The sequence below is a fragment of the Elaeis guineensis genome, chromosome 7 (assembly GCF_000442705.2).
Source record: "Elaeis guineensis isolate ETL-2024a chromosome 7, EG11, whole genome shotgun sequence".
NCBI lineage: Eukaryota > Viridiplantae > Streptophyta > Magnoliopsida > Arecales > Arecaceae > Elaeis > Elaeis guineensis.
In genome coordinates this window covers 17,737,557-17,809,645 of record NC_025999.2, presented here as the reverse complement: position 1 = coordinate 17,809,645, position 72,089 = coordinate 17,737,557, and the positions used below count along the sequence as shown (strand labels likewise).

The window sequence follows — 72,089 nt, the reverse complement described above, 5'->3', positions numbered from 1 at the left end:
AAAAATAGAAGGAAAAAAAAAGAGAAGAGAGAGATTCTCTCTCTTTCCTCTCTATTTTATCTGAGTTTAAATCCCCACTTTCTCTCTCTAAAAATTTTATTTTCTCTCTTTACATTCTCTCTCTAAATTTTTTTCTCTATAGATTGTGTGTTTCTTTTGAAGAATTTTTCTCTCTAAAATTATGTCACTCTCAAGAAGTTATCTCCATACAATTGATCCAAAAAAAGATTCTTTTTCAATGATTCTGATTTAATCTTAGCAAAAAGAGTCTTGATCCGTGATCACCGAGTAGCATGTCGGCATCCATCTTGATCAGATTGGGTATCTCTATATTTGATCATCTTTGATCTCGATGGAATTACCTATACTTTAATATGATCCTTGATTAGATAAAGTTAGATGATCGACTGACCCAAACTATAGGATATGACTACTGTTCATCATGCCTTACTTGATTATTTGTATTGTTTCTGATTATTGGACTTAATTATGTATAGAGCCATAGTTGTCGCAACAAGATGTCCAGCAATAGAATTCTACAATATGAACTATGAATTAAAGATTCTGAAAAAAAAATTATGAAATTATGTGGATTTGTCAGAGTGTGGTGAGGTAAGTAAAGATGCACCTTTTTTAGATTTGTTAGCAAATTAAAAAATATTTTCTATATTATACATGATTTATGAATTCAATCATTATATTTTGGATTACTGAATGTACCTTTTTTCAATATACCAAATGATTTATGATCAATCATATTGATTTTAATATGGAATATATCAATTGAATTCGATGCCACCTGATTTATGACTTCTTGAATTGGGATATTAAAATATGTTGTGACTTCAAATGGATTTTGGCTCACAATCTGACTATGTTTCAAACTCTGTCAGTGGGGATTAAATACTGGTACTTTGATACCTTGCTAGTAGAGATTGTGCATTGATACTATAATACCCTATCGGTGAGGATTGTGCGCTGGTATTTCATTACCGTATAAGTAGGAATTATGTGTTGGTATTTTGATATCCTACCAGTGGGGGTCATGTGCTAGTATTTCGATATTCTGCTCGTGAAAGTTATGTTCTGGTACTTTAATACCCTACCAATAGGGATTGTGCACTAATGCTTTAATTTAGTTTATCGCTATCGAGATGAACTGAATGTTTTGAAGAAATTTGACTTATGAATAGAAATAAATTTGAAAAATGAATTTTTGGAAAGACTGAATTTGTATGGATTTTATTTGATTAGTATTGTATATTTTAAATTGATATACCTTGCATGACTAATTTCAGTATATTATTATTACTAAATTTATCTAACTAAAACATATATTACTTATCGAGCTATCTAGCTCATTATTCTATATTATACTTTTTTTACAAATTCAAAGGACTGACTTGACTCAAAGATTCGATATGGGAGAGCAAATTAGAAGATAAATTTGAATCTTTATTTTAGATAAAAATTTATTGAAGTTGATGAAAAATTATAAAATATTATTTTATAAGATATTTGATTTAGTTATTTAAATTAAAATTAAACATTAAATTTTATTCTGTTGTTGCTTTGTGATATCGTGATGAGATGCCTTGCATGCTTATGGAGAGAGCTCTTCATAAGTATGCGGTGCTTGCCATGATCTCTAGCTTATGATCTTTGATTGGGAACATGATAATTAATATGGTATCAGAGTAATTAATATAGAATAAGAGTATAAGTGGATGAATTATGACACAGAATCAGACTTAAGTGTAAGTGGGTGGACATTAGGGGCCTTAGGACAACAACTTGTATTGATTATGATATAACTTAGAAATTTAGATTTGACACAAGTGCATTGATGGATTTAAATCAAAGTGTGCAGTAGAAGTATAGTGGTCTGAATTATTTCTAAACCAATCAAAATAAAAATTTGGTTTGAAAGATATTATGCTAAAAGATTCGATTTTAAAATTAAAGAATAACTATAACTTAAGGTAAAAGTAACCCTGAATTTTTAAGGACTTAAGTAAAAAAAAAAATTTCGAGGCCAAAATTATTTTTAGGAGGGGAGAATATAATATCCCACACCAATCTCAAAGTGACAGCAAATAAAAGAAAAAAAAGAGATTTGGGCCAGCACATGCGTTGCGCTTGCTAGAATTTTCATGGAAAGGGGATCGCATAGAAGAACTCTCGAAGGAGTTCCTCTCCGATCCAAAATCCTAGAATCATTAGAAAATAGAGTTTAATTTAAACCCTATTTCTTCCCCTTAGAGATCTATTTAAAGGGCCTCAAATCCTTTGATTTCTTCTCATCGAAAAATCCCTCTTCCTCTCCTTATTTCTTCAGCTTTCCTTTGACCTTGTTCTCGATGTGCTGGTGATTTCATGGTCCAAAAATCCCTAAGAGCCCAATAATTCTTTAAGAAAACCCTCTCTTCAATTTCCTTTGAACTATAGATAGAGATTTTCTGCCTTTTATTTGCTGATTTCTTAGGGTTAAACTTGATTTCAAACTGCTCAATTTTGGCCATCCACGTTCATTGGTTTTCCAGCACTGTCCGGCACTGTCTGTCACCATCGAATACCCAATCGGGGAGCCACGGGTGCACCACCATGGGCTAGACTCTTGGTCATCTATTTTAGACAAGTTTCCCATAGAGTTGGAAAGGAGAAGAAGGGGATCATGGATCCCCTATTCTGCCAAATCGAAGGAAGAAAAATGTGGAAAGAAAGAGGAAGAAAAAAAGAAGAAAAAGAGAAGAAAAAAAAAGAAAATAGAAGAGAGAGAGATTCTCTCTCCTTTCTCTAAGTTTAAATCCTCTCTTTCTCTCTCTAGAAGTTTTACTTTGTCTCTCTAAATTTTTTTCTCTCTCGATTGTATCTCTTTTGATTGATTTCTCTCTTTAAAATTTTCTCTCTCTAGAGGTTATCTCTCTACGATTGATCTAGTGAAAGATTCTTTTTAGTGATTTTGATTTAATCTTAGCAAAGAGAATCATGATCCACGATCGTCGGACAGCGTGCCGGTATCTATCTTGATCAAATTGGGTATCTCTAGATTTGATCATTTTTTATCTTGGTGAAACTATATATACCTTAATATGATCCTTGATCAAATAAAGTTAAATGACCGACTAACCTGGACTATAGGATATGACTACCATTCATTATGCCTCACTTGATTATTTATATTCTTTCTAATTATTCGACTTAATTATGTATAGGGGTATAATTGTCGCAATAAAATGCCCAGTAGTAGGATTCTACGATATGATCTATGAATTAAAAATTTTGAAAAAAAATTATCAAATTATGTGAATTTGTTGGAATGCGCATGAGATAAGTAATGCTGCATCTTTTTTAAATTTATTAACAAATTATAAAATATTTTTTATATTATACATAATTTATGAATTCGATGCATTATATTTTGGATTACTGAATGTACCCTTTTTTGATATGTCAAATGATTTATGATCGATCATATTAATTTTAATATGGATTATATCGATTGAATTCGATGTCGCCTAATTTATGACTTTTTGAATTAGAATACAAAAAATATTTTGATTTCAGATGGATTTTGACTCATAGCCTGATTATGTTTCGAACCATGACAGTAAGGATTAAATGCTAGTACTTTGATATCCTGTCAGTGAGGATTGTGCACTGATATTTTGATCGTGCTAGTAGTGGTTGTGCGCTGGTATTTCAATATCTTATCAATAGGGGTTAGACGTTAGTATTTCAATACCCTGCTAGCGGAGGTTATGCGTTCGTATTTCGATATCCTACTAGTAGGGTTGTGTGCTTATACTTTGATACTCTGTCAGTGAAGGTTATACACCAATACTTGATTTAGTTAATGGTTGTCGAGGTAAACCCAATGTTTTGAAAGAATTCGATTTATGAATGAAAATAAATTTAAAATTAAATTTTTGAAAAAATTGAATTTGCATAGATTTTATTTGATTGGTGTTGTATATTTTGAATTAATGTACTTTACATGACTAATTTTAATATATTATTATTACTGAATTTATCTAGCTAAAATATACGTTACTTACTGAGCTATCTAGCTTATTATTCTATATTATGCTGTTTTTACATATTCAAAGAACTAACTTGACTCGAAGATTCGATATAGAAGAGCAAATTAGAAGCAAAATTTGAATCTTTATTTTAGATTAGAATTTATTGAAGTTGATAAAAAATTATAAAATATTATTTTATAAGATATTTGATTTTAATTATTTAAATTAAAAATTAAATATTAAATTTTATTCTACTGTTGCTTTGTGATATCGTGATGAGATGTTCTTGCATACTTATAGGAGAGTTCTTCATAAGTATGCGACGGTTGTCATGACCTCTGGCTTGCGATCTTGAATTAAGGGTATGACATATGATATAGTAGATATCGGTGTATGTCTGACTTGTCTAATAGGCTCTGTGATGGGTGAATCCATTGGTATTACTAACTAGACTATGTCTCCACTCTACTCCTATATATATCCATCTTTAAAAAAATCTTAAAGCATCAAGATCTTCAATTCGTAGAGCGGAATTATCCTATTGAAGAGACAGAAATAAAGTGGAGATGAAGAGAAAGATCTACGCACCATTGTTGATTTCTACTTCCACAAGATGCTGATACAGCGATCGTTAATTACTGCTCAGAAATTTGAAGATATGATTGATTATTATTATTATTATTATTATTATTATTATTATTATTATTATTATTATTATTATTATTATTATTATTATTATTTTGAAATTTATTATTAAATAATTTTTTTTTATTCTAATCTTCTGTATGAGTTTCATAAAAAAATTTTCCCCAATAAATTTTGAATAATTGGTATCAAAGCTTGAATTTTGTAAAAAATTACGATCAAAATAAAAAATCAATCCAGTAGTTCCAATCAAACAAACAAAAAATATATATATAAAAAGAGGAAAGGAAAAGGGACGGTTTTCCCTGTGGCCGTGCCCTCTTCTCCTTTTCTTCTCGCCAGACGGACCAATCTCCAGCAAGATCGAGCTCAGGCCACCATCGGGGCCAGCCCCCAAGGCCGGTGATTCCTATCCAAATCCAAAGAGCTAAACAAAAAAATTAGAGAAATAAATCTAGATGAAGAGGGACGAATCTTCAGTGGCATCCCCTCTTCTATCCTTCTTTTCGCTAGCGTGATGGGATCACGATTCGACGGTGATTGAGATGAGCTGGCAGTGAGGAGCCGGTGATCTCCGTCCGGATCCTAAGATCCAAACAAGCAAAAAAAGGGATTGAGGGATGGTGGTTCCTGCCGCCGTGCCCTCTTCCCTCCTCTCAAATAGTGCCAGACTGGTCATCGACGGCCATCTGGATGAAGTCGATAATGATACCGAAGAGCGAACACAGGCCCTTCTCTCTGCTTCCCATTGGATTTCAAATAAATTAAAAAAAAAAAAAAAAAAAAAGAGAGAGATAGGGAAAGGGAACACCGGATCTCCGTTGGCCGATGGTTTCCCTTACTCATCGACGGCTAGCAGCGGTGGATGAATGGGAGATGGCAATGGTCTGCTGATTAACCTTTTTCTGATAGCTGCCAGTCAGAAAATGAGGCAGAAGAGGCATCGGTTTGACCCTTTTTTTTTTTTTTTCGCCACCCAATCGTGAGAAGGACTTCACGGGTTTAGAGTTTCAACCCAAAATCCGAACCCAATTTACTAACGTAGTTATATAAAAATTTTATATGTTGGCCCTTAAGAAAGTAAATATTTTGTTATCAATGCTTAAAAGTATTACATTATAGTCGCTAAGGTGAAATTTATTATAAAAAGATTCCTGCATTGTTGTATAGCCCCCCGATGAAGTTTATTTTTGATAATAGTCATTCAAAAATTTTATTTTAATCATTAAAAAAATTTATTTCTAATAATAGTCTTCAGAAAATTGACATCTAATCCTTGAGAATTTTTTATATATTAAAATATTTCTATTACATTTTAGTCCATATTCTTAAATTTATTACATAACCCTGATTTATTTTGTGCAACCAAAGATGCTTCTCAATTTTCCTTTTATTTTTTAGGGAAAAGAGCTTCTCTATTTCTTTAACGTTACATAGTTGGAATGCTTAATCTGTGTATATTTTCTTTCTTTTATATTAGACTGTCTATTATTTTTTATTTTCTTTAGCCTCATTTTTTATTCTCTATTTGAATAAATTTAGGTGGCTTTGCCACCTTTCTCCTCCTAAGAATAAAAATCCATGCTACTGGATACATATAATACATAAGGCTAAAAATGGGCTCGGACTGGCCCGATAAGCTTCGAGCCGGACCGCTTATGGGTCGGGCTTTGGGCTAGCTTCGAATAAAACCAAGCCGGATTTGGGCTTAGAAAAAGAGCCCATTTTATTTTCGGGCCGGGCTCGGGCCTACCATTGGCCCGGCCCAGACCCAGCCCGGGCCTGAGCCCTACTGCAAGCCCGACATTCAGGCCCAAGCCCAAGCTTTAATTAATCCCCGTTCGTTCTTCGTCGCCCCTCTCAGATCCCCGTCTGCTATGAGGTCATCAGCATCGATTAGGGGCTCGGCGTCGCCCATGGTATCAATGAATCCATGGCCATCACCATCCTCGATGACCTCTCCCACTCAACCCAAATTTAGGCCCAAGCTCCCACACTACCTCGAGCAACTGGGGATGGGTCCTAGGGAGAATCGACGGCAGCAACGACGGGGGAGGGGGAGGGGATGATGCAAGAAGGGGCGATGAGGTGGCCGCAGTCGAAAGAAAAGGAAAGGACGAAGCTTAAGAAGTGGCATCGGCAGGTGATCACTGCGAGGATCCTATCCGGGCTCCGACGGCATGGGAACTACAATCTCCGGGCACGGACGGACATCAACGAGATCATCGCCGCTCTCATGAGGGAGGCGAGTTGGATGGTGCTCTCTAACGGCACCACCTTCCCCTCCCGCTCCTCCGCCTCCTCTTCTCCTCAGGTTTCCATCTCTCTTCCTCCTCTTTAGTCTATCCATCTCATCTCCCTCACCTCCACCACCTACAGCTCCCTCAAAACCCTAGACGACCCTGATCCCAGCTCACCGCCATCTCTATCTCACCCACCGCTGTCATCAATGCCTGGGACCTCATGGATGACCTCGACGCCTCCCCTCCCCAACCTCCGCCTCCAAGAAGCCCCACCTTAGGGTTTCTATATGCCATTCATGATTTGGAAGTCCTACAAGTCCCATTCATCAGCATGGGCTCTGGATTCTCTGGAACCCATACGTTGTAGCCTTATGGTTTCTTTACCGTTTGCTACCTGGAGCCCCATTTTTGCGATTGGATGCGGGCCAGCCCGATTGGGCCATTCTTGGACCTGGGCTTGGGCCGGATTTGGGCCTGTGTTTTTTCAAAAAAATCGAATCTAAACCCAACCCAAAGCTCGAAAAAATATTTCGGGCCAAGCTCGGACTGAGATAGGGCCCGGCCCAGTTCCAACCCTTATAATACACTCAAGGATCACACCTATAATCTGGAGCTGCAGGCAGTCAGCAATCCACTAGCAAGTTATCCATCTGATGAGGAATACAACTATGTCAGGCTAAGATGCATGAGGGGAAACAAAACAGCTAATCAGCTGCCAACCACAGTAAAGAATTCCTAGGCGCTCAGTTTGGAGTGGGAAATTCCTGAAGAAGTCAGCTTGGTCAGCCTTTTTCTCCATTTAAAAAAAAAAAAGGGCGTGCAGCGACCTCAACAATAGATGTTACGATAAGGTGAATCTTATCAACAAAATAAATTACATCTTATTACCATGCAAAATATTAAATCCAGCAACAAACACAAATCTAAAAAAATAACATGCGTAACCATATTGATGCCCATTTTTCGCACAGACAGTTCATCATGAAAAATGTGACCCGTTGATTCAGTTCTTCAAGTACTTAACACAGAAGCACTACCTAGCTTAACCTATCAGAAGATATTGGTACACAAAGAAATTGTGCATAGTTTTTTTTCCCCCCTCTCTCTTGTTTAATATTTCAAACTTCAAATTATACACTTACATTTCCAATTATATCTCCTATGACCATTTAAGTACAGCTTAGTTCTAACTTTGAGACTTGAGATCCATCACTGTTGTAACACTCGGCCCATTGGGCCTTAAACCCAGAAGCCCAAAAAAAAAAAGAAAATTGAAGAAAACACCCTGCGAGAGTCTTCTTCCACCATCGACGGCTCCTAATCGGAGTCGGAAAGGCCATTGGGGAGGAGTCGAACTCCTCCCCTCCGACTCTATTTAAGGGGGGACCTTTCCCCCTTCCTCCCATCGTGAAAACTCAGAGCGAAACGGTGAAGATCGTCAGAAATTGTCCGTGAAAACTATCACCATGCTCACCACAATTCCTCATCGGAGAGGTCGTCGGAGCTCGAGGTAAGCATATGGTTCTCTTCCTCTCCTCTCTCCCTTCCTTCCCATGCCAACGTGCACACTCGCCGGCGATCGAGGTCGCCAGATTTTGTCAAAATAAAGGTTCGATTTTTTTCTAAATTTTGGGACGTCGGTGGTCGCTGCCAGCCACGGTTTCGGGTTCCTTTTGATGGCGGTGCGCTCTCCTCCGGCCACTGACCATTCCCGTGCCAGTCGGCCGCTGGTCGGCCAACCTTATGAGGGGACCTCACGGTCCCCTGGTTCACCTATTTCACCCATGGGAGGCCATGAGAAGAAGAATGAAGAAAAAAAAAAAGAAAAAGAAAAAAGACAAGAAAAAAAAAGAAAAAAATAAATAAATAAATAATAAAATAAAAATGAGAGAGAGTTTCTCTCTTCTTTCAGTCTGAATCCTTACTTTCTCTCTCTAAAATTGAACTTTCTCTCTCTACTTTCTCTCTCTAAAATTTTATCTCTCTAAATTGTTTCTCTCTCTTGATGGATTTCTCTCTCTCAAAGTTTTCTAAGATTAGCATAGTGAAAGGCTTCCTTATGATGATCTTGATTGAGTTTAGTGAAGAGTCGATCCCAAGTGGAGTTTTGATTTAGTAATTTGTTTAAATTTAATTTTAAATTAAAATTAATACAAAAATATAATTTTTAAATAATAGGCACCGAAGAATCTCCTAGAATTTAGTCGATCAGTTCGCTCGATGGTCTGTGAAGGTAACTAATGAATCATCTTCTCGAGATATTTCATATTTATTTTGAAAGTAAATATAATTATTCTTAGAATTATGCATGATTTATGAAAATATGTTTTGAACGAAAAGTGATTCCAAAATACTATGGTTCATTGATTATACATATGTCCAGTAGAAATTATGATATGTTATAATATAAAAGTATTTTGATACAGATCGAATTTATGCTCTCAGCCTAACTATGTTTCAGTGGACTCCACCAATGGGGATTATACGTTGGTACTTAGTGGACCCTGCCAGTGGGGGTTATGCGCTGGTATTTAGTGGATTCTACCAGTGGAAATTGTGCGATGGTGTTCAGTAGACCCTGTCAGTGGGGGTTATGCACTGGTATTCGGTGGACTCCGTCAATGGGGGTTAAATATTGGTCATAGTCAAGGCTGTTGAGTTACAAGTATTTTGATTCGAATCAGATTTATGATTATATTATATATAAATATTTGAAAAGATTGAATTTGCATTGAATTAATATGAAATATATTTTTATATTTATTCACAGTATTTGTTCTTAAATATCATATAATATCTGAAATGTCTAGTTGAGATATTTATTACTTACTGAGCTGTCTGGCTCATTATCTTTCTTTTATTTTTTAGATTCAGATAATTAATTATGAGCGTGGAAAATAATATTGGGACAGAGCTTTTAAAGGCGAGATTTAGCATTCTTAACTTTATTGAAGTTAGATCTATTATTAGTGAAACTTTATTGGATGTAAGACATTTGATTTAATTATTTGAATTAAAATTAAATAATAATTATTTGATTTTATTCCGCTGTGATGTATTGATATCGTGATGAGATGTCTTGCATGCTTGTAGAGAGAGCTTTTCGTAAGTATGCAGTGGTTGCCACGACCTTGGACTCATGATCTTGGGTCGGGGTGTGATAAATTAATGTGGTATCAGAGCATACGTGGATAAATTATGACACATAGAATTAGACATAATATAAGTGTAGGTGGGCAGACATCAGGAATATTGGGACGTTAAAGTATGAATATCATAGTAAACCCATCCTAACAAGTAGATAAATGAATCTAATAAGGTTTTACTACTACAAAGGTTATTATGCCTCCCCATAGAATGACAAGAACTACTCAAGGGATCGCAAGATAGACATCACAACCACGGGATGGTAGCACTCCCCATCTGACCAGTGGCACCCCTCAAGAGGAGGGAGTCGTAAATCCTAATAGGATACCTCGAGAGCACATCAGGAACCGGATATGGCTCAGTTAATGTAGACCCTAATCGGGATGGTACAAACGCAACAACAAATACAGCAGCAAATGCTTGAACAACAGCAGATACAACGAGATGCACAACAATATCAGCATCCACCACCACAACATGGAGAGCAATCAGTACAACGGAACAACATTTCAGAATTTAAAAAGCTTGCTCCTCCAGCTTTCAAGAGAACTACTGAATCTTTGGAGGCTAATAACTGGATAATGGAGATGGAGAAGGCCTTCGCTGTCCAAGAGTGTCGTGATGAAAAAAAGATTCGATATGCAGCTTATTTACTACAAGGAAAAGTATACAACTGGTGTCAACGACTACAGCGTAAGTATGAACTACAGCGTAAGTATGAACAAGACAGTGAAATACTTATCTAGGAAAGATTTCGGATTACATCTACGATCAGTATTTTTCTCAAAGTATAAGGATCCAGAAAGAGCAAGAGTTTATTTATGTGAAGCAAAAGGGTATGAGTGTGACTGAATATGAAGCAAAATTTACAGAGTTAGCAAAATTTGCTCCGAGATTAGTGGATGGTGAGCAAGAACGTATTCACAAGTTTGAGATGGGACTGAGAACTGAAATTCGAAAACAAGTGGTTCCATATGAATTGACAACTTACGCAGATGTGGTAAACAAAGCACTGATAATTGAAAGAGAAGTCAATGAAGAATGCATAGAAAGAGAAAGAAAGCAAAGAAAGAGAGCAAAATCAAATGATACACAGACAGAATAATAAAAACATCAAAAGTTCAGCTAAAGGAGCAATAGATAATAAGACTCAGTAGATTGATGGTGAGCGGTGCTCCAGATGTAGCAAAAATCATGCAGACAAAGATTGCCATTGGAATACAGGTGCTTGATTCAAATGTGGTCAGATGGATCATAAAATTGTTAGCTGCCCGCTAAATACTGAAAATCAAGTTGGCCAAAGAACTTATGAAGGACAAAACAAGGGTGGTGGACAGATTTCTAAAACCCAGAAAAGAGTTTATGCCCTTACTCAACAGAACACACACGCTTCCAATGTAATGGTGACAGGTAAGAAAAATTTCGAGGATGAAATTTATTTTTAGGAGAGAAGAATGTAACACCCAGCTCATTGGGCCTTAAACCCAAAAGCCCAAAAAAAAAAATTTGAAGAAGACTCCCTAAGGGAGTCTTCTTCCACCATCGACGGCTCCTAATCGGAGTCGAAAAGGCCACTAGGGAGGAGTCAAACTCCTCCCCTCCGACTCTATTTAAGGGGGGAGCTTTCCCCCTTCCTCCCATCGTGAAAACTCGGAGCGAAACGACGTAGATCGTCAGAAATCGCCCGTGAAAACCATCACCGTGCTCGCCGCGATTCCTCACCGGAGAAGTCGCCAGAGCTCGAGGTAAGCATATGGTTCTCTTCCTCTCCTCTCTCCCTTCCTTCTTGTGCCAACGTGCACGCTCGTCGGTGATTGAGGTCATCAAATTTTATCAAAATAAAGGTTTGATTTTTTTCTAGTTTTTGGGACGCCGGTGGTCGCCGCCAGCCATGGTTTCGGGTTCCTTTTGATGGCGGTGTGCTCTCCTCCGACCGCTGGCCATTCCCGTGCCGGCCAGCCGCCGATCGGCCAACCTTATGAGGGGACCTCACGGTCCTCTGGTTCACCTGTTTCACCTATGGGAGACCATGGGAAGAAGGAAGAAAAAGAAAAAAAAAAGAAAAAAGAAAAGAAAAAAAGAAAAAGAAAGAAAAGAAAAAAATAAATAAATAATAAAATAAAAATGAGAGAGTTTCTCTCTCTTTTTTCAGTTTGAATCCTTACTTTTTCTCTCTAAAATTGAATTTTCTCTCTCTACTTTTTCTATCTAGAATTTTCTGTCTTTAGATTATTTCTCTCTCTCGATGGATTTCTCTCTCAAAGTTTTCTAAGATTAGCATAGTGAAAGGCTTCTTTTTGATGATCTTGATCGAATTTAGTAAAAAGTCCGATCCCAAGTAGAGTTTTGATTTAGGATTTGTTTAGATTTAATTTTGAATTAAAATTAATATAAAAATATAATTTTTGAATAATAGGCACTGAAGAATCTCCTAGAATTTAGTCGATCGGTTCACTCAATGGTCTGTGAAGATAAGTAATGAATCATCTTCTCGAGATATTTCATATTTATTTTGAAAGTAAATATAATTATTCTTAGAATTATGCATGATTTATGAAATTATGTTTTGAACAAAAAATGATTCCGAAATACTATGGTTCATTGATTATACATATGTCCAGTAGAAATTATGATATGTTATAATATAAAAGTACTTTGATACAAATCGAATTTATGCTCTCAGACTAACTATGTTTCAGTGGGTCCCACCAATGACGATTATACGTTGGTACTCAGTGAACTCTGCCAGTGGGGGTTGTGCGCTGGTATTTAGTAGATCCTACCAGTGAAGGTTGTGCGCTGGTATTTAGTAGACCCTTTCAGTGGAGGTTGCGCGCTGGTATTCAATAGACTCTGCCAATGATGATTAAACATTGATCATAATCAAGACTGTTGAGTTACGAATATTTTGATTCGAATCGAATTTATGATTATATTATATGTGAATATTTGAAAAGATTGAATTTGCATTGAATTAATATAAAATATATTTTTATATTTATTCACAATATTTGTTCTTGAATATCATATAATATCTGAAATATCTAGTTGAGATATTTATTACTTACTGGACTGTCTAGCTCATTATCTTTCTTTTTATTTTTCAAATTCAGATAATTAATTACAAACGTGAAAATAATATTAAGACAAAGCTTTTAGAGACGAGATTTAGCATTGTCAATTTTATTGAAGTTAGATCTATTATTAATAAAATCTTATTGAATGTAAGATATTTGATTTAATTATTTTAATTAAAATTGAATAATAATTATTTGATTTTATTCCACTGTGATGCATTGATATTATGATAAGATACCTTGCATGCTCGAAGAGAAAATTTTTCATAAATATACGATGATTGCCATGATTTTGAATTCACGATCTCGGATGGAGGCGTGACAACTATAATATTGGAACACAACTACAAAAATTTTCCGGGCAGAGATTTGCTTCTAAACACATTCCTAAATGGTTGACCAGTATAACATCAAAAGAAAGCATCACCTCAAACCTTATGCTCAGAAATTGGCAATATTATAACATCACCTCAAAACTTGTGATCACAAATTGGCAATATTGTATGGATTTGTTTTGAACATTGCAAGTAATTTTCATGAGCTCCTGGCTATATCCATGTCTGTGCTCCCGCCAACAACCCCTTTAAAGACAACACGAAGTTTCCTCAGGCAAGATGTCTTCTTCCCATCCTTCTCGGTTGTACCACTGACATGAATGGTGTCCTTTGGGACCTTGCCCATGAGGTCAAACAGCAGGAGAAGGAGATTTGAACGTGTCATTTCTTCTAGTATTGGGGGAGACTGCATATATAGATTGTTGCCTCGGTATGTGACACTAGGTTTCGACAGATGCAGATTCGGATGCTCCCCAAGTAGCTCTATGAACTGTTATATATCAAGAAAATTAAAGCTTTAAAAAGTAAATAAGAATGATGATGGTACATGGCTCTGTGGAAAAATGCAGATATCATCTCTGTTAGTATGGAGCAGACAGCACATACAACCAGAGATATGCATATATAGATTTTTGTTTGTTTCTACTTCAGGACAAGCCTGAATATAGGATATCTCCGAGCACTACAAATATAAAAATTAAATTTTAAAAAACTTAGTTTAATCTATGTCACAACTAAAAGGCATATAAGCTTGCAGGAGAGAGATCTTTAATTCCATTGGTGTCATATGAGAAGGTTCAATTCTATATCAAACTTAGTTATCTATTGAGTAAATCAAAACCTGTTACATTAGGGTTGCATATATACTATGTTAATCACTTCTAAACAGTAGAATGATCAACAGGGGGCATGAAAATAAGTTTAATTGATTGCTTCACCTTTGTTTTATGCTTATGTTTTGTAGCTTCTGCAGATTTAATATGTTCAAACCCCTTAAAATTTTGCTTTTATCATTGTAATATCACTAAACATAGTAGAGTATATTCCAAATGTAACAACTAAGACTGATAATCAATCATCTTCTACTAGAGCACCATGGTTGTATACAAGAATCAGTCAAAACATTTATTTCAAATAGAAGCGAAGAACTACCACCAACACTTGCTCAGATGGTATCGCCTATTGCCACTTGGGCAATGGGCTCAATTCCAGTTGGAGTCAGCCCAAATTGAGGGCTGAAAATAGGGTATAGAGAAGGTAGGGATTAGCCCTTGCTGGTCTCAAAAAGAAAAAAGCAAAAAATAAAATTCATGACCTGAAAATAAGGGCTTAAATTATATTGAAATCACATGCTAGAAAGGATAGCTAAAATGCATTCTGACTTAAATCTGGAATTATATGCATCTTATAACCAACTAAATATACAAAGTTAGTAGCTAGAAAGGATAGCTAAAATGCATTCTGACTTAAATCTGGAATTATATGCATCTTATAACCAACTAAATATACAAAGTTAGTAGCTTGAAGCTTAACAAAAATAAACCCATGAAAAGTTTGAAATTACCTGTGAAAGAGTAACTGAAGTGTCCAGCTCAATAAGAGTACCCGGTCCACACACAAGACAATCCATGTCTCTTACAAAATCAGTGACTTTAATGTGAGTTCCTTCAAGGCCATTATATCTACAGATACATGCCGATTGATTAGTAAATAATAAGTAGAAATACACAGCATTCCACCTAACATTAAATAATTAAGGTCAAAAAGAAGATATGCATTGTTGTTTCTTCAAAATATGGTCAGATATAACTTTTAAGCTAGAAGATCTTTCAACCAAACCAAAAAACCTAACATAAAGCAACAACACTTAAAACCAGAATTCCTTCTGATATATGTTTCGGTACTTCCAAAGTAAACATATGAAGTTGTTAAAACAGGCATGCCATTGAAAATGAAGTAACTTAAGAAAAGACCAAATGGCTAGAACCAATTGTCATCTATTTTTAAATTTCTATTCAAACCAAGCAGCCGCAAGACTTGTCTGACCAATATTATTTACATAGTATTAGCTACCCGGTCATCTTTTTTCATGTTACACAGTGCTCCTAGTAGAATCTTCTTCTCTAGCTTCTAGAAAGGCATTTTTAGGGAGAAGAAAAGAGGAAGAAGGAGAATGGACAGCTGACTTGGTGAGTGAGTTGGCAACTGACAATGGAGAGTTGCTACTTGCTCTAGCTTCTAGGAAGGCATTTCTAAGGTTGAGCTAGAGGGTCAATGGGATCAGAAAATCATAACAATAACTTATGCTACCTTGACTCCCAGTTTATTTAAAACAAATTTATTTTAGTGACAGGAGTGAAGTAATAAACCAAGGGAGTAAAATTAAATTAAAAAAAGAAAAGGAATTACCTATTTCAATGAAGCAGCCACTTCCCAGGCAGTCTGGCCAATTGAAGTGCCTAGGGACATTGCTGAGATGCTTAGGCACTACCTAGACAACATTGAGTATCTTAATTTTCAAAATGCAGACAAGGCTTCAAGTATTTCCTAGATACCCTGAGAAACTTCCTTGATACCTCTCCCATTGAGTGTGGGGCCTCCTTTTGTTTTATGTTTTCGATAAATGTTATCTTTTTAACAACGTATGTCTAATTTTTGGAGTTTGCCATGCAAAATGCTGTATGGAGTATAAATTACAATCTCTTGATTAAAATGATGAGTAAATGATGGAATTTGTGGATGCTAATGCCATTGTATAAAGTGTAAAATATGTTCTATTGATAACCCACTATGCTTTTTACGCATTTTGTGCATGTAAAATTATTTCTTTTCAAGATTTACAGATTAGCATATCCATATCATGTCACATCTGAATCCCGTATTCACATCAGCTTCTTAAGTCAATACCCATATTCAAATTAAGTCCTGCTTGGAAGAAGTAGATGCGGAGTTTCAGTTGGACTGAAGAAAAGAAAGAAACAAGAAGTAAAATGCTTCAGTTGGTAACATTTACAATGATAAAGCAGGCATTAAAATGAATTTTAGTTAGAATGGATTCATTCTCTAATTTCTTTCTATAAACATGTCCTGCAAATATGGTTGATATAAATGCATAAAAGCCACTTTCATTTGAGGCATGCAATGAGTTAACCATCAAACATCAAACATAGATTTGGCTGTGGTAAGGGAAGGGAAGATTAATCTGGACTCACGTGAGATAATTGGACAAAGTTTTACTGCATCCAGATACAATCTTTAAGGCTTCCAAGGCACAAGCAGCAGATATGATTGCATTGGTTGAAGCAATTGCTGGAATAATATTCTTCACAACACCCTGTACAGAAGCACAAAGACTACATGACATGATGCAAAATAACGAAAAATTTAAGAAAAGGAAGGATACATTAACATAATTATAGAGACAGCAAATACCATAGCATCGATTAATCAAAACTAAAATCAAAACAAAAATGGCAATATTGCATATATTATGACCAAAAAGAGCCAAAAATACAAAACCTATGGTATTTAAAAAACCATCTGTGATCATTTTATCTGAATGCTCAGATTCTCCCCATGAGATTCTAACCTTATGACTCTAGTGGTTTTTTTGCATGCCAAATGCGTATCTTCTTACAAATGTATCTTCCCATGTCAGTCCATGCTATGCCAGCATTGTTTAATGCAAGTCATGTCCTCCATAGGCCAAGGTTCATCAAACCAATATCGGCGGTCATACCAACCGACAACCAATTTGGTATGGTATGGGTCCATACCATTCCGGAGACGTACCAAAAACAAAGAGAGAGAGGGGGGGGAAGAGAAAGAGAGGCGTAAAGAGAGGGAGAGGGAGGGAGGAACAGGGGAAGGGAGAGGACCAAAGGAAACCCTAACCCTCAGAGATAGAAGGGGAAGGAGAGAGGAAGGGGCAAGGCCAACAGAAACTCTAACCCTAACCTTCGGAGGGGGGGGGGAGAGGGAGAGAGGATGGGAGGGGTTGTTTGAAAGCAGGGAGGTGGGGCCACTCGACTATTGCGAGCGGGGGAAGAAGGCACTTGAGCATCGCATGTTGAGAAGGGGGCTAGGGGAGGACTCGAACCACACAAACAGGCAAGGGGGGAGTGGGGTTTAAGAAACAAATTGGCTTTTAACCAAGGGAAAAAAAAGAAATAGACTAGCCTGCAGCTCAGCCGTCTTGAAATCTAGGCATAACCATGCCAGTCCCCTATTGATCCAATTCAGTACACCCCCATCCGGCCAACCATCCTTGCCATAGGCATTTTATTATTAACTATTTTTATTTTTATCATATCTCAACTTCTAAGAAGTATTACATTTCCTTTATTTATTCAAAGCCTTCCTTTACTTTTCAAATATTATTTTTAGTCACCACAAAAACTAGTACTTTCGTTAAAGGGTGGCCCACATCATTGCAATGTGTGAGAAGGGTCAAACGTACAATCTTATCCTTGCATGTGGAGAGGTTGTTTCTATGTTTTAAGCACATGACCTCTAGGTCACAAAGGATCTTATCCTTGCATGTGGAGAGGTTGTTTCTATGTTTTAAGCACATGACCTCTAGGTCGCAAAGAAGCAACCTTACCATCACACTATAACTCACCCTCAATATCTAGTATTTCAGCTATTTTTATATATGTTTTTTACCTTTAATCATATCTTTTCTATGTCAATAGTTCCATGTTTATTCCCAATTTATATTATATTTTTCTTGAACTATATTTTTTTTATAATTTAGTACTATTTTTTGTATGTATCTTATTAATTCATGATTGTCATTAGATCAAGTATGTATCAACATTACAATAGAAAATATGCTTTAATTTATGTTTACATGTTGTGATGTAAATTTGCTCAAAAGTCTTTTAGTCAATGTGTAAACAACACATTACATTAATTTACAAGAAGCGTAGTGAAGTATTGAGATACACATCTAAATATACATGTGTCCCTTAAAGAAAATAGAAAGAGTATACAATAAAATAATAAATGTATGATTTGTCAAACAGAATTATTCAACTGCTAAATTTTATGGGTTTGTAGACTGTTGATTGTAATTTGTCTTTGGCAATATTAATAGTTTCTATACGTGTCCAAACATAGGTCTTAAAGTTGTTTACAGTGTGTGGTTTCACAAAATTACTTGTACATTTGTTTGAAGTGCATAAACAAGACACTTAAGAACTACCTTTACTCAGCATTTAAAAGCTAAAATCTGAACCAACGCAATATTTTTGGGTTTTAAACTAAATTTGAAAATTATACCCAAAAACACTAACTAAAGTTTGAGAATCAACTTTTTGTTTTTTTGCGAACTTCATTTCTTCAGTAAATCTGTAGAATTCATATAGGGGCTTATTCCTTATTGAAATGTAACATCTTAAAAGTTTCTTAGCACATCACATCCAAGATTTTGCCAATAATGCATATAAAACATCCTCTCTTATCCTTATTTGCAAGTTGACCCAAATAAAGTTATTTTTATTTGTGACACAACCCTTCTGTTGGTCTCCTACACTAACCATAGTCCCAATTAATCAAAAACAACAAATGACCATCTTACCCCAGCCACTCAAAGGCAAAAAAAAGGGTATGCTTTCCAACTTGCCCCTTCCCACTCAACGGCAAAAACCCCATCCTAGTTTTAGCTCCCATCCCAACTCCTCTCTCCACTCTCGCCATTGTCACCAATGTCATCATTGCCAACCAATGGCAATCTGGGGTACCTATCCAATGATTACGATGCGGGGGATGACGATGGTGAGGATCCAAGGACAGGAATTCACCAAAGGCCTATATCAAGCAGCTTATGAAGGCACTAGAAAGACACAAGAACAAGAAGTAAAAGGAGGGGGAACACGTGTACCACGAGGGCCTGTTCATCTTCCTGAGGGACCTGGAGAAGTGACAAGAAGAGGGGCCTTCACGAGCTCTAGGTCAATCCCCCTAGAGATGATGGAGCCTAAGTGGGACTCCATGTGGACCAACAAGGAGTATGAGGTTGTCCGCCAAGAGATGGAGGCCAACTAAGATCCCACCGTTGCCCCCTTCCACCTGCCCTACAGCAAATGCCATCATCCCGACAACCTCTAGGACATCCCTAACCCCAACTTTACATTGAGTGGCTCATCTGCATCAAGGAGTTCCTCAAACGGGTCAATTGTGTCTTCCAAGATGGTAGCACCTCATCATCGTCACTACTTCCAAAGAAAAGAGGAGGCCTGGAGCCCTAGCGGTTGGATGAGGCAAGCAGTGGATCATCGGACAATGAAGAACCCTAACACCAGAAAAAAGGAAAGAGGAGAAAGATAGCAGGGAGATTACTTTTAAAATAGGGATAGGGTAATTTCATCCCCAACTTATATCAATCACCACAAACGATGAAAAAATGACCATCCACTCCTCTATTAGAGTTAACGTAAACCTATTGGTTTTCTTGCAAATAAAAATAGGTTTATCTGGATTGATTTGCAAATAGGGATATGGAGAGAACTTATATGCAATGTAGGCAAATTCCTAGGAAAAACTCAAATGTCATAATTAAATAAAAATAAATAAGAAAAGAGGACATTTACTTACATAATATTTTTGTAAGTTTGCATTTAGTAGTTTGTCTATCTGCCTTCATTATATGCTTCCTAATTTTATGCTTAACCCACCTAGCAACACCAACTGATTGGAGAGCAGTGTGTGGCGGCAAACTAGTTGGCCCCACATGTTAACCGCCTTTCCCTATCTATAAGTAACAATTAATAGGAGAACATCACAAAGGAAATGAAAAAGGAAAAGATTATGTGGTCCTATAAAGATAAGAAGCATAAGAAGAACAAGGTTACATTGGATAAGTATTATGTTTGGTAACTGAGCTTTTTTGATGCCCTTGGAATTAAAGATATGACAGGTGTTTTAGAGTCATGCGACCTTATGCATTGTCTTGAATTTCTAAACTACATTATCTCTTCTAAAATCTTATGATTTCCCTGGTAAGTAATCTTTTTATGTTCCTTAGAATCTAAGGTTTTCTTTTTACATTTTTTAACCTTATTTCTTCTTTCAAATAGCCAAATTTAGAACTTAAATATTGTTTCTAAATTAACAATATTTAGAATCAATAATTAGTTGCAAAGAATTTGACTTATTCTTGTTTAAAAGTTCGTTACTATGTTAATTTGAAATTATATTTTGGTTTCATTGTGGAAATTCTAAAAGCATATGATTTACAGAGTGGAAGTTTTTTGAAGTTTTATATATGGGTTATGAGTTATGACTTAAATAATCTCCTCTGTCAAAACCACTTAAAACTATGGCTTAAGACTTAAATAATCTCCTCTATTAAAACCACTCAAACTATGGCATTTATGAAACCCTTTCGAATCTTAAAAAGAAATATCAAAGTATCAAACTTCAAAGATTTATGTGAACCTCGACCCGGATCATATATTAGGCTTCTCTCGAACCATCAAGAGGATATTTATGGACCTCCGGCCAGCTGGTATATGTAACTTTATTCAGATCATTGACAAGGATTTATGTGGACACTTGGCCAAGTGGTATTGGTGGACCTCAATGATTTATGTGACCTCACGTGATTCATTCATAACTCGTGTTTCCTAAACTGCATTAGCAGTTTCAGTTTGTGGCCTCGTCCAATTCATGAGGATATAGTCTTGAGGATACAAGTAAATGTTTGAAAAACAAAAAAGTGAAACTGTATCAAACAAAAGAGTTTTTCTAAAATTTATAATTATATTTTACACATTTGATTTCAAAAAATTATCCGACATGATTTTTTTTTTGTGTAAATTATTAGGACGATTTATTAAACTGGTATTTTGAACCTTTTTATAGGCATCTTAGGGTGTGTTTGGTTTGCAACCGAAATCGGAATCAGAATCGAAATGGATTGGAATGAGAATCAGGATCCAAATGGTGATATCTCCCGAAGTGTTTGGTTCGTGACCGGAATAGGAATCAAAATAGAGATTTGAATCCTTAAGAGGAGAGTGGGGATTCGATTGTAGGGGGATTGGGCCATTCCTATTCCGTCCCAGAATCAGAATCGGAATAAAATTCCCTCCAACCAAACAGTTGGAATAGGAGTCCCTCATTCCCATTCCAAGCCCCAACTCCCTCCAACCAAAAACCTCCTTAGTTCTTATGGAAAACTTTACTTTCAGTCAACTTACATCCAAGCTTTCCGGTGACGACTTTATGATCTGCTTTGTTTTAAACCATTCGTTATGGACACTTAAATCCTTTGGTCAGGGTGGAGGTACGCTTGTGGAGTTTCGTTGCTCACTTTTTTATCTATCGCACAATCTTTCAAAAGGACAAAGAAGTATGGGCCTTTTTGAAGAAGTGGTTGGGAATTGAGGTCCATCTTCTCTTGCTTCCCTAAATGGTATGCTGAAGTAATTGGCAATCTATAATGTGATCAGATGATGGATTGCTTTTTTTCTGGTCCTGACTTGCTCACTCATTACCATTAATTACCCAAAGTTGAAATAACAGACCCATTATAATTCTATAGGGTTGTGGCTAATCTAACTAGAGGACTATCTTAAGGGAATCAAATCTCCCTTTAGACTGAAACAGGGGGAAAGGTCAGCATGATTTAGCCGGAAGCAGTTTAAGAAGTAGTGGAAAATGAAGGATATCACTTTTTTTCAAATAAATTTGCAAACCATCAGAAACAAGGTAATCATCCTCTCCCCTTATCACCGTTTATTAGGGGCATCTATTGATCACATGGAACAACCATAAGTAGCAAGGCCAGCCAGGTATGGCACCCTAGTGATCCTTATGGCTAAATAGAGAACTTCCAAATTGTATCTGCTTCCAAAATATGAATACTTGTTTTTTTCGAGATTGTGTTAGTGTTCATGTCATTAATAAAATTGAACAGGTAATGGGGATGAATAGATCAGCAAAACAAACAATTCCAGCAGGCAGATCTAACACAATTAGTCTAGCGATGTAAATTAATGGAACAAAACCACACTAAACTCGATGGTGATTTTATCAGACATCTTTAGTTGGATAATAAACATATCAAAGTTAAAATCCAAGTCACCAATAATCAAAATAGTAGAAAAAATTTGAAATGTCTTAGCAAAAGAACAAAGGAAATATTTAATCAAGAGACTGTATGAGTTGGACAACTGAATCTCATCCACAAATACCAAATGAACCTTAAAAGGAAGAAAATAAGACTGCAAGTGCATAATTCAAGACCTTAGATTAGGGGGTGAACAAGCATTAGCATGTATGCACAAACAACACAAGCAAGAAGAATTTCCATTGAGGCCTTCATTGTGCTCAGATTTTAGGCAAGAACATCACGATCATCCTAAGATAAACCATTCAAACATATTTCCAAACCCATGATCACTGAAATCTGGACATGATGTCTACATTGTCTAGGCTATCTCATATGGAAAAGGCTCCCACGTCTTGCTCTCACACCCCAATGTTGTGTATATCCCATGCCAAGCCTCTCATATATGGATCCCACTCTCATTTCACATGTAAAATTTGATGTAAGCCACCCCAGCTAGGATTCTCGAGGTGTTTTATAAAGATGAAACCTCCTGATTTAAGGACAGTAGATCTACTAGAATCATAGAATTTCTTTTGTTGGAAATTACCAAGCCTGAGGTACATGGTAGAGGCCGCATAACTATAACACCCATCACTTGCATTTTTGCTGGCTGCACAACTATGTGCTCAATACTATCTTACCCTCAGACTTGTGAGCCCCAGACTAATGTGATGCAAAACTGTCCCTATCTCATGCCACACTTAAATGAGAAAGTCGCCCAGCTTAAGACTTCTAGCAGACTAGCCTAACACAAAAGAGGTTTATGCATTCTACCTTTGTGGACGATGTTCATATGATTTGCTTGAGTCTAGTATCTATCAAGGTTTTAAAACTGAATTTCTATTTCAGTTGCCTGGAATAGAGTTTTGGTTTCAGTGGCTTCATATGTTTCGCTCCAAGTTTTGGAGTTTCAACCAAAAAACATCAAGAAAAAAATTGAAAAATAAAAATAAAAGAAAAATTAAAAAAATGAATAGAAGTTCCTATACAGCATTTTAACTATTTGTGTTATATAGGTCCTCTGTAGTTTCTACAATTTAAGGCCGAAGTGAGCATTACATGTGAGGTTAACTTAGGTATGCTGATATTTTGTATGGTGAATGTATGTGTGCCTATTTGTGTGTGTGTGCATGCATGCTTGTAAATAATATTTAATTATTAAATAGGAGTTGTTTAAAAATCCATATAATATATTGGATCTTGGATAAGTTTTCTCACATTCTGACTGTTACATTTATTTCACATAAAAAGGTGCTATTTTTCTTAACTGCGTTGTATCTAATTGTTCAAGTTTGTATTTACTCTCTATAAAGTACCATAATAAGTGTTTTTTCTTTGTGAGACCTGGGTCCATCAAGGCTTCAAGTTAATATAACAAAAAGAATCAAAAACGCATGAAACTTGATATTTTATACATTATGTACATCAATGAATAAAAAAATGTATCAAGCATATGGTAAACTCCAAAAAAAATAACATTAAAAAGCCTCTCTTGGTTGTTTCAATCAGTTTCAGCCAAGACCAGACGGAAATTAGCCAGTTTGGGCTGAAACTGATCCAAACCACCAAAACTAGGATATTCAGTTTAATTTCATCCAAAATGGATCAGTTTTGGCCAAAACTTATAACCTTGGTATCTATCATCATTTTCTACTAATAGTCAACGTGTTTATGAAACCCACATTCATGACCTTGGAAATCCTAACATCTGTGTATTGTCTTGCTTTAAATTACATTTCATGCTAAAACTATGTCAGTTATGAAGGTCATTTTAATGGGCATTGGAAAAAATTTTGGATGTATATACATGGCAAAATGCCTCAGGGAGACTAAAGCTCAAGCCAACAAAGCTGAATGTCTAAACTAAATAGTTAAGGTCATTTCTATCCACACATACTCACTTGGGAAGTGGGAACTCAAGAACTTGATGGTTTGCTGCATTCATAAAAAGGAAATGTGATAGATTATTTTTTGGATTATTTCATGTTGGACAATATGAGATCTGTTCCACATTTTGCATATGCAAAATTTTTAGTGGATAAATAGAGTCCTTTAGGTTAGAATTCATACTCGATTTATGGCACAAGTCAAATTCAAATTATGCTGGATTTGCTTTGGACTTTGGATGGAACCCATGTGTATTGAACTCACTCATGTACCAACTCACATTACTATGCAAGACATGCATTTGCAAATCAATAATGTGGATGAATTATTGATTCAAACTAGATGGGATAAAGATAAGCAGCGTTTTTACTATAGACATAAAAATACATAAGCATAGAACTGCAATATATATTTGAAATTTAACCAGACTGAGGTCATGTCCAAACAGGATCCAGTTTAGAGACATTAGTTAAGTTTTTTGAATTAATATAGCTTGATGTGACCTGGTTAGGGCAAACTTCTCATGTTCATTCTTGCTAGACACATAGTTTAGAAACCATGAAAACTATCTAGATCTTTAACTTATGCCCCAGGTATCTATAGTTTTAGAGTATTCGTCAGGTCAAATTCTAAAGTTTATTACATTTGGGTTCAATACTAGATCTAGTTGACCCACATCATCCCAACGTGTAAATGACAATCAAAGCAAGACTACAATTTGGTTTAGTTTAAAATCAAATTTTGCTATTGGGTTCTTAATATAGATCTTAAGGCTGCATTTTATCTGCAGAATAGAGAACTCAGGATAGGTGTGTCTAACCTTATCTGTCCCTCCAAGATTCCTTTATCCCTGGGTTAAAAATAAATTGCTCTTTGGTTAAGAATTGGTAGGGATAACTGAAAAGGTGGAAAAAGGTGGAGAAAAGGTAAAAGAGAGAGGGAATAACTATTACTCTTTGCTGGGTTCAAATTATTTCACCTCCCCCCAAGCCATAATATGGTGGCATTGACCAGCCTAATCTTATTTCCAGGGATATCCCACAACCAAACAGGCCCTAAGGGACCATTTTCCAACTATGACCCCCAACAGAACTCTTTCCTAATTCGATTCTTTAGCTTGCAATCTGTGCTGTACAGATATTCTACAATGATGGACTTCACTTTCTACTTCGATTGGTGAGGACCACCAAGCATGTAATATTTCTTTTTAAAAGGGTACAGTTACAAGAGTTGTTTGTCACAAAGATGCCGTTATAATCTAATGCTTCCTCATATTAAATTTGACAACCCTTATGTACTTAAATATTTTTTAAGTTTAGGGTAATCCTGCAGATTTCATTTTAGTTGCACTAGCTCTTTAGAATCCCATCACCCATCATCCTTCTGAAGTAAAAGATTTTATCCTAAAGCCCATCCTCATTTTCCTCCATCGCATGCACTTCACTAGCATGTATATGTGCATGTGTCTATATGCAAACATTCATTCATATACGTGCACTAATATGTTCACATGGAGCAATATGTACAAGTATGCATGATACACATTCACATGTATGAATTTGGCATATATGTGGTTATTTAGATGTGTTGAAAGCAAATTATTGTGTTATTAGAGAAATTGATACTCAATGCAACGGATACGAGTTAGCAAGTGCAAAGCATTAGCACTTCAGCATACAAATCTAAATAATAATTTTGAATAAGCAATTTAGAGAGATTGAGGTACCTGAGTCAGAGAATATGTAACTCCAGTAATACCAAATAGCTCAGCCCTCTTGAGAGCCTGTTTGAGATATTGCCAACGAAAAATCAAGATACAAATCAAACTAGAAGAAAGAATCAAACAGAAGCTTGCAGGTAAGCAAACCTCTGAGTAGACCCACTGCATATGCACAGGATCATCAGCATCAAAAGCTTTCCCACTATGTGCCTATCAAAATATTACTAATAAAATGAAAAATTTGAGGCAATCCAAAATCACATGAGAAAAAATGAGGAAGAACCATAGGTACCTCATCCCATTTGATCAAATGTGCATATTCAATACAATGGGCAGCAGTTCGCGGGGTCTCAGCAAGGGTACACAATGGAAACTTCACCTGTGGAGGAAAAAGCCAAATGTTGCACTCAAAGCAAGGTGTAGTCCCAGGCAATATTACTCTAGCATGACCTTTGAAACCTTCAGTTCCACCATCTACCATAGGTTTGACAGTTTCAGGTACTGGCTTGTCATCACAATCATACTCTAGATTTCCAAAAATGACAAGGTATAGTACATCAGATAGAGGGCAGAGAGATGTAAACATTTTTAAAATAGTTTATATCAGCACACTAAGATGAAACTATACAGGATGCATATGCCACATTGACATATTACTAAAGACTAAATAAGAATGGAGAAAGGAATATCTTATAAATGACCAAAACTGAGGAAAAAAAGGATGAGATCTGAAAAGTTTCTTATAAACTAAGTTAGTCACAAAGTAGCATAACAAGTATAGCTTTAGTAGGGAGGGTCCACAACTTGCTCGTAATTTTTGTGTTCTTCAGCATCATGTATAAAAGCCTGGAACAGATAACTAGCATCAAATTAACAAACACAAAAAACATACAAAGCAATTCTAAAATATAAACTTAAATTCCTGCTATCTAGAGGCATTCCACTGCTGCAAGTGTTTGTGCTCCTCGCATTGTAACCTCCTAGAAACCTAGCACAATGAAACTTCCATTAAAAGCATCAAGAATGTGTGAACTAAAGTATTTTCATCCTTCACTGAAAAAAGAGTATTTTCATCAAATACAATAGAAGGGAAAATCCGGTGCAGACTCCTAAGTGTGCAAGTACGCATTATGGAATGCACTAATCTAAGGTAGTATCTCCCTCATTCATGCTTCTCCAAACAATATTTCTAAGCCAATAATTACGAACTTTTGATAGTTCCACAGCATCACAGGATCCCTTTTTGGAAGTTAAAGGCAAAAGAGTACAGCTATCTAGTATATATGCAATCCATTCTATCCATCAACAAAACATAGTCCATTCTGGGGGAAGATTATCATGCCAATGTTGTTGACCTCCATGCTGGGCTGCACAGCAATCCAGCCAATCAGCACAGTGATTGGCCTGGCAATACACATGTAGCACGTGAAAATCAGTGAGGGCGCTCCTGACGTGGGTAATACCAGAGAGACCAGTTGGATGTTAAGCAAAAATCAGAGCCCTTTCCAATCCAACGGACAATGGTTAGAGATTCACCCTCCAGCAGAACCATAGTAGCATGCAAAACAAGGACAGCAATGCAAAGGCCCTCCAATGCAGATCGGAGGTCCATCAATGGCAAGGAGGTGTAGAGAATCTGACTAGCTCCAGCAAAGAGTAGAGCATCTAAGAATTTTGGTTTAACTAATTCTGCCAGCATTTGGAGCTTGCACGCAGATGTTGGGTTTGAGAAGAAGTATCTGAACATGGTTACAGTGCAAGTGAATACCAGGATCTCACGAACATTAGAAATCTTCACCAATAAGCAAACGTGTGCATACTCAGACACTCCTAACACTTCAAATAAGTAAACCAGGATATCATCATGATAAGATAACAACTTGTGACACATACCGAGAAGTTTACAAGTCTAACAGAACATTTAGCAAAGATTTTACAAAACCTATTATCTACAGTGCAATCAATCAACAAAATATTTATTACATAAAATGGTTCAAAATGTTTGATCGCACGCCACAGCAGAAAAGAGTATTGGCTGATATTCTTCAATACAGCAGGTACATCCCTGGTATAGCCTATTTTGGCCTTCAAACTTGTTATTTTTGCATTTCTCTCCTGTTTTATTATCTTGATGCTATTTTTTCATGAATTTTTTAAGAGTCCTAGTCATGGATTTCAATGTGTGCTGAAGTTTTGTTCTTGCTAGTTTATTACATAATGTAATTAACTTGCAACTGAAAATACATGGAAAAGTTATCTATTGAAATGTGAGTTAAATCCTTGACTTTAATCTCGGATTCTTGCTATAGGGCATGAATCCAATTATCAAAGACTTCAAATCCAACAACCACATAATTCCCCCCAACTTTTTTGCAATTAAACACTAATTTATTCTTGGATTATACAAAAAAAAGGGGGGCAGAGAGATGATTTGCCTAACTAGAATGCTGTTTTAGCTCAAAAACCAATGATTATTGCTTAAATCCCATCAAAAATGGATGTAGGATGCTTCTAGCATCTCCTGCAACTTGTTCCCACCTTAAAATGGTGGAGAATCGAGCCAAATTTCCACTTTAAACCTCGTATCAAGCATTAGCTCCTCGTTCAGGCCAAGTTCGAGGGCAGTATGGGCCTGATCCGCACCAATTCAAGTTGGTACAAGTAGTTTGGAACCCATAGGCCCAATTCAGCTAAGGCCATACTGGCCCCTGGCACACCACAACAAGGGCAGTACAAGAGCAACATGCCCAATATTTTAAACCTTGTTTCGAAATACATTTATATATATTTATAAACATATACATATGATATCGATGTATCCCAGTATCAAATTTTTTGAAAGATCTTGTGTCCAACTCTTTCAGGAATTTGACACCTATATAAAATGTCCAAGTAACAATGCGACTGAAATTTCTGTTTCGCAGGGCCATGTAGTGCACCTAGGTTAAGCAGTGACAAGAGGCTCATGATAAGCAGCCGAATGGCTTTTGCATTATAATAACAGATATTGTTCCCTATAATCCAAACACCGTACAAGCATTATAACCAATCTCATATTTAATCCTAGTGAATTACCTTTTCTTCCTCAAAATTTGTTTTTTATTATTAATCTTCAAAAATCTATATCTCTCCGCCTGATTTATTTGTACTTCAATCAAGTAATCCCATTTCCTTGTCCTTTTTACGATAAAGACTAAATATCCACGTAAAATTAAGCGAACACTAAATGCAGTGCTTGTTGCTAACTGATCTTTAACATTGGTGCATGTTCTCACTAAGTTACCTAGACACTCCATTTTTAAGGCTTCTGTGAACATCAACACTTTGGACACTTGGAGGCAGCATGATACAATATGACATCGTTGGACGTTCCGCTATGAAAAGTAATGCTGATGTCAACAGGAAGTGTCAACCCTCGGCACTTTTATTTGGAATGTCACACAAGGGTTTCTTGATTTCAAATGCTGGATGCTTCAAGCAAAGTGTCCTTATGTTTTTAATATGAAGTTGTCAAGGCTATGTAAACGCTTCAAGCAAAATCTCCTTATGTTTGTATTACAAAGTTTTCAAGGTTATGCGGACACTTAAAGAAAAGTGTCCTTATCTTTTTAATACAAAGTCATCATAATTATATGGACATTTCAAGTGAAGTGTCATTATGCTTTAAATATAAAGTTGTCATGGACAATTATCAATTTAAGTATCTCAATACTTCCTCAATAATCTTAGATGAACCTACCAAATAGCTTAAGCAATTTGCAAACTCATGACTATTCCACTAATTTTGTTAGATAGATATCCAAAGTATCTCAATACTTCCTCAATAATCTTGGATGAGCCTAACAATAGCTTAAACAACTTGCAAACTTATTACTATTCTATTAACTTTGTCAGACAGCATATATAGCTCTCCTTTTTCATTTCATCAAAACATATTTTTACATATGTCTAATAATGTTAATATATAAAGACATAAACATACACATAGGTTGCATCCCCGTGCCTATATCTTTGGAGTTTGACGGGTCCAATGCCTGAGAGTTGAGACCAATTGGACATTTGGCAACCATGCAAGTGTCTAGGTAACATCCGCTCTAGTTATCGCCGGCTTCATTTGTAAATATCTCATGTTTTATAAAATCTTTTTCCTGCATAGCTTCCCCTTCAAAACTTCTATTTTTCTGCTAAATCTTATCTCTCCTATTTACTTCTCTCTTGTAAATTTCCAATTTTCAAAAAAAAAGTCTCAAATTAAATCTATTTGTAACTCATCAATCAACTTTCCCACCATCATTCTTTTCTTTATGCTTTTTAAAATTTCTTCAATCTGCCAACAAAGAGATGCACTTGTATTTAAGAATTAAAATTGTTAGAATCCATGTTTGCCCTTGTCTACAAAATATCTATCCACATCATCCTAAGAAACATAAACGAACAAAGGAAAAAGATCAAAAGAGACAAACACCAAACTACATGGTTTCAAATTCAGCCCCTCTTGATCACATTCCATGACAGCAACATTTAACAAAAAAATAAATTTTATTTCAATCATATGATATTAAGGAATTTCATTCTCTCAACACCCTGGTTAAGAACACCTTATATTTTAATCATCAAGAACAAAGTGAAAGTTCATCTAATTATCCAAATGGCCAGTTAGTTTTCACTAGTTTATTGGCACGATTCTGACAGATGTTTGACAATCAGCTTTAGGAAGCCTTTCTTTTTTCAGTCTAGGTGCAGTGTTCATTGTGAAACTAATTTTCACAAACATTGGCAATTGATCAACTTAGCCTCTGAGAATTTAAAAGCTGGCATTGGTAACCATGCTGCTCACCAATCAGCAAGGTACATGCCCAACATATGCCCATGTTGACACATAGCACATGCTGGCACACTGGAACAACATGGTAGAGCAATACAGACCAACTTGGAAGCACCATGGAATACACCTCGATGCTTGGCTCAAATAAGGATGAAATAAATGCAGGCACCAATGTTTAAATAGGTCAGAAATATGCAAACCTGTTAAATGGTCATTGTAAGAAGGGAAGCATATCTAAGCATACTATTTATGAAGTGCTCCTGTTTATCTCAAACTGCATGATTCTCATTGAAGTAATCATTATTAAACCTCCCTGCCCAGGTGGTCTGATCTTTGACCATCTTTCTGTAACATGAGCATATCCATGAAAAACTAAGATACAGCACCTCTTCATCATCCAACAAGTTGTCAGAACAACAATTGTGACATAGACATGGTATCCCATGCAAATCAAATCATTGCCACCACAGTGTAAGTTTTATGGCATTTCCTTACATCTTGGTAATGATGTATGTCCAGCTTTCAAGAGTTTCTTTCTGCCTCAAATATATTGAAGATCTTCTATGAAGATCCAACATTTTAGATGTAGGTTTTTTATTTCCATATTAACTGCACTCAACTAATGTATTTCACAGCTGAAAGTCATTCCATTCAGAATATGCCAAGTAATAGAAATAAATATTTGGCAGTCACTCTTTCAAAGTTACTCAACCATGTTCACCAATACTTGCAACCTCTAGGGAGTTCAGAACTACATGCCAAATGCCTCCATCAAGGCGCCATATGCAATATAAACTTCTGCAAGAGAACTAAGTGCAATGGCCACCACAACCTGGGGAGTAGGTTTGTTCTCAACATCTACTAACCAAACTTGCCATCAAACAGTATACAATATGTTGGAAGAATTTGTCTTCAATACAAAATTACAAGGTCTAATGAAATATAACAAAACTTGACCGTTATTTTACTCCAGAAAATGATAGAATATTTTGATATTCTTCCACCATCTGTTCTGTCAGGAGCAAGATTTTCATTGAAGTCCTATCATGTTTTTTGCGAATATAAAAAAATTAAAGAAGTAAATTTGGTAAGAGAAGTCTAAAGAAAATTATCATTATTTCTTAAATAAAAATAGAGCTCCTTAACAGCCTACGTAGCAAATGTCAGATAGCTATCGATCATAAAATTTCAGGAGCAAGAGCAAAACTAGCTCTCTAATAGGCACTGTTTCTGCAATCAACTTGTAAGAACCAAAACAATTATGGATATTATGAATATTAGAAACAACAGTCAATGAAATTCCTCTTTCACCAAGTCTCTCCAGTCCATCTAGTTCTTCTCTTTATTTTGTAAAAATATGATACAGACACACAAATAAAAATATAGATTCAACCATCTTGTTGCTCTAGCTTATCCCATTTATCTTTATCCATTTTTTCACATGAACAGGCCATCTCCATTGTTTACTTTGTAGGTATTCTTCCAAGTTTAACCTGATATGCAGTCTCTATCTGTCTTTCCAAGCTTCACCACAAATCCAAGAAAACATCCTAATATCCATGATACTTACAATATGCTTGGTCACCTTGTCAATGTCCAACATCTTGATCCATAGTCTATACATTATTCACTAATTACACCATGTAAGTTTACCTTAAAATCCCACTAACAAATGAACTATCCAAAATCAGATAAAAATTTCTTTGGCAACTATAAGGCATGACTACCAGGGACCTAGTTCGAACTATAACTGCATTAATCATCTTAAAATAAGAATCACAATTTCTATAGATACATACAAATGAAAAATTTGCAATGCAATGTGGAAAGGATGCACTTCATGTGAGTAACACCAAACAATGCTCAAAGTCAATTATTGAAACAGGGCATTTTAATTGCCCACAGTAGATAAGGAATAGCAACCTACCCAAAAAACTGCAAGCAACAGAATTAATGTAGCTTCGAGCCTCAATGGAATCAAGACCAAGGACAATTATATTGAAATCATTGTAAAATTCCAGGTCCTTATCCTCAATCCTGCAAAAATGAGAGACAATAGTCACGCCACTAACTCTTTCCATCACACGCTTCGCAGCTACCTCTGCCTTGGACTTGCCAACATCCTGAAGCCTGCAGTACCAAAGCCAAACATTGAGGGATACATTCCAACAAACTTCATGAACCTCAAATAATGGAGACACAGCATGTTTCCATGCATTTACCTTTTTCTGATATATGATAATCTATCTGATTTAGCTTAAGGAATATCTGATGGTCAGTTGAGATTACATGATCTACCATCATTTTTCATTCATGTGAATAATGTGGCGCATGATTCCAGAAATGGTTTAATCCAATCACATCATTGCACATGGTACTTTATTTAGAGTGAATGCACTACATGATTCCACAAATTTAACATGACAGATAAAGCCCTAGCCCGAAATTCTTACTTAATTCATCACAGTTCCAGGCCCATAGGAATGCTTCTATTCAACTTTAATATGCCAGGCCACTCATAAATGGCAACATGTATGCCCTCTAAGAGTTCACTCTAAAGTGGAATAACAAAAGGTGCGGCATGAACTGGCCCAATAATCTCTCCAGCTATCCACTTTCCCTCTCTTTCTCCTCTGTCTTTTTTTTTTTTAAAAGAATTACTCCTTTTGTTCTTGATCTACCCTTTTAAGGGACAGCTGCTGTTCTACAACTGCTCCTGTTATATATCTTTCCCTTATTTATGTTTTCTTCATTGATAGCACTAGTAGAGGCATGTTTTCCTTTCAGGGAGACAAGTGCCATAAGATATTCAACTATAATATCCTATGGAAACATCTCAAACCTAGCTACCAGCCACTGCAACTGTTTTTACCTTCTGTCAAACAAAGCTTGGGTGAAAATCTGATGTGCGGCCAATAGTTTCTGGGGGAAACAGTCCTTTTTTCTAAATATACCTTGGTCCCATGTTTAAGGCCATAGCAAAATGTTTACCAGAATTTAGTAGTACCACTAGCAGTAAGATTTTTTTTTTAAAACATCTCATAGGGGCATGAACAAAACAACATATTAAACAGATGCAATACAAAAGGAGTTAGAGTCCGTGCAGTCAATACCATTTCCTAATATCACTTTATTTGTCCTCCTCCTTATATATCATTAACTGATTGTTCCCTAAATTTTTCTTCATTTTAAACTATCAATCCATTTGTTGTCACCGTAGGGTACTCATGATTGATTGTAAAGGAATGTGACATTTTGCCCCTTACAATTAGCCCTATTAATGGAAGATCTTCAACCAAGGGTTTAAGTCCCAACTGGTGTCCCAGCAATCCCATCTCATTTTTAATCAAAAAAGGGGACCAGGATGGGGTCGTGACTCCCAAACCCATCCATCTAAGAAGAGAAGAAAGAGCAAAGAAAGAAAGGAAGGATAGATGAAGACAAGGAAAGGTAAAAGGAAAGAAGAAGAACAAGAAAAAGGAAAGAAGGAAGGAAAGAGCAAGAAGAAGAAAAATGAAACAAGAAATAAAGGCATAAGAAACAGAAAGAAAAAGGAAGGGAAAGAAACGGAGGTAGAAGAAAACGAAAGGAAAGAAGGAAGAAAATAAAGAAAGAATGAATGAAACAAAGAAGGGAAAATGGACGGAGGATATCTTCCGGGATGCATGATCGGAAATGCTATTGGGACAAGGCAGGATAATAGGGCATCCCATTCCAAAGAGAAATCAGGATTCCCTCATCCCACAGAATTCAAAACCTTGTCTTCAACTACAACATTGAGCAATCCATCAGCATCATGAATTACAGTAGACGCTACCAGATTTTGGCAGTATTTGCAAAAATAGCTGGACCTCCGTTTGAAACAAAATTGCTATTTTATTTTTTTAAGGAGTAGAAATACTTGGATAACAAGGTTCTATTATTCCAAGATTCAACCTTCCTGTAAGCTGACAAATTAAAGCACATGCTCGAACTTCGTGACAAAAAGTTGTCATAGTTAACCAAACTAAACACCAAAATTATATTTTAGATTTCCGGGTTTACAAGAATCAGTTGAATAACCTGTATGTACATGTACAGAATTCCATGTATCTGATGTGTTATATATATAGATATATATTAAATATATAGGCATATAGATTGGTTATTTGCCCGGATAATGAATTGTTGAAAATATTGCATTCACTACAGCAATCGCTCCCCAACTTTCAACCTGAACCTTCACGGAAGTTAAGTGAAACAAATTGATTGCATGGTATAGGAGCCTAGGAGTTGTACAAGTTGTCTGTCTTTCATATTGTGGCATGCCTCAGATGTGGTGAGCATATGACTAGTATAATGACATGCAAGAATCAGATTAAAAATCTCTTCATATGATGTTTAGTATATTTTCAACACTTGTTGTCCAGGTGATATTATTTTATAAATCATAAACTTCCTCTAGAACTTTAAATTGTAGCTAGCTGAAATCTCCTCGCACTTTGCCCATCTATGCATTGGATACAAGCATTCTACATGATACCATTTGCCAAGAACATACCTTCAGGATGTTGCACTGAGTTAAAGCTAATCTTTTGAAGGATCTTTGTAACTTATAAGCATTTCTAATTTTCTATTGCTTGATATAATTAGTATACAGCTATTCTCATGAGCTTTCCGGTGGAGGATTGGAGGATTTAGATTTTTAAAGTTGCAAAGATCCTACCAACAATGAATCCCGTTATGCATGATAATTGCTTTTAGAAAGAAAATACAGTGCCAAACCAATTCCTTTTATAGGACCTGCAGTTACATAGGATTGTTGCATGACAGACAAAGCTTGCCTCATCATTCACGCTTACAACCACACAAAAATGTTGCAGGGCTCGATGAAAGTCAACTAAAAACAATGGTGGAAAATGATGGATCACCTCTCAAGACACAAAATAAAGCAGTCAAGTTATTGTTCAATTTTTGTCTGTTGCAGGGACTGATTTTAGCAAAATCTGGGTTGCCAAAGCACAATATATCTCAGCCTCTAAATAAGAAGGTCAAGAGACCACAGATATAAAGGCTATAACAGAGATGGCGTCCAGTATGCTTGAACACTAAAGTTCCTGCCCGCTGATGGAGTGGATTTGCAGCCTACTCATCCTAATCTGATTCTCATAAAGTTGACAGACACTTTTGCAGGAGATCTTGGAAAGTCCTATGGTTCACAATAATTTTCTACCAGTTTCGATGCCTCAGATAACTTTCCTTGAGCACCGACAATCATTGATTTGAGCATGGAGCAGGAGACATCAGATTCCATTCGAGCTGAATTCCGACTTGATGCCTAATATGATTTTACCAGAGTGTCAGTGAACACTCTTTGTCAAAGTCATGGATGGTGTTGACACTTGACATTTGTTCACAAATCATGATGCAAACGCCAACCTTGATAATGTAGTGTAACTTCCAAGGGAAAGAAGGCAATTATCCATCTTGCTCATTGTCTTGCTCAACTTTCAAGCCAGTTTTAATAGAGCAACAGGCAAAGGGGATCGTCAGGCTGATACCATCATCTAGAAGAGGAATCCATGTTCAAGAGCCAACAAGACTTGACCAAACAAAATGTATAGTGCAAGCCAAGAAAGAGATCCTTAGAAAGATTCTTCAATCTTCTTGGGGTTATTGAAGATTCTAGGAAAACAGGGTTAACAGATTGTTTGATGTTCACAATATCATCAAATGATCAAAAGACTAGGTGAACTCAAAGATTTACAAAAGCAACTGTATATGACACTTTGGTGCATTCCAATCTCTCTTCCTCAAAACTGTCAACTAGAAGGAAACAATGAATTGCTTGCATTCAATGGTGACAACACTTACATCAAAAAAGGCAACACTTTATTAATCAAATTCTCAAGTTGCAAATGTCTTGAGATGCCAATGGCCAGAATTGTATAGCTCAAGAGACAACTGTGGTCAATGAATTTACTCAAATAATCTGCAAGAAGTTACAAAAGCATGCATTAAAACTATTAAAGAAGAATTTAAGATTGAAGTTGTCATACTGTAGAAGAAGGCATAGGCCCACCTTAAGGAGCATCAAGAGAAAAAAAAAGCATTGCAATAGAGTCGAGACGTATCAAGGACTTGATTGGGACCCATGAAAGAGCATAATCTTCATTGAAAAGAGGCAATTCTTGCTTGAAATAGCAAATGCAGACCAATTCTTGACTACTCTTTTGGAACTGGGAAGAGATGGAATTTATGAGTATTCTGAGTTCTTGGAAATCTTGAAATACTTTGAGTTCTCGTAACTTTTAAGATTTGAAAGCTTGGATATAATCATCCTCTTCAAGTATAATAGCACTTCAAGACTTTGTCATTTATTTGATTGTACTCGCCAATCGCCATCCAATGAAGCAACTTTATAGGAGGCATTGCATTAAGCTTCTCGCATACTAAATGAGCCTCCCACTTCAAAGACAAACTAGTATTGCACCTTATAAACAACATTATAATGGAATGGAAAACAACGCTACATGAATGCTCATTACCAACACAGTCTTGTGGTACAAAACATCACAGCATATCAAAAAATATGCAGCATATGCAGCCTAGAAGATATATAATATATATGCATTAGCATGTAGATCTGTATCAGTCTCTAAGTGCTTCAAGATCAAATCCCATGAACTTCAAGATATCAATAATTCAGCATTATGCAACTCTAGTAGTGTAGACTAGGAATTATTAGGCATTCACTACAGTAAAGAAAGATTTGTCTCTACCATAGATTATGCTACTCCATAGCCATGTCCTTAATACTTCTTTGAGTGTAGCTCTAGTCTTTTTCTCCTAACACTCCTCAGTATGGGGTTACGCCTCCTTTAGATAAAGGGTGACGCCACCGTTCACAAACCGTCCCAAACCGGATGGTTCCGGCCATGCTGAACCATACAGACGGAAAACCAATCCAGTTCCAGCATACAAAACGGCACAACGGCCATCTCGGAGGGAGGGAGAAGAAAAAGAAGAAGAAAGAGAGGCGGGAGAGAAGGAGAAGGAGAGGAAGAGAGGGCTCCTGGCGCCCGCCAGAAGCCGTCCAAGACCATGCCGAGCGGCCTAAGGACGGTCGAGGCTGGAGGAGGGCCTCTGCCCTCCTCAAGTGCGAAACAAGGGTTCACTCCCGTTTTCCGTTTTTTTTTTGGGTTTTGCCATGTGAAGTCGGCAACTAGTTGCCGACTTCAACCAAAATGATTAAAAAAAAGACAAAATAGGCAAAGTCGGCAATTAGGTTGCCAACTTCGTGCAATAAAACCCAAAAGAAAAGGAAAAACAGGGGCGAACCCCTATTTCGCACTGCCTCCGCCCTCCTTCGACCTCAATCGCCCTCAAGCCCCTCGATGCGGGCTCATCGGCTGTCGGAGACGTTGCTTCAATGTCGTCGTCCATCCGGAGACCTCCGACGACCTCCGAACACTCGGTAAGGACCTCCTCTCTCTCTCTCCTTCTCTCCCTCTGCCCTTATCGAGCTCGGCAAGAGCTCGGATGGGCTCCAAAAGCCCTCTCTTCCTCTCCCTCTCCTTCTCTCCCCCCTCTCTTCCTCTCTTTCTTCTCCCTCTCTCCTTCTCTATCCTATCGGTCCGGCCCAGCATGGACCGATACATACCCGTACCGAACGTACCACCGACCGACCGGCCGACACAGGGTTCGATTCCGGTTCGGCGATTCTTGAGTGACGGCATTAATTTCAACCTCATCTTAAACAAATACTTTTGTAGTTGATCGTAGATCATTTGAATGCCCCTTCCAATTTGAATTCATAGCAACAATTTCTCAATCGTGTTCAATGTCTTAGAAGCAACATCTAAAAAGAATTGGAACTCAATAATTTGACTAATAAGGTGATGGAAACCAACACAACACATGTGGCTCCAAAATGCTAAGCATGCTCGCTCATGCAATCACACAATACTAAGATGGCATTTGACAACATTTCCAGCAGTGGCAGAACCAAAACTTTTGATGAGGAGGCAAACAATATTCAAAAAAAAATAATTTCAAGTGATTATTTTTAACAATCACCTTAGGTCATCATATATAACTTTACAACCCTCAGTTTATATTATTATATTAAGCAAATCGACAATTATCACTTGCAAAATATTCATATTAGAATTTGGACATGCATCTCGTACTTGGGAAATAAATATTTAATATGATCAAGCTATCATGGTTTCTATAATTTAATTTTAAATAACATAAATAGTGAAAAAACTAGGACCATGAGGAGACCAAATTTCTCATCATAGGAACTCCGATCACATCCATCCTATCTTTTATGCTATTGTAAATAGTAAATTACCAAACAAGAAAAAACAGAATTTAATAAGGACAAAATAATGACAAAAAACTCTTCTTCCCGCTGCTGCTCCACCAGTTTGTCAATACAAAATGCAGATTATATAGTTAAATAATAATATCAAACCTCATAATAGTGAAAGAAAACAAGAAACCAGAACCCTCTCCCTCTTGTTGCTTTCTTCACCTTTTTTGTGAGAAGAAAAAAGAAAACAAATATATATATATATATAGGAGCTTGAGGAGGCCTCTGCTCTTTTTCTCTTGATATAACTTTCCTATGGATCAAAAAGCATTAAACTTTCTCGTCAATCTTTGATCTTTCCTTCTTGAAGTTATGTTTATGGAAGAATTCATACTTGGTTGAAGTATTTGAGTAGTTCATTGGCATGCAAAATTTTGGGATGGGAAGAATAGAAGGAAAGTCCCTTAGGATATTTTTTCAAACTAACTTTTTATAATCTCCACCCATGCGTCCATGCAAATATGGATCGCCAACATTTAAATGGAAATAGTATAAAAGCACTGTAAAAAAGGTAACTAACAGAATTCCACAATCTCTAGAAACTGAAAAAGAGTCATCAAAAAACTGAAAATAGAAACCAAGATACCAAAACCATTTTTTTCCCTTGGTTTCTATGTTTTGGAAACAAAAACTGAAAACTAGAAACTAGAACTAATGCCAAATAGGGCTTAAGCAAGCCATATATGGGGTCCTGCAATGCTAAGTGAGCCGCCTGTTTAATCCATATGTGTTATGAGTCATGACCATATATAGGCAATGTGATGCAGCTAAGGGACCGCATATGCATATGTGGTAGTATGCACCGTATTTTAAAGCACTACTCTCTCCCATGCTTCCAGCAAAAGTGCCTAAGCTGATGCATTGATCCTTAGATCAAGATGAGTACACAGCAAATTCACCCCATTAAAAGGGTAATGAACCAAAAAAAATCAAGCATATATGATGCAGTTTTGATTAAGTCTTGAAACCTATTGTATTGCTCATAACATTCTCCAGAGTCCATCTTTTGCATTTTTTTCAGCACTCTAGTGGTTTGCTAAAATCAGTCCATACAAGTATGGTGAATGGAATTTAGCAAAAAGATAGGGGCTTCTAATATGGAATCAAAGTGAGTATGGTGACCAAGGTTGTCATAAATGGTGCCTAGGGAGTGCTTCCTATGCGCTTGGGCAGCCCCACTACCTAGGTGCCTCATATTTTCCAAGCTGCTAGGTTTTTTTGGTACATTCCAAGCTCCTAGGTTGGACGACAAATCAAGCATCTAAGTTAGTGTCTAGGCAAGCCTATGGCCATTTATTAGCCATTCGGTATCAGCTGAATGCCTATTTCTAATTTTATTGAACATTTTCAGCCACCTTTCTGCATAAATTTTAGGAAGTGAATTTGCTATCCATCAGTTTGAATTACGTTAATGGAGTAAACTTATGAAATCACTAAAGACTACTTTACTATCAAAACTATCCATTTTTAATCTTCGCTCATCCACCTAAGGACAAACATCTATCAAGCTAACTTCTCTTGACTTTATATCTTCTTCTCCATCATGAGTGGCAAGAGCATTATGGGCATTGAACAAGAGAAACAAGGAAATTTGGAGGTTGGATTTCTTATATTCGTGATAAATTAATCATACAAGTCTATTATACTAAATGTAACATATTTTGGAGATTTTAACTATAAGTACCCGCCTAGCGAGATAAGCATTTTGCCGAAGCATCTAAAGGAGCAACCATCTAAACCATATAGCAATTTGACAACATTGCTTGTGATGTCAATGAGACCACAGCCATTTGCCTCATCAATAACCATTTATATGGTGGTTAATGGGCCATTGATCTTTTATTTTCTACAGTTGCTAAGCAGCCAATTTGCATGACACAATCAAAGCTAGTATCTCAAGCTAGAGATTCTATATGCCATTCTTACCCCCCCAAAAGAAAGGAAATAACATGCGAGACCACCTAATCTCCCCACATACCGGAAACTATGGTGATTTCATCCAAGCCACAATTACATGGAGAAACTAGTGAATACTTCTTCAAAAGTTTGTCAGAGGCTTGTGTTATGATACTTCAACAACATGGTATCCATTTGTACATACCTTCTTTTTCATCAACTTGTGATCAAGCTATGTTAAGAAGTGACTAGATTGGTATTTATTGCATTGGCTAGTCCATAAGAGCATTACAGGTATTCCTAATTGAAGTGCCAATGCATATTTAAACAATTACCTCCAATGTCAAAATTTATGCATAATCTTCTCTTCTAACCACTTCAAGGACCACTGCAATGGTCTGAATTAACTCCCACCAGTTCATAGCACTTTTTGTTTTCTTCAATGCTCAGGTAAAACAAGAAATGGAAGGAACACCAACCATAGAAGAAAACAATTTATGGTAAGATCCCCTACAGGTGAAGGATGGCAAGTTAAACTGCTGAACATGTCTGTAAGGGATCAAACATGACTCTAATTTCAGTGAACTCACCACCTAACCACCAATTTAAACTTGTGAAATTTGGGAAAGGTATCTCATCATTGCAACTGTTTGGATTTGATGCTTGTAGAGCTAAGAATAGTATATGTAGCAAACATTAATACCATTGTTCTCTGATTCAGGGCCTTTCCCCCATATGCACCATAATTTCGAATTTTGGATGTTTGTTGGCCAAAGTTCCCCAACCAATAGGATTTGATTCTTGAAAATATATCAAAATTAGCGTTACATTCCTTTTTCTTTAGAGAGAGGTTGAAGGATATCGCTTAGCTATCCACAGCATTTCGATGCATAATGCCAGTTTCACCCAAAATTCTTACTTTAATGCTTAACCCAGTTTACATAACTAGGGAAAATAAGGTTTCCGATCGATCATCTCATACTCCGCACTGTTTGCATGACAACAAATGTTAACTAGATGAGAAGACAAAAGACATAGACAAGGGTGATTCCGTACCTAAAGAGGAACTGCCGATTGAGGTTGGAAACCTCGATGGTGTCCATGTCGATTACATCGATGTTCTTGAAGCCAGACAGAGCCAGGTCCTTGAGCAATTCGCAGCCCAACCCACCAGCCCCCACCACCAACACCCTCACAAACTCCCCGATCTCTTCCCTCAGCTAGGAAAACAAGCCCTAATAAGAGAAATCCACAGAGAAAGCATGGATTACAAGGAAAAGGCACCGAGATTGGGGACTCACAGTGGGGCTGTGCTCGAAGCCATGGCCGACGATGTTTCCGGGCCTGGCGAGAAGCTTGTCGAGATCTCTCCATCTTCCTTGCTCAGCCAAGGCGTTTGCCATTAGATCGGGTTCCTCTCAGAGAAGCTTCGCGTTCTTCTCCTCTGCTACCACCGAGCCCCAGAACCCAACAGGCTTAGAGTGTAGCGAAGGATGAAACCCGACCCTCCCTCTTCGGTCCTCGCTTATAAAGAGGACCTGGCGATGCTACGGACCGAAAGGAGTACCGGACTCCCTCTGGTCCTAATTCTTTGAACAAATATTTTTATTAATAGTAATAATAATAATAATAATGTGATTTGATTGCTTGAAACTCAATAAAGAATCCGAATCGGAGAGGATATCCTCCGGTATGTATGGTTCGTGTCCAAAATCAGGAAGGGATTTTGGTCTTTAGGAGAGAATATGGATTTGGTTTTGGAGATTAGGACGTTGTTGTTTTTTTTGCAAACAGTGACACATCAAATGTTGGGGAACAAAACAATAATTTATTAATAATTTTTTAAATAAAATATTTTATGATAAATAATAAAATATATATATATATATATATATCTAAAAATATTATAAAAATAATAATAAATATTTAATTTATATATAAATAAAAATAAATAAAAAATATTAGTCACCTGTAAAATGATTTTGGTTATAAAAAAAATCTCAATAATTTTTTTCACGTTGATGCTTATGCTAACTACTATAAATAAAAATTTTATTTTAATATATAAATAATAAAAAATAAAAAAATATCTTTATCTAAATCATACGTGATGTTTTTTTAAATCCATAAAATTATCAAGTATTGAATCTGAGCTAAAAATTTTAATAATTTTTTTCTATATAAATAACAAAATTATCTACAAGAAATTCATCTTCTATTTTATTGCAAAGCATTATTTTAATGATCCTCATAGTTGAAAATGCTTTTACTCATTGCCGTAGATACTGAAAGAGTTAAAATAAGATGAACTAATCTATCAATAAGATAAAAAATCTTCAATTTTTCTGTTTCTACTAATCTTTGATATAACTCAGAGAGAGATAATAAATTTTTAAGCCGTAGATGATTTGCTTTCTCAAAATCAAAATGTTTCAATTAGAATCTCCAACTTATTTTCTCTTAATCGATAAAATCAAAATATTGGTACATCAAACCGATCTCAAGATACGTGGCATCATCATGTGCGATCATCAAAATATTTATCTCAAAGCATAAGATTGCGGTGAATTGGTGATTGACTGAGATCAATCTTTTACCGACCTAAATGAGTACACATCAACAATTCTGATATCTAAAATATCGAGAGCTTCAGATAAGCAATTAACCGATCTACACTGAAGCACATCGGTCAATAGCTGATGTCCACTACTACATTATCTACAACACTTATTCTATGGAGTTTATCTACAATCTCTATAATTAAGCTACAGTTGGCCACGATCTCTTATACAGCTAACTGCAATCTCATACATAACTGTTAAATACAACTAAGTATAAGCTGTCAGGTCAGTTAAGTATGATCTCATTTTCAGCTAATACATACAGCTATGTTCTAGCTCACTCACAACTGGCTATAACCATTTAACAAACTCCCTAACGGCCTAACAAACTCTATAACAGCCTCTTCGGTTTCTCTATAAATAGAGAGTCAGAAATCCTCCGAAAATAAGTTCTGAGTCCTGAAAAACTATAGTAAGACTTTATCGTGGGAACTTTGCTAATTCTTGAACAAGGACTCTAGTTTCTGCCTAGTCTAATCTCTCTAGCTTTAAATAAACTCTCTTCTTATGCTTTACTACTCTTTTTCACAATCTATTTTCGGGCACAAAGCTGACTTAAGCATTAGAGGATCAAGAACCAAAGGATCTTCATCCAATTTTTTGACTTATTTTATAGGTTTTTCTGAAGACGATTTAGATCAGACTACTACCGACCTCAAGCTCAATTTCTTTCGATCTGTCCCAATTTCAGATTTTGAGCCTTGCAGCAATAAATTGGTACTAGAGGAAGGATCGCTCACTAATTTTTTTTATGGAAAAGATAGTCAAAGTACGGGTACAATAATCCTCTTTGTCCCCTCCAGAAGGGGTGCCGGAGGTGCTACAACAGCAATCGGTTACAGCTGATCTCCAATAGTTCAATCTTCTTATTCAGCAAGTTCAAATCCTGACAGCAACTGTTCAATAGCTTCAAAAGAAAGAAGAGCAACCATATATAGAAGCTCCTCCTTCGAAGGCTGTATTCCAATACAACCATCAACCAGTCCGTCAAGATGAACACCACTTGATGATGAGGCTGACGGCGAATCTGTCCCCAGCAATATAAAAACTCAAAACAGAGACGATCTGGAGTACAAGATTCAAAAACTTAAAAGGCACCTAATGGAGATCCAGATAGGGGATCGATCTCAAGTTAGAGATAACTTTAGCCTCCGATCTCCTTTCCCTCAAGAAATCCTGAATGAATCGATTTTGTATCGATTCAAGATACCTACAATTGAGTCCTACGATGGCTCCACTGATCCACTGGATCATATTAAAGGCTACAGAGCTCTCATGGCCTTATAGGAGGCTTCTGATGCTCTACTGTGCATCACCTTTCCTGCTACCCTCAAGAAAGTAAAGAGGATTTGATTTTCTTGACTCCCCCAAGGGTCCATCTCTTTTTTTGAGCACTTTGGGAGGCTATTTGTTACTTACTTTGCCATTAACCGACCTCACTTGAGGTACACGAACAGTCTCTTTTCCATTAAGCAATAGGAGGGAGAAGGCCTCCGAAAATATATGGCTCGCTTTAATACAGCCACTCTGGAAGTGAAAAACTTCAATGACTTCGAAGGAATCGCCTGATCTTCTCTTTAAACAAGAACTTACCAAATACCTATGATGAGATGCTCGATCGAGTAAGGAAGTATACTCAGACCGAGGAAGAAGAGGCCCTCATTAGGCAAGCAAGTAAAAATAATAATAATAATGGAAAGAAGCAATCGAGAGAAGATGAAGCTCGACCAAATAAAAATGACTCCGATTGACCTCAGAAATATCTGAGGTCAAAAAGCTCACCTCGGCATTTTGACTCCTACACTCCTTTGGCTGCCCCTCAAGCATAGATTCTAATGAAAATCAAGGGAGAAGGCTATCTCCGAAAGCCAGAACCAATGAAGGATCCCCTAGAAAAAAGAAACAAAGAAAAGTACTATTGCTTTCATAGAGACCATGGTCACAACATCGAAGAGTGCAGGTAACTTCAGGATGAGATAGAGGCTTTGGTGCGCTGAGGTTACCTCGGTAAATATGTAAGGCCAATCAAAGCAAGTGAGTATCGACCTCGGACCAAAGAGAATCTTAAAAATCATAATCAACCAACTGCCGGGGGCATCGACATGATATCTGGTGCACTGCAGAAGGCTGGTGATTCAACCCCTAAGAGGCAAAAGATTGAAAATGTTATTTCTTTTTCTGAGGATAATGTAAAAGAGATTCAAACCCTTCATAATGATGCTGTCATCATCTCTAAGACAATAGCAAAATATGATGTAAAAAAAATTCTGAGATAATAAAAGCTCTATCGATGTATCGTTTTATGATGCATTCTCAAAAATAAATATGGTAGGTCAGCTGAAGTAGGTCAGCATTCCACTTGTCGGATTTTCAAAAGATTCAATGACTGTTGAGGAAAAAATTACTCTACCAGTTACAGCAGAGCAGGAACCAAAGCAGTCAACAGTACAGCTTACCTTTTTGATGGTAAAAGTCCCATTTGCTTATAATGCTATTCTCAGTTGATCTAGTCTTAATGCTCTTAAAGCTATTGTCTCCATGTTGGTGTGATTTCTGACTAAGGAAGGAACTAGAGAAATGTGTGAAGATCAAACAATAGCTTGGTAATGCTTTATGATTACCTCCAAGATGAAGCAACCCATGGAAAGCACACCAATTGATGTGTCAGATCCAAATGATGAGGTCAAAAAAATTTGAGGTGAGCCTGTTGAAAAGCTTGAAATCATTTCTTTGGGAGACGATCCAAAAAAAATAGTTCAGATCAGGTCAAATCTTAAAGCTGACTTGAGAGATAAAATAATCAAGTTTCTATGAGTGAATACTGATGTATTCATCTGGTCGACTTCTGACATGCCTAGTATTTCTGCCAACGTGTGAATGTTGATCTAAAGTTCAGACTAGTTCAGCAGAAGAAAAGATATTTTGCTCCAGAAAGGCAAAAAACCATTGATGAGGAAGTTGATAAGCTCCTGAAGGTGAGATTTATCAGAAAAACTCATTATCCAAAGTAGATAGCCAATGTTGTTATGGTCAAGAAGGCTAATGGCAAATGAAGAATATGTATTAACAACAAAGCTTATCTAAAAGATAATTTTCCTCTATCAAAGATTGATCAGCTTGTTGATGCCACTTCAGGCCACAAACTTCTTAGTTTCATGGATACTTTTTCAAGATATAACCAGATCAGAATGGCTCCAGAAGATGAAGACAACACAGCCTTCATCATCGAAAGAGATTTGTATTGTCATCAAATGATGCCTTTTGATCTTAAAATGCAGGTGCAACATATCAACGTCTTGTCAACAAAGTCTTTAAACATCAAATTAGTCAGAATATGAAGGTTTATATTGATGACATACTGATAAAGAGTACTGAGGAAGATAGATATATTACCAATCTAGAAGAAGCATTTGAAGAACTCAGGAGGTATCAGATGAAGCTTTATCCAAACAAGTATGCTTTCGAAGTGATCTCAGATAAATTCTTTAATTTTCTTATAAATCAGAGAGAAAATAAAATAAATTTTGAGAAAATTCATGTATTGTTGGAGATGAAGCATCCAACCACCATTAAAAAAATCCAGCAGCTCACTGGATAAGTAGCGGCTCTTAGTCGATTCATTTCTAGATCAGCTGAAAGATGTCTTTCATTCTTCAGGACATTGAGGTAGATTAAAAATATTGATCAGACAAAGGAATGCCAAAATATTTTTGATGATTTGAAGAAATATTTGGGCTATGCACCTCTACTCTCAAAACCAGTTGAAGGAGAAGAATAATACATGTATATATCTGTCTTGTCCAATGCTGTTGGCTCGGTGCTTATCTTGGAAGACAGAGGTATTCAAAGGCCGATCTATTATACCAGCAAATTATTGTGGGATGCTGAGATCCGATATCAAAAAAATAAAAAGATGATATATGCTTTGATTACATCGGCCCGGTGGCTTCGGCTTTACTTTCAAGCTCACACAGTTATAGTGCTAATCAATCAACCACTGAGATTGGTACTACAACGAATCGATACTTTCGGTCGAATTGCCGAATGGGCCATCAAACTCAGTGAGTTTGATATTCAATATCGATCTCAGACTACGATCAAAGGTCAAGTGCTAGCTGATCTTATCATGGAATGCACTATTCCTAATGATGGATCGACTCCAGAAGATCTGAAAGATGGCGATAATAATTCATTTTGAATCCTACATATGGACGGTGCTTCAAATTCTCAAGGAAGTAGTGCCAGCTTAATTTTGGCTAGCTTGGAAGGGTTCATTCTGAGCAAATTCATAGGTTCAATTTCAACACTTCAAATAATGGCACTGAGTATGAAGTCCTAACTGCAGGATTAAAGATGGTAAAAGAACTCAAAGATAAAAAGTTAAAGATTTTCACCAACTCATAACTTGTCGTCGGACAGATACGAGGCCAATTTGAAGCTAAAGACTCTATGATGGCTCGATATTTGCAAAATATAAAGAAATTATCTAAAAACTTTGAGGAGCTTAAAGTACTCCAGATACCAAGGTTGGAAAATGCTCGAGCTGATGCTTTGTCACATCTTGCCACGTTGAGATTCTCGAAACTCAATCAAAAGGTTCTGATTGAGCAAGTAGAAAAGTCAAGTATTGAAGTACTCTTTATTCTTCAGGTCGATCATGAACCGAGCTGGATTGATCCCCTTATGGATTATATGATAAAGGAAATCCTACCTGACGATCCAATCAAAACTAGAAGTATTAAAAGACAAGCTCCATGGTATGTTCTCCAAGAAGATCAATTGTATAAAAGGTTTAATTCACTTCCTTTACTTCGATGTTTGAAATCATCTGAAGCTAATTATGCACTTCGAAAAATGCACGAAGGAATATATGAAAATTACTTGGAGGGCAAATCACTTGCTTACAAAGTGATCTGGCAAGATTATTACTGGCCAACTATCCAGAAGGATACAGCTGATCTTGTTAACAAATGTGATCAATGTCAAAAGTATGCTAATATCTAACATCTGCCTGTTGCTGAACTCATTTCTATTACTGCTTCATGACCCTTTGTAATTTGGAGAATGGATATATTGAGACCTTTTCCAGTGGCAATAGGTCAGAAAAAATTTTTAATGATAGCTATTAACTATTTCACTAAGTGGATAGAGGCAGAACTGCTAATCCAAATTATTGAGAAAAAGATACAGAATTTTATCTAAAAATTCAATATGCCGATTTGGTTTACCTCAAGTAATTATTACCAATAATGATCGACAGTTTGATAATTCAAAGTTCAAAAAATTTTATTCCAAACTTTATATTGATCATCGACTGATCTCTATTAGGCATCTACAATTGAATGGTGAAGTCGAAGTCACAACAGAACTATCCCTTAATGATTAAAAATAAGACTCAATGAAGTAAAAGGACTATCGGTTGAAGAACTTTACAGTGTTCTATGGGCCTATCGAACTACTTATCAGATTTCAATAGAAGAAACTTCTTTTAAACTTACCTTTGGTATCGAAGCTGTGATTTCAGTAGAAATCGACTTACCATCTGATAGGATAAGAAACTTTCATGAGACCATAAATTTTGATCGATTGAGAACCGATCTAGACCTTCTTGAAGAAATCAGAGAGCAAGTCCATATCAGAATAGCAGCCTATAAGCATAAAGTTGCTAAATACTATAATGCTCGAATAAAGTCGAAGTCATTCCAAAAAGATGATCTCATCCTGAGACGAGCTGAATTTTCTAAGCCTACAAAATAAGGTAAACTTACTTCAAATTGAAAAAGACCTTATTAGGTCACTGATGTTATTCATCTAGGGGCTTACAGAATTGAAAATCTAGATGGATCTTCTATTTCTCGTACTTGAAATTTTGAAAATCTCAAAAAGTATTATCAATAAAGATGCTCCAAGAAGCTTATTTTTTGCACATCATATGTTGTATAAAGAAGTATAAAGTTCGATCTCTGAATTGATAGAGCTCCGAAGGGTATAGAGATAAGATCTTCTGATCAATGAAGTCCGATCTCCGAATCGATGAAGCCCTGAAGGGCATGGAGATAAGATCTCCTGATCAATGGAGTCTGATCTTTGGATCGATAGAGCTTCGAAGGGCATGAATATAAGATCTTTTGATCTATGAAGTTCGATCTCCAGATGAGTAGAGCTCCAAAGGGTATAGAGATAAGATCTTCTGATCAATGAAGTCTAATTTCTAGATCGATAGAACTCCGAAGGACATGGAAATAAGATCTCCTAATCTGTGAAGTCCGATCTCTAGATCGATAGAGCCCCAAAGGACGTGGAGATAAGATCTCCTAATCAATGAAGTCTGATTTTCAGATCGATAGAGGCTTGAAGGGTACGAAGATAAGATCTTCTGATCTGTGAAGTTCAATCTCTAAATCGACAGAGCTCCGAAAGATATGAAGATAAGTTCTCTTAATCAATGAAGTCCAATCTCCAGATCCATAAAATCCAGAAGGGCATGGAGATAAGATCTCATGATCAATGATGTCCGATCTACGGATCGACAGCTCCGAAGGGTATGAAAAAAATCTCTAGATTGATGAAAATCTGATCTTCTGATCGATAATGCTCTGAAAAATTAGTATGGAGTTAAGATCTCCTGATCAATGAAAAATTGAATTGAATATATTGTCTTCAGATCAAATGATGAAGTTCCATCAAATACTAATCTAAGGGTCGAGGTTATCTTGAAGTCCTTGAAAATCTGATCTATCCTCTATATCGGATAAAGAATACATCTGGTTTGTTCTTATTCCATTGAAGATCCAATCTTCAGATCAGCAAAAGCCGAAAAGTAAAACATCATGATCGATAAACACCCAATCTCAAGGAGCATCTTATCTTGTTCAATAGAAGATCCGATCTATTCAAAATTTTTGTCAAATCATAAATATCAATCTCTGCATTGAGCTTATGTTAAATTGATCCTCGGATCAAATGAATATTTCTAAAGGCCAAGATCAAGCAATGATCTCTGGTTCAAATCTTGAAGTTCTAATAAGAACCCGATCTATTCTAGGCCACATCGAATGAAGGTACATCTGAACCTTAATTTTAAATCAATTATTAACTGATAAGATTTTCTTTGTTCAGTTCGGTTGAACTATGATCTTACAAGTTATATACAAAGTTATTTTACTTTGAAAAATATTATGATAATTTGTCTAAGTGAAAGAAATAGACAACTCAAGTCGAAAGACACATTGAGAAATTTACTTTCATTGAGTGAAAAGGAAATTACATTTCAAAAAGACCCACATCGGGTCATTATAGAACAAAAAGCCCATGTTGGGCCGATACATCTAAAGAAGAAATAAGTTACAGGATAACAATAGGAGCTTCAAAGTTCTTCTTGATTGGCTCTTCTTTAATGTGCTCCGGCTCCTTAGCGGTCTCAGTAGTAGGGGGCTCCACAGGAGTGACTTCAGTATTGGAGACCTCGGTCATAATGGGAGGTACCACTATGCTTGGTTCTACAGCGATAACCTCGATAACCTCCCGATCTGCCATCTTGACTGGCTCTTCAACTGCTTTGGCAGATGGTTCGGGATCGTCTTTGTTGCCCATTTCAATGGCTATCTTCAGAGTCATCCTGAAAATATCGACTTCAAAAAATAGTTCTTAATCAGATTACGGCATTGAGAGAACCTGTAATCGTATGCCCCCTCGGAGCTTTCAGTCACTTCCTCCTGAAACTCTTTGGAGGCTTTGTATAGCTTCATTGTCATAGTCGCCTTATCCTGCTCCTTTTTGACCTGTTTCTTCAGGGCTTTTATGGCCTTCTCATCAGCTTCATTGGCTTTCGTTGCCTCCTACAGCCTTGGCTCCAGCTCTTTATTCTTCTCAGCCCTCAAAAATTTTTATTTCCTATTCATTAATCTTTCGCTAAAGGACTAGGAGATTCTGATTCTTTTCCTTTAGTGATGTCACCTTCTCTTCGAGCTGAATTTTGAGTCCTTCAGAGTGTTCGAACTCCTTCTCTTTCAGCAATCTTTTTCTCCTCTTGGAGGATTATCAAATTGGCACCATGGTTTCATTATTTTTCAGTAGATAGGCCATGTTTTCATACATGACCAGAAAGTTGACAGCAACCTACAAGATGAAAGTCCAAATTGGTCATACACTGATGTAAAAAGAAAGAGAGAGAGAGAGAGAGAGAGAGAGAGAAGATGCATGCATGAGATGCTCGTAGCCATGATTTGTGATCTCCTCTAATTTGTTCTTTCAATGTGCCTTCAGATCAACTGTTGGCAACACTGATTTGAGAAGATCGCAATCTAATCGAGGTCGCTCTATAAGTGACATTTCATCCCACAATGTCTCCCTCGATCGAGGTTGATGAGGCTATGGTGGTAGCAGCCGGCTTGCGACTTGGCTCCTTGGGAGGAGGTGCACGTTGAGTGTCATCTTTTTTCCTCACATCGATCGATTGGCGAGGTGAAGGCTCAAACGATGGAGCCTAAGAAGTGCTTCATGGATCCCAAGGAGTATCACTTCTCCCTGAGGTAGTAAAAGAAGGAGTTGCTGATGCATATTGGGAAGATGCCCCCGCAGGAGGAGGATCTGCCCCTTTGACCCTCCTTGGTGAAGGGGCAGTAGTAGGTGACCGTTGCTCGTCTTTTCTCTTCCTTTCTTCCAATCTATTTGGATTGAACTTCGTTTTTGCACCAAAAAGTTATATATTTAAAGAAAATATCATGCGAATGAAGAAAAGAAATGCGAAAGAAAAATACATCGGTCTTATCCTAAGGAGAGTACAGGCTAATATCGGTATCATATAGTGCCTAATCATCAACTAGTTTGGATAGTTTGGAGACTGCCATAGTGATCAAAGATGTATGAGCATCGTCATCTTCCGAGAGAATTTCATCATGGGACTTCTACTTAGTATTCGGACACCCTCAAATAGACTTAAAACCCCATGAAATGGGGTCTCAAACAAAGAAGAAATAGCATTTCCAGCCGTGAATTAAAGAAAGAAGGCTAAGTCCGAATTTACATTTCTTCCTAGGTGAGAAATACTACCAATCCTTCTCATATGGGTGTTTCTTCGGGAGAATTAAAAACCTAAAAAGGGAGATCCTAGGCTCTATATGCTGGAATTTACATAATATTATATACACTATGATCATCCTAATGACGTTTGGGGTCAGCTGAGTAGGATGAATCCTATAAAAGTCAAAGACATTGCAGAAGAAGGGGTGTAATGAAAATCAAAATCTAGATCAGAGGGTTTCATCATAGAAGGCTATACAACCTTCAGGGGGTTCATTAACCCGACCTGCTGGACCAGACACCAATATTTCATACTGGTCAAGGGTGTTATACTTTTTTCGAAGAGTCATCAGGTTCTCCTTGGTCAGAATGGATTCCTCCGTTTCTGGATGGAAATAGTCCAAAAGACTGCGCACATGCTATTCTGGACTCCCCTCTTCTTCGGAGTTGACATCAGAATCTTCTACTTCAAAATCTAATAAGAGTTGGGTCGACCTAATCTTAAGGTCACCTACAACTTTCTTTCCTGATGCGGGACAACCCTAAAGAAAAGAGAAAGAAATCAATCCTAATGATCAAGCTCCCTTCTGTTCATCAACAACAAATCACGTCCGACCAAGAACATCATTATTCTCAAGACAGACATTATAGTTGCCTATACTCTGCTCAGGAGACGTGATTGATTGATACGAGATCAAAGCGAGATCAATCTAAATGATGCAGATGAATACCTTTCTAGAGATCAGTAAGCAACTAGCAATAGAAAAATCCATAAATAGATAGCAGAAATTAAACATGCTCACAAGTAAATGCAAAAAAAAATATATGAATGGAATGAGAGAGAATAAAATATTAAACCCGTGAGAAAATTTGAGAAGATGATAAGAATCTGGATCGTGGAAGTTAAGAAACTATCCTGATTATGGCTCTTAATCTTTAACCAAATAAATCCATCGATAAAGAATTAGGCCTTTACCAATATCGGATCTAACAAAAATAAAAATCAAAGATCAATTGAGAAGGAATGAAGATCCTTGACAGTATATAATCTGTAGAATAAGAGATCATTCTTTTCTTTCTGCATGATAGATAAAAATTCTGGAGGAGACAGATCTTTTCTTGGTAGGATAAGCTTGCGTGGATAGATGGTGGAGTCGAATCGAGATCGTAGGAAAACTAGATCTCAAATAGATGAAGGTTAAAAAGATAGGATAGGAAGTGGGCTTCACACCCTCCTCTTGTGGGGTAATTTTTAGGTCTCACACCCTCTCCCTCTCGGAGTAATTGACACAAGTATTTATGGAGTTTGTAAAATCATTCATTGCCCTCTTCATGAAAGATACAAAGATTTATATAGGACTCTAAGGGTCCTATTTCTTTAGGAATCTCTTATCTTTTATAAAAAAAAAAAATCAGTCCTCCACAAAAAAGTAAAGCATTATATCTGATTTTCAAATAAAATAATCTATCATGTAAAAAAAATCAATTTTTAATAAAATAAGTAAGTAGCCAAGAACTCTTAAGGAATCCTAAGAAAGAAATGGAACTCCATGTAGGCGCTTGATGCTTGGCACAACTTGATATGAGAATCCTTGGGCACGGCACACGCTGGCATGCATATTTCTTCTCTGGGCATATGGAGAGTGGTGGCTCCAAAAGTGACGTGGATAAACCCAAATATGGCCCTATGGACCTAAAACTATATGCATTAAAAATTTATTGACTGAAAATAAATAACTGAAGTAGAGACAATCTAATAAGGCTTCTTCGATCCAAATCAAATCTAAATCATGTCGTCGATTTCTGATGGCTCTGGTGTCTGCACCAATTCTCTCGAGGTGGGGAGAACTCGACTCTATCGAGTGTGGATCGATTCCGCTCTAGTGATGCTCAAGTAGATCGGGATCAATGCATTGTAGCTCTTCTCGAATGATCCAAGTAACTTCAAACTCCGATCGACCTCACCATCTGATCAAATACTGTTGATAGCCTTGACTCCAGATGGAAATGATCTACTCATCCAAAATTCTCTCAATCTGATCATATTTTGCTGACATTTTGACTGGTGGACACTCCGGGATAAGTTCGCTCTCAAAGGTTGGTTCAGGCTCAAATGGCTCACTAGGTATCTGAGTTGTTTCTTTATAGGCGACAAGATCTGTAATGTTAAAAGTAGAGCTAATCCCAAAATCAAAAGGTAAGTCCACAACATACGTATTTGATCCAATTTTCTTTACAATCTTAAACGGACCTGCTCCTTGGGCATGTAACTTCTTCACGATTCTGGGTGGAAACCGTTCAGGCCTCAATCGAACCATCACATAGTCTCCCTCTGCAAACTCTTGGGCATGTCGATGAGAATCTACATTCTGTTTATAAACTTTATTACTAATGCTCATTTTTTTACTGATCTCTTTATGCAGACTCTTGACATACTGTGCAAATGACTCTGCAGATTCAAAAATCCTAGCATGCATGGAAAGTGGGGTGAGATCTATTAGTTTCTAGATTGATATCCATTAACTAATTCAAAAGGACTCATGCCAATGGATTTATTAACAGAGCTATTATATGTAAATTCGGCTCAAGGCAGTAAAAGATCCAAGTTACCTATATGTTCTCCAATCAAGCAACGCAATAGATTTTCAAGACTCGTATTGACCACTTCGGTCTGACCGTCCATTTGCGGGTAATAGACAGAAAAAAATTTTAAATTTGTGCCTAGAAGATGTCTTAGAATTTTTCAAAAGTAGCTCATAAATCTAACATCCCAATCAGCACAATAGTTTTAAACAATCCATATAGTCTAACAATTTCATCAAAGTATATCCTTGCAACTTTCGACGCATCGAACGTTTGGCAACAGGATAAGAAATGGGCCATTTTTTAAAATCTATCTACAACCACTAGAACAGAATCATGCTTCCTAGTTGTCTTAGGTAATTTTAAAATAAAATCCATACTAACGACTTGCCAAAGACAGTCTGGTATAGGTAAGGGTGTATATAGGCCGGTATTTTATTTTCTCTGCTTGGCCATGGTACACATTCTACACTGGACAATAATTCGAATGACATCTCTTTTTAAACTTGGCCAAAAGAACTGAGCTTCTACCAACTCTATGGTTTTATTCCTACCAAAGTGTCCAGCTAATCCTCCAGCATGTAGTTTTCAAACTAAAAAATTTTTTAAAAATGTACGAGAGATACACAGCCTAGTTCCTCTAAATAAGTAACCATTCTGAAAGGTGTATTCACTATATTCTCTAGATGGCCCTTTACGTAAAGCGGTAAGTATATCACCAAAAATTGGACACTTCTCATAATCTTCTTTAACCTTATCAAAATCAATAACTTCTATACTAACGGTGGATAGCAAAGTATGACGACGACTCAGGGTATTAGCTTGTAGTGAAAATTTAGGGCAGGGGCAAAATGATAATTTTAAATCTTTTTCAAAATTACTATTTTACAGCAGAATTATTAATTAATCTCATTAATTAATACTAATTAACCCTACACTAGGATCTAAATATGATACAACAGCATGCATTTAAATTTGAAATTCAAATTTGAATCAGTAAACCTTTTACAGTACTGTGTTCAGAACACATCACCTTTTGCGGATAGTCGATCACCGCAATCTGATCACCATCGGGAGGCTCTGATCGTCACGTCGCAGCCACACAAATGTCTGGCCTCTGCGGATCGTCTGCACGGTTGCTTGAGAGGCTGATGGATCTCTTCCTGAAATTTGGTGGACTCACGACACTCGTGGCACACCAATCTCACTTCCCAAACCCTAGGTAGAAACCCTAGGGTACATACTAGAAACCCTGCGCTCAATTTTCTTTCTTTTCTTTCTTTTTCTCTCGGAAGGTTTTGGACCATTACCTTGAGCACAAACTTTCCTCACGCCCCAAAGTTTCCCTCCTAAAATTTTTTACGCACGTCCCACCTTTCTCCTTTTTTTAAAACAACGTCAAACGTGTCTTATCCGCGTGAGAGGATAAAGATAAGTGGTTGCACATTTGAATTCAAATCAAATTTGAATTCAAATGCAAAACCAACTCATCCCTATCCACTTGTGCGTGAGAAGAGAAGGGGCATGAGTTGATTTGTGCGTGGAGAGTTTACACGAGAAATATTTTCTCGTGTAAAATATGGGGCGCACAAGATAAGACCATGGCGCATGGATTAGTTGGTTGCTCATTCAAATTCAAACTTTCTTTTGAATTTGAATGGCAAACCAACTTATTTTTATCCAGATATTTGGCGCACAAGGGTGGGCGTGGGATGGCTTCTGCGTGGAGAAAATTCACAAGAAGTTGCTTCTCGTGAATTTAAATATGCACAGAAGAAGTGAGGTGGTGCAGGGAGAAAAGTCAAGGTGGTTTGAACCTAATTGAGCCAACCTAATCTAAATAGGTTAAGCACAATTAGAATAAATTAAATCCAACTTAATTAGGCTTAATTAGGCTCAATAAAATTCTAATCAAATCAGAAATTAACTAAACCTAACCCCTGATCAAATCAGAGACTAAACCACCTTAGCGATTAGGTCAACATTTAACCTAATCGGGTCAATCCAAACTGAATCCAATTCAATTGGACTTGATCCAAAAATAATTACTCAATCAAATTGAGTTAATTAGTGATCAAATCATTAATTAAACTTCTCATAAATATTGAGTCCAAATCCGATGGACAATCAGGCATCAGAGACCATCGATATGAAACCCTGATCAAAGAGTTCAAATTTCAAATTCAAAATTTGAAATTCAAAATTTTGACCCCGGTAGCCAAAATGTGTGGAACTTATGATCAGAGAATCCTAATTCTCAATCATAGAGTCCCAGACACATAAGACTCATAATCAGCCATCTGATCAGAAAGGAACCACTAATGTGTGTGACCCCGCAGGTTCGAACCTAAGCCGGTAGCACAGGAATCAATTCCTGTACTAATCGAAGTGACCATCTAGCAATGGTATCCGACGATCGGATAGGTCGAATAATCGCAATCGCAACATTCAGAACCTACGTGAATATGGTTACCGTATAATTCATCCCTTTTGACCCCTGTGTTTAGGACGACTCAGGGTTAAACTGTCAACCCTGATGATATCATCCGAATCGTGCTCAACTCAATTAGTCCTATGACTCCTCACTAGGACTACCCTGGCCAAGGTTTTGCTAAATTGAAACACGACTGTACACAGCTCCTAAACTGGAGTGGTCAATCCCATCTTGACACACGCACCGACAAGTCAAGTACTTGACTACACCCAGCAGCCTTCCGTCATTGAATTAGAAATTCAGGTAGTCCAGTGCCTAAGTGCAGTGAGTTGCTTGCAAGTCACCGTGGCGGTCTCAGGTCGGAGGGACATTTATACCCATATCCCATCGGAGCAAATCTTGACAGCAGAAATAGCTCCGGAGTTGGTCACGTTCAGTGCAGATGTACCATTACATCTCACCTGTATGCCATACCAGTGTCTCCACACTCTTTGGTTATGAGGACAACCAACCCATATGGCACACAACGATCTATGCTCGATAAACGTTGTCATCCTTGGTAACAACGTATCATTTGGTCGCGAACATGTTTAAGGACTAAACGACAAATCCTCCTTTGTCGAGTCTAAATAGTCCTAAGGACTTCACCACAACACAGGAGTTCATTAGAAGATGAAACATTTGTGATGAAAAAATATCAAAATAACTTTTATTTATTTATAATTCATGTACTAATACAAAAGGAGCACAACCGTCAACAGGCTGACGATCGGCTTTGGGACACTATTCCCAACAATCTCTCACTTAGTCTAAAGCCTATCGGTGCAGTATCTAATACCCATCTTCGACTTGTAGTCGTTGAACTCCTTCACCACAATGGCTTTAGGGAATGGGTCAGCCAGGTTCTCCTTCCCGTCGATCTTCTGAAGGTCGACGTCACCTCGATTCACGATCTCCCGGATGAGATAGTAGCGGTGCAGAATATGCTTCGTCCGCTGGTGTGCCTTTGGTTCCTTCGTCTGAGCAATGGCTCCAGAGCTGTCGCAGTAGAGCAGAACTGGACCAACAAGGGAGGGTGCTACTCCGAGCTCGGTGATGAATTTTCTCAGCCACACCGCTTCTTTGGCAGCATCTGATGCAGCAATATACTCCGCCTCGCATACTGAATCAGCTACAGTGTGCTGCTTAAAACTCTTCCAGCAGACAGCCCCACCATTAAGGGTAAAAATAAATCCTGATACACTCTTGCTATCATCGCGATCAGACTGGAAACTAGAGTCTGTAAACCCTATAAGTCTCAAGTCCGATTCACCAGATATTAGCCACTGGTCCTTAGTATTTCTTAAAAACTTCAGGATGGTTTTAACAACCTTCCAGTGATTCTCTCCTGGATCAGATTGGTATCTACTCACTACCCCTAGTGAGTATGCCACATCTGGTCGTGTACATGTCATGGCGTACATGATAGATCCCACTGTCGAAGCATATGGAATCCTACCCATACGCTCTCTTTCTTGAGGTGTTGTCGGACAATCCCTCTTCGAGAGAGAAATTCCATGGCCTATCGGTAGATAGCCTTTCTTGAAATTTTTCATGCTGAACTTTTTTAGCATAGTATCAATGTACGTGGACTGGGATAAGCCAAGCAACTTTTTGGATCTATCCCTATAGATCCTCATCCCTAGGATGTAGGAAGCTTCTCCCAGATCCTTCATAGAGAACTGTGACGATAGCCAAATCTTTATTCCCTGTAATGCAGGGACATCATTCCCGATTAAGAGAATGTCATCCACATACAATACAAGAAATACTACTACTAGACCATTAGCCCACTTATAAATGCAGGGCTCTTCTCCGTTCTTAACGAAGCCATACGTTTTGATCGTCCTATCAAAACGTATGTTCCAATTCCGAGATGCCTACTTAAGTTCATAAATGGACCTCTGTAGCTTGCACACCTTAGACTCATCTGTGGATGTGAACCCTTCAGGTTGTATCATATACACCTCTTCGTCCAGCTCTCCGTTTAGGAAAGCTGTCTTCACATCTATTTACCAGATTTCATAGTCCAGATGGACAGCTATCGCAAGCATAATCCGAATGGATTTGAGCATTGCCACAGGAGAAAACGTCTCGTCATAGTCTATACCATAACGTTGACGATATCCCTTGGCAACCAGACGGGCTTTATAGGTCTCCACCTTTCCGTCTGTGCCCCTCTTCCTTTTGAAGACCCACTTACACCCTATGGGTTTTACTCCTTCGGGTGGGTCAATCAATGTCCACACATCGTTGACCTTCATGGACTCCATTTCGAATTTCATGGCCTCTAGCCATTTCTCAGAGTCAGGTCTCTGCATTGCATCCATGTAGGTGATCGAATCCTCATCATTTTCATCAAGTTCGACAGGATCACCATCCCGGACCAAGAAACCATAGTATCTGTCCGGTTGATGTGGTACTCTACCAGACCGCCTTAAGGGTGCATAATCAATGGGCTCCGGATCTGATCTAATCGAATCCGGTTCAGGTTTAGTAACATGTGTCGATTTTTCCACCTGTCGAACTTCGTCAAGTTCGACCTTAGAGACAACAGTTTTTTCACTAAGGAACTCCTTTTCTAAAAAAATTACCTTAAGGCTCACAAACACCTTTTACTCATCAGCAAGGTAGAAATAATACCCTTTGGTCTCTTTTGGGTACCCTATAAAATTAAATCAAACTTAATTAGGCTTAATTAGGCTCAATAAAATCCTAATCAAATCAGGAATTAACTAAACCTAATCCCTGATCAAATCAGGGACTAAACCACCTTAGCGATTAGGTCAACATTTAACCTAATCGGGTCAATCCAAACTGAATCCAATTCAATTGGATTTGATCCAAAAATAATTACTCAATAAAATTGAGTTAATTAGCGATCAAATCACTAATTAAATCTCTCATAAATATTGAGTCCAAATCCGATGGGCAATCAGGCATCAGAGACCATCGATATGAAACCCTGATCAAAGAGTTCAAATTTCAAATTCAAAATTTGAAATTCAAAATTTTGACCCCGATACCCAAAATGTGTGGAACTCATGATCAGAGAATTCTAATTCTCAATCATAGAGTCCCAGACACATAAGACTCATAATCAGTCATCTGATCAGAAAGGAACCACTAATGTGTGTGACCCCGCAGGTTCGAATCTAAGCCGGTAGCACAGGAACCAATTCCTGTACTAATCGAAGTGACCATCTAGCAATGGTACCCGACGATCGGATAGGTCGAATAATCGCAATCGCAACATTCAGAACCTACGTGAATATGGTTACCGTATAATTCATCCCTTTTGACCCCTGTGTTTAGGATGACTCAGGGTTAAACTGTCAACCCTGATGATATCATCCGAATCGTGCTCAACTCAATTAGTCCTGTGACTCCTCACTAGGACTACCCTGGTCAAGATTTTGCTAAATTGAAACATGACTGTACACAGCTCCTAAACTAGAGTGGTCAATCCCATCTTGACACACGCACCGACAAGTCAAGTACTTGACTACACCCAGCAGCCTTCCGTCATTAAATTAGAAATTCAGGTAGTCCAGTACCTAAGTGCAGTGAGTTGCTTGCAAGTCACCGTGGCAGTCTCAGATCGGAGGGACATTTATACCCATATCCCATCGGAGCAAATCTTGACAGCAGAAATAGCTCCGGAGTTGGTCACGTTCAGTGCAGATGTATCATTACATCTCACCTGTATGTCATACCAGTGTCTCCACACTCTTTGGATATGAGGACAACCAACTCATATGGCACACAACGACCTATGCTCGATAAACGTTGTCGTCCTTGGTAACAACGTATCATTTGGTCGCGAACATGTTTAAGGACTAAGCGACAAATCCTCCTTTGTCGAGTCTAAATAGTCCTAAGGACTTCACCACAACACAGGAGTTCATTAGAAGATGAAATATTTGTGATGAAAAAATATCAAAATAACTTTTATTTATTTATAATTCATGTACTAATACAAAAGGAGCACAACCGTCAACAGGCTGACGATTGGCTTTGGGATACTATTCCCAATAATTAGCAGCATGATTCTTTACACCCGCATGGTGTTTCAAAATAAAAGTATAGGCTTGCAAAAACTCGACCCATCTATCGTGTCTATGATTCAGTTTCTTTTGAAAATTTAGAAATCGAAGGGCCTTATAGTCAGAGTACAAAATAAATTCTTAAGATAGTAGGTAATGTCTTCAATATCATAAAGCTTGGATTACTGCATAAAACTCCTTATCGTAGGTAGAATACTTGAGTTTAGAATCGTTAAGTTTCTAGCTAAAGTATGCTACCGGATGATCTTCTTGATTAAGGACACCATCAATCCCAACTCCTGACGCATCGCATGCTACTTCAAAAATCTTGAAAAAATCAAGTAGATATAAGACTGGGGCATGGGTCATCTTATCCTTGTTGGAATAGTATCCCAAAGCCAATCATCAGCCTGTTGACGGTTGTGCTCCTTTTGTATTAGTACATGAATTATAAATGTTTCATCTTCTAATGAACTCCTGTGTTGTGGTGAAGTCCTTAGGACTATTTAGACTCGACAAAGGAGGATTTGTCGCTTAGTCCTTAAACCTGTTCGCGACCAAATGATACGTTGTTACCAAGGATGATAATATTTATCGAGCATAGGTCGTTGTGTGCCATATGGGTTGGTTGTCCTCATAACCAAGGAGTGTGGAGACACTGGTATGGCATACAGGTGAGATGTAATGGTACATCTGCACTGAACATGATCGACTCCGGAGCTATTTCTGCTGTTAAGATTTGCTCCGATGAGATATGGGTATAAATGTCCCTCCGACCTGAGACCGCCACGGTGACTTGCAAGCAACTCACTGTACTTAGGCACTGGACTACCTGAATTTCTAATTCAGTGACGGAAGGCTGCTGGGTGTAGTCAAGTACTTGACTTGTCGGTGCGTGTGTCAAGATGGGATTGACCACTTCAGTTTAGGCTGCTGTGTACGGTAACCATATTCACGTAGGTTCTGAATGTTGCGATTGCGATTATTCGACCTATCCGATCGTCGGGTACCATTGCTAGATGGTCACTTCGATTAGTACAGAAATTGATTCCTGTGCTACCGGCTTAGGTTCGAACCTGCGGGATCACACACATTAGAAGTTCCTTTCTGATCAGATGGCTGATTATGAGTCTTATGTGTCTGAGACTCTATGATTGGGAATTAAGATTCTCTGATCATGAGTTCCACACATTTTGGGTATCGGGGTCAAAATTTTGAATTTCAAATTTTGAATTTGAAATTTGAACTCTTTGATCAGGGTTTCATATCGATGGTCTCTGATGCCTAATTGCCCATCGAATTTGGACTCAATATTTATGAGAGATTTAATTAGTGATTTGATCGCTAATTAACTCAATTTGATTGAGTAATTATTTTTAGATCAAGTCCAATTGAATTGGATTCAGTTTGGATTGACCCGATTAGGTTAAGTGTTGATCTAATCGCTAAGGTGGTTTAGTCCCTGATTTGATCAGAGGTTAGGCTTAGTTAATTCCTGATTTGATTAGGATTTTATTGAGCCTAATTAAGCCTAATTATGTTGGATTTAATCTGGTCTAATTGTGCTTAATCTATTTTAATTAGGTTGGCTCAATTTGAATCAAACCACCTTGTTTTAAATTTCCTGCGCCACCCAACTTCCTTGCGCCCATTTGAATTCACGAGAAGAAATTTTCTTGTGAATTTTTTTCCACGCAAAGCTCTCTCATGCCCATATTTCTGTACGTCAATTATTTGGATTAACTTGGTTTGTTACCCATCCAAATTCAAAGAGATTTTGAATTTGAATGGATAACCAAATAACCATGCGCCAGCTTATCCTCTTTTGTGCGCCCCATATTCCACACGAGAAACAGTTTCTCATGAAAGTCTCTATGCACAAAAAAAGGGCCACGCCATCTCTTCTTTCTCGCATAAATGGATGAGGATAAGATTGGTTGACACTTGAATTCAAATTTGATTTGAATTTAAGTGAGCAACCACCTCTTCTTATCCACTCACACGCTTTCAACATCTCTTGCGATGTTTTATAAAATTAGAAAGGGAGGGGGCGTGGGCAAGAAAAAAGAAAGAAGAGATAAGGGGTGTGGGGAGGTTCTGAAAAAATTTTGAAGTGTTCAAAATTTATCGAGAGGAGAGAAAAAGGAGAGAGAAGTGGGCGCAGGGTTTTTGGTGTGTACCCTAGGATTTCTATCTAGGGTTCAGAAAGTGAGATTGGTGTGCCACGAGTGTCGTGAGTCCACCAAATTTCAGAGAGAGATCCATCAGTCTCTCAACTAATCATGCAGATGATCCAGAGCATCCGAGGAGTCGGCACACATCGATCAAAAGAGTTCGATCAACATCAGTCATCAAAAGGGTGAAATCACAAACTAGCATTCGTGAGGAACCGATCAGATGGGAGCTTCGTGTGGATGATTCGCAGAGGCCAGACACTAGTGTAGCTGTGACGTGACGATCAGAGCCCTTCGACGATGATCAGATTGCGGTGATCGACTATCCGCAAAAGGTGATGTGTTCTGAACATAGTACAGTAAAAAGTTTACTATTTCAAATTTGAATTTCAAATTTAAATGTATGCTGTTGTATCATATTTAGATCCTAGTGTAGGGTTAATTAGTATTAATTAATGAGATTAATTAATAATTTTACTGTAAAATAGTAATTTTAAAAAAAATTTAAAATTATTATTTTACCCCTGCACTGAATTTTCGCTTCAAATGGTATCAGAGCATGGTTCTAGAATATGATATACATATGCATGCGTAGATTAAGGCGTAATCTATAAGTTTAAATTTGAAATTCAAAATTTAAAATTTAAAATTTAAAATTTGTTAGAAGTTTCAAATTTAAAATTCAAAATTTGAAATTTGAATTTTGAAATTTGAATTTTAAAATTTAAAATTTGAAATTTGTTTGAATTTTCAAATTTGAAATTCGAAATTTGAAATTCAAAATTCAAAGATTGGAAATTCGAAATTTGAAATTTGATTGAAATCTCAAATTTAAAATTTAAAATTTAAAATTTAAAATTTAAAATTTAAATTTTGAAATTGGTATATTTAGATATACTTGATCCAAGTAGCAAGTAATCTAATTGCCATGGCCATCCGGTCATAGGAGAAGAGTAGGGTTTAAAGGCCCTCTCTTCCCATTCGATGGGGTCTCCTATGGCGGTAGGGGTGCCGATGCAATTATATCCCATGCCGATGAAGTAGCGAAAGGACTTAATTATAAAATTTATCATGAATGTGTTAGGTTGGATCTAAAAGAAAATTTATGATTTATTTTGAGTTATTTTCTATTATGAAATGAGCAATAGGATTGCTGTTTATGAAATGTGCTGACCCGTTTGTGAAATGAGTCAACACATTTGGTGAACAGAAAATAAAACCTTTCAAAATTTGAAAATTATTTTCGAAATATCAAACCCTGACCCATCAGCTCAAGTACTTAATTAAAAGAATTAAGTGTTGTCTAGTAGGTCTAGAATTGTGAATTAAGACCTAAGACAATTGCATAAACTTATGGATCAATGGGTTAGATGAATTAGGTCCATAATTGGGTTAGACCTAAGGTTAGCTTAAAAAATAGACTAAATGGAGTAATTGGTCAAATCTAATCAAAAGTTGAATTAGATTAGGTCAAGGATACTCTAGACTCAACTTCAATAGTTATAGTTGAATGGGTCCATGTCTTTAACTAGACCAAGATGGACTTAATTCATGGCTACGCGGTGGAGCCCTATTTACTAAGTTGATCAAAATTAAAACTAATGAACCGGTTGGTGTCTAAGGTAAGTTCGGCAGTTTTGACCAGTGGTTCTTAAGCGAGAGCTACTCGCATTGATTCGATCATTGACGAGTTAATGGCAAATCCCCACCACTAATCTCACTTATCTGACCAATCTGGTAAGTTAGATTTTGATTAGATCACTTGGTGATTAGAGCTCACCCATGTCATTAGGTAAATCAGTATGACTGATTTAGGTGCTCCTAATGCCAGCTTTAATTAAATCCTTTTTAATCTGACTTGGTGAAGTCAGTGGGAGGATTGAAATTGGCTGGATGATTTCTTCTCTACTATCCTTTAATAAAATCTTCAAAAATTATTAGGTCCCTAAAATGATTAAGTTATAATGATAACTAAGTCAATGCCTCCCATTAAGTGAGTGATAATGAGTCCATTAGTTCAATGATCATTGGAGGCCCAAAGGCCTGGTGCTCATTGGCTAATGGAATTATCATTCATAATATGATAATTTGGTTGAGTCTTTCTGATGGTGGTTAGGTTGGCCGGTCAAAGTCGGACCTGATCATTTATTGGTCTGATTCATCAAATTAAGTCATGTTAATGGTTGGACCTAACCAGATCTTTTCAGTGGAGGCCAAAGCCTACTGATTAGGTTCTGGGGCAAAATCAATTACTAGAAGTTGTTTAGAGAAACAACTGGTTAAGAACCTACCCATAGATGCACATGGGTTGACCAACCAAAGTTGGGCTCGTGTGTAGTCTGTGTGGATTCTAGTACCCATTAAGGAATTAAAGTAATTCCTCGAATTGGAGGTTGAGGCTACCAGTTCGTAAAAATATTGGAAAAAATTTTAGACTAAAGTCCAAGTCTTTAGTATTAATTTATGTACTAATAAAGGTCTAATTTTCTTTTATACAACTATGGCCACTATCCTGTCGCTCCGGTCATTATTAGATAATGACAAGCTCATGGGACCTAATTTCGATAGCTGGTATCGAAAATTGAAAATCATCCTTGAGCATGAGCGGATCCTTTATGTAGTAACGAATCCAGCACCTGAGGAGCCAGCTCCGAACGCTAGTAAGGCGATCCGAGACACTCACCAGAAGTAGCTCAATGACTGCACCACCGTCCGATGTATTATACTGACAGCAATGAATGACGAGTTCAGCCGCAGGTTTGAGAACGCCCAGCTATAGGAGATGCTTCAAATGTTGAACGACTCCTTTGGCACGCCTGACGACGTTGAAAGGCACAAAACTAGTTGTGCCATTTTCAATGCTCGGATGAGGGATGGGGCCTCAGTCACTGATCATGTACTGTACATGATCGAGATGAGTGAGCGCCTAAGCAAATTGGGTTTTCCTCTGCACGAGCAGCTCGGTAAGGATGCGATCCTTAATTCCTTGCCCAAGTCGTTCCTCCCATTCTTTACTCATTTTTGAATGACAAAGCCTGCAGTAAACTACCACGGGTTGTTGGGGTTGCTGCAGAACTTTGAGAAGGATCACCAGCTCCATAAGGAGTCAGTGAATGTAGTGGGAGGGTCTTCTTCTCATCGTCGATCCTTTAGAAAGGGAAAGAAGAACAAGAAGAAAAAGAACAAGAAGGTGCAGCCTCATGCTGGGACGGTTGCACAGGGTCAGACCAAGAAGCGCAAGCCCGACCAGAGCCAGGCGGAGTGCTTCTTTTGCAAGAAGCAGGGGCATTGGAAGAGGAACTGTCCTCAATACATAGCCTCCCTGGACCCGAACAGGCCGAAGAAGAAGCAAGGTAATTATATGATAACTCCTTGCAACTTTTTCATTTATGATACTACTGCCTGGGTATTGGATACCGGAAGCCCTTATCATATTTGTAATTCGATGCAGGGTCTGCAGGTCAGTAGGAGATTTGATGAAGGCGAGAGGTTCCTGAATGTTGGAGATGGAAGCAAAGTTCCAGTTCTAGCTTTAGAAATCATGAGTCTTGTAATCAATTCTCGTAATGTAATTCTGAGTGAATGTCACATTGTCCAAGCTTTTTACTAAATATTATTTCTGTAAGCCTTTTGGCTATGTACGGTTATGATTTTTTAATAAAAAAAATATTTGCAATATCATTTTGAATGGTGTTACAATATTTGTTGGACAATTAAATAATGGAATTTACTTACTATCACAGCCTGTTAATGTGGTTCAAAAATTCGGTAAACGCTCTAGAATAGATAATGTGTCAGAAGTCGACCATTGGCACTGTAGGCTAGGTCATATCAATAAGAACAAGATAAACAGGTTGGCTCAAGAAGGAATTCTTGAAGTTAGTGATTGTGAATCACTTCCAACCTGTGAGTCCTGTCTTCTTGGAAAGATGACCAAGTCACCTTTTACTGGAAAAGGTGAGCGAGCCAGTGAACTCTTAGGTCTGGTACATTCTGATGTATATGGACCTATGAGCTCAAGTGCAAGAGGTGGATATTGCTACTTCATAACCTTCACAGATGACCTATCGAGGTATGGGTATGTCTACTTAATGAAGCATAAGTCGAAGTCGTTTGAAATGTTCAAACTATTCCGAAATGAGGTAGAAAAACAAACTGAAAAGTATATTAAAATTCTTTGATCTGATCGAGGAGGTGAATACCTTTCCAATGAGTTTCTGACATATCTAGAGGAGAATGAGATTCTCTCTCAGTAGACTCCTCCTGGAACACCACAGCATAATGGTTTGTCTGAAAGGAGGAATCAGATCTTATTGGACATGGTTCGATCCATGATGGATTTGCTGGTCTGCCGATCTCCCTCTGGGGATATGCGCTCGAATCGACTTGTTACCTTCTAAATAGAGTTCCGAGTAAGTCTGTAGCCAAAATGCCATATGAGATATGGATAGGATGTAAGCCAGTACTCTCGCACCTTAGGGTTTGGGGGTGTCCGGCTTATGTTAAACGTTTAATTACAGACAAGCTTGGATCTAGGTCTGACAAGTGTAATTTTATAGGGTACCCAAAAGAGACCAAAGGGTATTATTTCTACCTTGCTGATGAGCAAAAGGTGTTTGTCAGCCTTAAGACAATCTTTTTAGAAAAGAAGTTTCTTAGTGAAGGAACTGTTGCCTCTAAGGTCGAACTTGACGAAGTTCGACAGATGAAAAAACCGACACATGTTACTGAACCTGAACCAGATTTGATTAGATCAGATCCGGAGCCCATTGATTATGCACCCTTAAGACGATCTGGTAGAGTACCACATCAACCAGATAGATACTATGGTTTCTTGGTTCGGGATGGCGATCCTATCGAACTTGATGAAAATGATGAGGATCCGATCACCTACATGGATGCAATGCAGAGATCTGACTCTGAAAAATGGTTAGAGGTCATGAAATTCGAAATGGAGTCTATGAAGGTCAACGATGTGTGGACATTGGTTGACTCACCCGAAGGAGTGAAACCCATAGGGTGTAAGTGGGTTTTCAAGAGGAAAAGGAGCGCAGACGGAAAGGTGGAGACCTATAAAGCCCGTCTGGTTGCCAAGGGATATCGTCAACATTATGGTATAGACTATGACGAGATATTTTCTCCTGTGGCAATGCTCAAATCCATTCAGATTATGCTTGCGATAGCTATCCATCTAGACTATGAAATCTGACAGATGGATGTGAAGACAGCTTTCCTAAACGGAGAGCTGGACGAAGAGGTGTATATGATACAACCTGAAGGGTTCACATCCACAGATGAGTCTAAGGTATGCAAGCTACAAAGGTCCATTTATGGACTTAAGCAGGTATCTCAGAGTTGGAACATACGTTTTGATAGGATGATCAAAACGTATGGCTTCGTTAAGAATGGAGAAGAGCCATGCATTTATAAGTGGGCTAATGGTCCAGTAGTAGTATTTCTTGTATTGCATGTGGATGACATTCTCTTAATCGGGAATGATGTCCCTGTATTACAGAGAATAAAGATTTGGCTATCGTCACAGTTCTCCATGAAGGATCTGGGAGAAGCTTCATACATCCTAGGGATGAGGATCTATAGGGATAGATCCAAAAGGTTGCTTGGCTTATCCCAGTCCATGTACATTGATACTATGCTGAAAAGGTTCCGCATGGAGAATTTCAAGAAAGGCTATCTACCGATAGGCCATGGAATTTCTCTCTCGAAAAGGGATTGTCCGACAACACCTCAAGAGAGAGAGCGTATGGGTAGGATTCCATATGCTTCGGCAGTGGGATCTATCATGTACGCCATGACATGTACACGATCAGATGTGACATACTCACTAGGGGTAGTGAGTAGATACCAATCTGATCCAGGAGAGAATCACTGGAAGGTTGTTAAAACCATCCTGAAGTATTTAAGAAATACTAAGGACTAGTGGCTTGTATATGGTGAATCGGACTTGAGACTTATAGGGTTTACAGACTCTAGTTTCCAGTTTGATCGCGATGACAGCAAGAGTGTGTCAGGATTTATTTTTATCCTTAATGGTGGGGCTGTCTGCTGGAATAGTTTCAAGCAGCACACTATGGCTGATTCAGTATGTGAGGCGGAGTATATTGCTGCATCAGATGCTGCCAAAGAAGCGGTGTGGCTGAGAAAATTCATCATCGAGCTCGGAGTAGCACCCTCCCTTGTTGGTCCAGTTTTGCTCTACTGTGACAGCTCTGGAGCCATTGCTCAGGCGAAGGAACCGAAGGCACACCAGCGGACGAACCATATTCTGTGCCGCTACCATCTCATCCGGAAGATTGTGGATCGAGGTGACATCGACCTTCAGAAGATTGACGGGAAGGAGAATCTGGCTGACCCATTCACTAAAGCCATTGCGGTGAAGGAGTTCAACGACTACAAGTCGAAGATGGGTATTAGATACTGCACCGATTGGCTTTAGGCCAAGTGGAAGATTGTTGGGAATAGTGTCTCAAAGCCAATTGTCAGCCTGTTGACGGTTGTACTCCTTTTGTATTAGTACATGAATTATAAATAAATAAAAGTTATTTTGATATTTTTTTCATCACAAATGTTTCATCTTCTAATGAACTCCTGTGCTGTGGTGAAGTCCTTAGGACTATTTGGACTCGACAAAGAAGGATTTATCGCTTAGTCCTTAAATCTGTTCACGACCAAATGATACGTTGTTACCAAAGACGACAATATTTATCGAGCATAGGTCGTTGTGTGCTATATGGGTTGGTTGTCCTTATAACCAAGGAGTGTGGAGACACTGGTATGACATACAGGTGAGATGTAATGATACATCCGCACTGAACGTGACCGACTCCGGAGCTATTTCTGCTGTCAAGATTTGCTCCGATGGGATATGGGTATAAATATCCCTCTGACCTGAGACCGCCACGGTGACTTGCAAGCAACTCACTGCACTTAGGCACTGGACTACCTGAATTTCTAATTCAGTGACGGAAGGCTGCTGGGTGTAGTCAAGTACTTGACTTGTCGGTGCGTGTGTCAAGATGGGATTGACCACTCCAGTTTAGGAGCTGTGTACAGTCGTATTTCAATTTTGCAAAACCTTGGTCAGGGTAGTCCAAGTGAGGAGTCACAGGACTAATTGAGTTGAGCACGATTCGGATGATCTCATCAGGATTGACAGTTTGACCCTGAGTCATCTTAAACACAAGGGTCAAAAGGGATGAATTATACGGTAACCATATTCACGTAGGTTCTGAATATTGCGATTGCGTCTATTCGACCTATCCGATCATTGGGTACCATTGCTAGATGGTCACTTCGATTAGTACAGAAATTGGTTTCTGTGCTACCGGCTTAGGTTCGAACCTGCGGGGTCACACACATTAGAGGTTCCTTTCTGATCTGATGGTTGATTATGAGTCTTATGTGTCTAGGACTCTATGATTGAGAATTAGGATTCTCTGATCATGAGTTCCACACATTTTGAGTATCGGGGTCAAAATTTTGAATTTTAAATTTTGAATTTGAAATTTAAACTCTTTGATGAGGGTTTCATATCGATGGTCTCTGATGCCTAATTGCCCATCAGATTTGAACTCAATATTTATGAGAGGTTTAATTAGTGATTTGATCGCTAATTAACTCAATTTGATTGAGTAATTAGTTTTAGATCAAGTCCAATTGAATTAGATTCAGTTTGGATTGATCCGATTAGGTTAAGTGTTGATCTAATCGCTAAGGTGGTTTAGTCCCTGATTTGATCAGGGGTTAGGCTTAGTTAATTTCTGATTTGATTAGGATTTTATTGAGCCTAATTAATTTTAATTGTGTTGGGTTTAATCTGATCTAATTGTGCTTAACCTATTTTAATTAGGTTGGCTCAATTTGAATCAAACCACCT

General features: G+C 37.4%; 1 protein-coding gene across 1 annotated transcript; it reads right to left on the bottom strand.

The window, feature by feature from the left end:
- Positions 1-13,470: 13,470 nt before the first annotated feature.
- LOC105060447 (NEDD8-activating enzyme E1 catalytic subunit) lies at positions 13,471-42,843 on the bottom strand. The gene is made up of 9 exons (XM_010944163.4): positions 42,579-42,843; positions 42,334-42,497; positions 32,950-33,152; positions 26,490-26,722; positions 26,345-26,407; positions 26,204-26,260; positions 16,685-16,806; positions 15,037-15,154; positions 13,471-13,962 (listed from the first exon to the last, which is right to left on the bottom strand). The coding sequence occupies exons 1-9, from the start codon at positions 42,678-42,680 to the stop codon at positions 13,672-13,674; spliced, it is 1,353 nt and encodes a 450-aa protein (XP_010942465.1). The 5' UTR covers positions 42,681-42,843; the 3' UTR covers positions 13,471-13,671.
- Positions 42,844-72,089: the final 29,246 nt, after the last annotated feature.

Bases quoted from the DNA above. Each gene is read 5' to 3' on its own strand.
- LOC105060447 (XM_010944163.4), bottom strand. From the start codon at position 42,680: ATGGCAAACGCCTTGGCTGAGCAAGGAAGATGGAGAGATCTCGACAAG. The intron at 26,408-26,489 runs GTACCTATGGTT...ATATTTTGATAG, and splicing joins ATTTGATCAAATGGGATGAG to GCACATAGTGGGAAAGCTTT. The intron at 13,963-15,036 runs GTAATTTCAAAC...GATATATAACAG, and splicing joins CTTCAGTTACTCTTTCACAG to TTCATAGAGCTACTTGGGGA.